This window comes from Carcharhinus amblyrhynchos, chromosome 18 (assembly GCF_965287045.1).
Source record: "Carcharhinus amblyrhynchos chromosome 18, sCarAmb.v2.hapA, whole genome shotgun sequence".
NCBI classification, from domain to species: Eukaryota; Metazoa; Chordata; class Chondrichthyes; order Carcharhiniformes; family Carcharhinidae; genus Carcharhinus; species Carcharhinus amblyrhynchos.
In genome coordinates, this window is record NC_137341.1 from 37,759,997 (window position 1) to 37,821,445 (window position 61,449).

Below are 61,449 nucleotides of genomic sequence, written 5' to 3' on the forward strand. Positions count from 1 at the left end.
TGGGGATGGGGCCTTGGTGGGATTGTGGTTGGTGCTGATTTGATGGGCCAAATGGCCTCCTTCTGCACTGTAGTGTTTCTCTTTCTATGTTCAACCCACCCCCTCCCCACCACCCGCTATGATTCCCGTGGTGGACAGGACGGGGAAAGCCCCCCCACTGTGTTCACTGACCTACAATGTCCAGCTTCCCGGTCCAGAAGTGCAGAACATTCATGGTCAAATCCCCTCAGGGCCCCACCCTCCCTATCTCCACCACCTACCTGATTTCCCTCATTCTTTACGAGGCACGGCTTCATTTTCCTGGAGGTGTGTCTGCTTAATGGGCTCTTCTAGATAGAGCCACCATCAGGAGGTTGTTTGGAAAGAGGCCCAGATTGTCTGCATGACTATAACCAGGGATCAACTGCCCATCGGTCAACGGCAAAAGCACAATCTGGCAAACGTTTTCTTTAAGTTTATTTATCAGTCACAAGCAAGGCTTACGTTAACACTGCAATGAAGTTCCTGTGAAATTCCCTTGGTCGCCACAATCCAGTGCCTGTTCAAGTCAATGCACCTTACCAGCAGCACGTCTTTCAGACTGTGGGAGGAGACCCACGCAGAGACAGGGAGAACATGAAAACTCTACACAGACAACGCGCCAAGCCGGGAATCAGACCCGGGTACCCGATGCTGTGAGCAGCGCTGCTCAGCACTGTGCCACCAGGCTGCCCATTCACTTGGTCGGGCAGACACGTACGCCTTTGGTCAAGTTGCTTTAACCTGTAGAGCCACAGCACAGCAGACAGGAAATAATGGGAGAGGCAGGTAACTGACAAAGCCCCATCTATACATTGCCTTGGCACAGCACAGTGGTCAATTATGGTGAAGCCTTTGTGCGTTTCTCTTCTGATCTGGCATAATAACTGGTGTAATCGGAGGTAATTTAATGCCACTTCCAGAGAAGCTCCCCTCGTGTGTGTCGAACAAATTTCTGTTTGTTTCGCTGGCTATAATGAAATGACTGTTTTGGGATAATGAGTGAGTCAGCAGTGCTGGCTGAACTGTTAATAGGTGCGCTGACAGGTGAGCTCGGTAGATTACAGATGATCATAACAGCAGGGCTTCCATAATTCAGCAGGCCTGATCTCGATGAACAATTACCGGAGCTCTGGTTCACAGAGTGGCTTTGTGAGGGGCTTGCCGCTTTGAGTTTGGGCTCGAACGCTGTAAGCGGCTGTCATGTAACTCTTGGGCCGTTGCTGAGTGAGGAACGGAGCAACTGTTTTGAGTTTGAGTTGGGTTTGTAGCTGCGCTTAACTGTGGACGGAACATTTGGGTTGAATGAATCGGGAAAGCGCCCCGGGATCTGATTGAAGTGGTTCAGGAGTGCCTGCGGATTCCAGATGGTCGCTGCAAACCTCAAACACATTGGCCTTGCTTTTCGAAAACTCCCGAGGCGGGACCTTGCTCTCGGTGAAGGGAGGTGGGAGTGGAAACGCAATGATCTCCACTGAGGGATGGGCAGTCCCCAAAAAATCTGCCTTTATATTAGTTGTAGGATAAATTCCGGTCTGGGCACCAGGAGAGCACCCCTCCCCATCTTTGATATGGTGCATTCTCTTATACATAGAACATAGAACATTACAGCGCAGAACAGGCCCTTCGGCCCACGATGTTGCGCCGACCAGTTAAAAAAAAACAACAATGACCCACTAACCTAAACCAATCCCTTTTCGTCCATAAACCTGTCCACAGACCTCTTAAACGCCCCCAAACTAGGCGCATTTACAACTGCAGCAGGCAGGGCATTCCAATCCCTCACCACCCTCTGGGTAAAGAACCTACCCCTGACATCTGTCCTATAACTACCCCCCCTTAGTTTAAAGCTATGCCCCCTCGTGCTAGATTTTTCCATCAGAGGGAAAAGGCTATCACTATCACTTATATCCATCTGAGAGTCAGAGGGGGGCCTCAGTTTAACATTTCACCTCAAAGATGGCGGGTAGGATTTTGCTTTGCTAGAGGTGCAAATGGCGAGAGACTCAAAAAAATAAGAACATCGCCAGCGAGATCTCACGATGTAAATTGTGGCATATAAGCTGACACAGAGTATAAGTTGACCCCATTTTTCTGGCCCAAAAATTCTACCTTTTCATACACTTGGGGCATAAGTCACCCCCGTTTTCAGCATGCTATATTCACTTAAGTAGTCAGCCTCAATCATTCTCCCCACAAGCAGAACTGAAACAAGTCCACAATAAAGACAGCTACTCCTTTATCCTTCTTCACACCCATTCGCTTCCACAGTCAAAATCAGGCCCATCGGCTTCATAGTCTTCTTTGGAGCTGTTCAAGTCTAGACTGATATTGCCAGCGCAGTGCCGAGGGAGTGCTGCATTGTCAGCAATGTCGGGTGGAAACTTTCCATTTTCCTTCGTCAAAGTGCTGGCTCAGGCAAGAGACACTCGCCAGCTGCACAGGTGTGGCTTTTCTCAACACATTTTCCAGCACGTGATGAGAAAATTGCTGGAGGTGAGTCCCACGTGGTCACACTGGTGGGGCAGGCTTGCCAAAGATCGGGGCACCTGTTTTTGGAGGGTACAGCCAAGGTACTACCTGGACATGTTCCCTTCCTCACTAGGGACTAGACTTACCTGTGCGCCCTCTCTAGTGTGGTCTCTGCACCTGGTTCGCATTGTTCCAGGCTTGTTGTAAGCCTCGCTGATGTGACCCTATTGGTGGCATGGTAATATATTTAAATGAGGTTCCCAACCTTCCTGAGTGTGAATCATGTTACATCACTTGCGGGAGGGGTGGGGGGGGGCATCATCACTTCGCAAGATCTTGCTGGCAACATTCCCGTTTCTGGCCTTTCTTGAGATTTCACGCCCATGTCACCATTTGCACCTGCGGCAAAGGTGGGTGCAAAACACTGCCCGCCATTTTTGAGGTGAAATGTTAAACTGAAGCCCCATCTGACTCTCAGATGGACATAAGAGAATGGACGGCAGCATATCAAAGTGCTCCTCTGGCGCCCAGACAAAGACAATTCTCTAAGTCAGTCTCTTACCAATGAGTCCAATGCAACTGGATGAGGCCATTAAAAGTCATCGGTAAGAGAAAAAGATTTTCGAAGGTTAAGAAATGAAAGAACAACTCAAGAGGCATATCATGCTCTTTAAGACTTCGACTATGAGGAGCGCTTGAGGAGTCTGGGTCTGTACTCAATGGAGTTCAGAAAGATGAGTGGGGATCTCATTGAAACTTATAGGATACTGAATGGCCTGGATGGAGTGGACATAGAGAGGATGTTTCCGTCAGTAGGAGAGACTAGGATCCAAGGGCACAGCCTCAGAGTAAAGGGACAAGTCTTTAGAACCAAGATGAGGAGGAATTTCTTCAGCCAGAAGGTGGTGAATCTGTGGAATTCGTTGCCACAGAAGGCTGTGGTAGCCAAGTCATTTATTTAAGACAGAGATAGATAGGTTGCTGTTTGGTAAAGAGTTCAAAAGTTATGGGGAAAAGGCAGGAGAATGGGGTTAAGAAACTTATCAGCCGATGAATGCTGATGCAGACTCGATGGGCCGAATGGCCCATTTCTGCTCCTATATCCAACGGCCTCATGGTGATTTTAAGTATTTTTTTATAAAGAGTGGAGACTATCCATCCCCAAACCAGCATTAACATAAAGCCAGGCACATTTGGCAAGAGTCGCTACCAAGAGGAATCAAGGCAATGTTAATCCTGGCATGAACTCAGCACTTCAACCCCAACTCTATTCCGTGTGATAATGACTGGAGCTGGATGCGTTACAGTGCCAGGGAAGGAATGATTGCTGTGTGGCATCAGACAAGACCAGCAACAAGAAGGCAGGCCAAAGAAAATCAGGCTGTAACTTAGCTGAATGGGAAATGGGATGTTCCCAACCTTTCCCGATTTAAGTCAGGAATGCCTGCCGTCATGCACCCTGGCACTGATGACAATATCACCCAGCACTCTGTGTTGCAGACTCCCAATTTTGAACAAGGATCAAAACACACTTTAGCCGAGTGCAGGCAATGCTACTATTGATACTGGCACTGGATTCAAACCGTGTCTATTGTTCCCTTAGGCATAATTTGGATACAGAACCATGATCACAATAATACCTTACTGACACAGCAGCGCAACACCAAATCATTTGGCTCCTAAATCTTTGACAACAGATTTCAATTTTCATTACCTACCAACACTGACCTGTTGGCAGCCTGCGTCAGTTCACGGTTAGCTCACAGCCAGGGTTGCGTGATTTTAATTATTACTCAGTCCAATGCTGCCATCACTGCCAAAGCTGGCATTTACCACCTGTCCCTAGTCACCACGACTAGATGCCTTGCTAAGCCATTTCAAACTACTGTCTAGAGTCAACTGAATTTCTGGGTGACTGAAGTCACAAATAGGGCAGAGTAAGTGAGGATCAAGATGATACCCCCTCTAAAAAACAGAACGGGTGGATTCTGGGACCTTGCCCCCACTAGGGATTTTTCCCATCCCGCTGCAGTAAATGAAGATTTGGCTGGGTGCCAAATTCTCCGACTTCGCTGCTGCAGGAACATGGCACGAACAGCTGGTAAGATCACACCCAAGATCAGTGAATCAAGTGGGTTTTTACAACAATCTAACTAGCTAATGATCAATTTTACTTTCAATTGAATCGCAGAATTCTGATTCGCAGAAAGAGGCCATTTGGCCCATCGGGCGAGATTTTATGGCCTCGCTCGTCCTGAAACCATAAAATCCCACCCGAGATCAATGGAGCTTCCTCTTGTCTGCCCCTTGCCCACTCCAATTCCCATTTCAGGTGGGGCAGTGAAATTCCATCTTGTCTACACTGGCTCTCCGAAAGAGCAACTCGACTCAGTGCCATTCTCCTGCTCATTGAACTGAGTTAAAATTCCAAAATATCCTGGATTTGAACTCCATGTCCTGTTTGTTAATTGATCTGGTGATTTGGCCGCCCTGCCACTGTACCCACCAGAGCAAGTACCCTTTTGTAAGCTCCCCTTTTAGGTATTGCGTTGCCTCCTGCTGGCAGGTCTGAGATCCAGCCCAGTTAGCCAAGTCTGCCCTGTGCCCCAGCTCCAGCTTTGTGACAGCAGAGGCCAAAGGGCAAGAAAGAATAGCTCCTTACTTCAAACAAACATAAAGATTAAAAATGCACTTATCATTAAAGGTCACGCGCCAAGGAAGAGCAGGGGACAGCTTTGGCATTAGCAGTCACTCAGATTCCGTGACCTACTGCCCCTATCTTCCTGACTGAGGCAATGATGAATGTAACTCAATGGCCTTGATAGGAGGAAGACACAAAGGGAAAGACTGCCGGAGCAAAATAAAAGTAAATAATGGGTAAGAAAAATGTTCGAGCGGAGCAAGGCTTCATTTCCTTTTCTTGTCTGGATTTCATGTGCGGTAACATTTGTTAAGAGCCCACAATAGCCCAGATCCGAGTGTTGAGTGGATTGACACAAACCATGAACAAACAGCAAGTCAAATGATGCCTTGAGTGATGGGAAGCACCTTACTTATCCCAGGCGCTGGCAGCTTGCATTTACAACAAGTGCCTGTGTGTGAGTGTCACTCAGCCAGCACCCGCGGTTCCCCATTCAGGTAATGTCAACAACACCATGGAGAACAGGAGCGCTGACACGATGTCCCAATTGCTCTCCCAACCTGCGTCACTGATCTGTAGCCGGCTTTGTGCAGCGGAGCCCGCTGATGACAAAGCCTAAATCTGTTTCAATCAGCATCTTTAGTGCGAGGTTCCTCTCTGATCATCGGGATTCAATGTTGCATCTTAAAATGCTTAGATCAGACAGAAGCACGCCAGGGTGTTTTTAACGCAACAGGCACGTTTGGGGCCGGTCATTGGTTTTACATCACCCCCTCCCACCCCGTTCAATGTTCCTTGCCATCGGTGGGTTAGATTAAAATGACCCCCAGTTAGCTTTCCTCTCCTTGTTCTGCTGTTGGTATTTCATCCTGAGGTGTGGGCATTACCATTTTGCCATCCCCAGTGGCTCTAATTAAAAAGGTGGGGGTGTGCTACCTTCTTGAACCACTGCTGTCCATCTGGTCAGAAGGTCATAAAAAATGGGAGCTGAATTGGGCCATTCGGCCCATCAATCCCACTCTGCCATTTAATCATGGTTGATTAAGTTTCTCAATCCTATTTTCCCGCTTTTTCCCTATAACTTTTGATCCCTTTACCAATCAAGAACCGACCTACTTCTGCTTAAATACACCCACTGACCTGGCCGCCACAGCTTTCTGCAGCAATAGATTCACCACCCTCTGGTTGAAGAAATACCTCCTCATTCAGTTCTAAAGTGTTGTCCCTTTACTCTGAGGCTGTAGATACACCCACAATGCTGTTAGGGAGGGAGTTCCAGGGTTTCAGTGATGAAGGAGCGATGCAGTCATAGGATCATGTGACAAGTCCCACGTGTCTCTACCACATCACAAAGCGCCAGCTTAATTGCACACCCAATAACATCATTTTCTGTTACATTTACTGTTATTTTGCCAGGCCAGTCCTTTTTATATTCATTTATGGGGCGTAACTGTTGTGGGCTAAGCCAGAATTTATTGCCCATCGCTAACTGTCTGCCATTTCAGAGGGCATTTGAGAGGCAGTCCCAATGTTATGACACACTTGGAACAGTTTTAGTCTCCTTTTCAGAGGAAGAATGTTCTTGTTCTGGAGAGAGTTCAGAATAGGTTTACCAGACTGATTCCTGGGATAGTGGGATTGGTGTATGAGGAGAGATTGAGTCGGTTAGGATTGTTTTCACTGGCATTCAAAAGAATGAGTGGGGAAATCTCATGGAAACCTATAAAATTTTAAGTGGACTAGACAGGGTAGATGCAAGAAGGATGTTCCTGATGGTGGGGGTGTCCAAAGCCAGGGGTCACAGTCTGAAGATACAGGGTAGACTATTTAGGACTGAGATGAGGAGAAACTTATTCACCTAGAGAGTGGTTAGCTGTGGAATTTGCTACCACAAAAAGCAGCTGAGGCATTGTATGTTTTAAAGAAACAGATATAGCACTTGAGGCAAAGGGACCAAAGGATATTGGGGGGAAGGTGGGATCAGACTATTGAGTTGGATGATTAGCCATGATCATAATGAATGGCAGAGCAGGCTCGAAGCACCAAATGGCCTCCTCATCCTCCTAATTCTATGTTTCTATGTTTGAAATTACATGTAGGCCAGACCAGGTAAGGACAGCAGATTTCTTTCCCCATAAGTTAAAGTTTATTTATTACTGTCACAAGACTTACATTAACATTGCAATGAAGTTACTGTGAAATTCCCCTAGTTGCCACATTCTGGCGCCTCTTTGAATGCACTGAGGGGGAATTTAGCATGGCCAATGCACCTAACCAGCACATCTTTCAGGCTGTGTAAGGAACCTGGAGCACCTGGAGGAAACCCACACAGACACTGGGAGAACATGCAGACTCCACACAGAAAGTGACCCAAGCTGGAAATTGAACCTAGGTCCCTGGCACTGTGAGGCAGCGGCGCTAACCACTGTGTCACCGTACCATCCCCTAAAGGACATAAGTGAACCAAGTGGGTCTTTATAACAATTGACAATGGTTTAAGGTCATCTTAGACTTTTAATCCCTTTATTGAATTCAAATTTTGAACCCGACTCCCCAGATCTTGTGCTAGATCTTTGGATTACTAGCCTAGTGACAATCCCACTATGCCACATTCTAGCCCAACATTTACTATCCCATTATCATGGGTGTCAGCAATGGCTCAGGTCATTATGGGTTCAAGTCCTGTTCTTGAGCATAAGGCTTACATTCTAGCGCTCCACTGAAGGAGTGCTGCACTGTCAGCAGAGCTGTGAATTCAAATCGAGGCCCCCTCAGGTGGGTGTTGAAGATCCCATGAGGAATAAGGGAGTTTATCCCCGGTGATTTGGCCAATGTTTATTCCTCAACCGATATCAGGAAGCCAGATTATCTGGTCATTATCACAGTGCTGCTTTGCTGTGCTCAGATTAGCTGCCCAATTTCCTGGGTTACCACAGTGTCCATTGCAATGTCCTGTGTTATGAAAGGTGTTGTGTAAAGCGTCTTTCTCATTCCTTTATCACCTCTATAAACCTGAGAAGACCTTTAACCTGCCAAGATTACAACTGTAAACGGATTCTGAAAGTCTTTCTCACGGATGGAGAAAAGCAGGTACTTTACATCAGTGAGAAATGCAGCTTACTGCTTTCAAAACCTGTAAAACTTTCAGCAGTAATAGCCATGAAGAATTGCTTGGACACAGATCGGAATCAATACAGTTTCCAAAGAGGTTATTCATGGGTTCACATGAGGGTCTTTCTCTTTTGCTCTTCACAGCTCTAGGCCCTAAAGCCTTCTCTTGCCTAACTCTTCTTCACTGGGCTATTTTTGCAGCATCTCCCACTTAATTGCTATCTCCATCCTTCCAATCTCTATGCCTTCCCTCTCCAAAACAGAACTGCATCAAAGGTATTCATCCTATTTTCTATTGAAAGGTAAGACTCTTGCTGGTTCCAGGTGCAGCAGACACCCTCCAATATTATTCATGCGCGTATCGTCGCTGCAAGAGTATATCAGCTTAGACCAAAGTGAGAAGGCAGCGCAGTTAAGTTTAAAACATTCACATGAGAAAGCTTTCCATCAATGATTCCAAAAGGCGTCACCAAGTGCTTTACAAGTGGTAAAGTCTAGTTGCCATTTGAATGCAGGAAGCATAGCAGCCAATTTGCTCAGGCTGCCAGCTCCCAGAAACTGCACTGCAACAGTGACTAACTAACCTGCTTTACTAACATTAACAGGATATTTTAGAATCATAGAAACCCTACAATGCAGAAGGACGCCATTCGGCCCATCAAGTCTGCACTGACAATGATCCCACCCAGGCCCTATTTCCATAACGCCACATATTTACCCTGTTAATCCCCCTGACACAAACGGTCAATTTAACTTAACCAATCAATCTAACCCGCACATCTTTGGACTGTGAGGGTAAACCGGAGCACCCAGAGAAAACCCACGCAGACACAGAGAGAACATGCAAACTCCGCACAGGTCCCTGGCGCTATGAGGCAGCAGTGTTAACCACCATGTTAGCCATCGTGCCACCCGTGAAGTCACTTCAGACATGACATATCTTCTTTAAAATAGTGCCAGAGGGTTATTTACATTCACTGGATAAAGCAGAGGGAGTCCCTGTTTAATGTCGCCATCTAAAAAATGGCACTGCCCGTATTGGCAGACAGAGAGCTCACCAGCCTTCAAAACCAACTGACTTGTTGACCAGTCAATTCCGAGACAAGACCGCATGATGATAGGGCAGCACTGTGGCACAGTGGCTAGCACTGCTGTCTCCAGAGGTTGGTGAATGTGTGGAATTCATTGCCACAGAAGGCTGTGGAGGCCAGGTCACTGAATGTATTTAAGACAGAGATAGATAGGTTTTTGATTGCTAAGGGGATCAAAAGTTAAGGGGGAAAGGAAGGAGAATGGGGTTGAGAAATTAATCAGCCACGATTGAATGGTGGAGCGGACTCAATGGGCCTAATTCTGCTCCTCTTTCTTATGGTTTTACAGTCTCACGGTGCCAGGGACCAGGGCTTAATTCCAGCATTTGGTGACTGTCTGCGCGGAGTTTGCACATTCTCCCCGTGTTGGCGTGGGTTTCGTCCGGGTGCTCCGGTTTCCTCCCACACTCTGAAGATGTGCGGGTTAGATTGATTGGCCATGCTGAATTGCCCCTTAGTGTCAGGGGGGACTAGTGAGTTAATATGTGGGGTTACAGGAATAGGGCCTGGATGGGATTGTTGTTGATACAGGCTTGATGGGCCAAACAGCCTCCTCCTGGACTGTAGGGATTCTGAGCTTCAGAAGCAGTATTAAGCAGTGAGGTTTGATTGCAGCAAGTGAGGTCAACAAGGCCCACTGTAGTGACCAATTAGCAAAAGAGTTAACTTGGCTGTACAGTGAGAAAAACACACAGTTTAAGGTAGCAGTTCAAGGTGAGCAGCCTCCCAAATATATTGCCACTGTTAAACTACGAAAGAGCGTTCTGTGTGGCAACTCTGTCAACAAATAATGCAATGACTCATGTCACCAAGCGATGGAAAACAATAAATGTTTCCTACAGATAAAACTGCTGTAAAAATAACCTGGAAATGACTCATGTGGACAGAAGCTGAGAAATGACTTCAGATATTATCTTCTTAATGAAACCTCGAGTGGTTCGGTTACAGTAAGGGCGATCAGGGAACACGGAATGGGAACAGGAACAGCAAGAACTCATCAAAATTTAAAAGAGAAAGCTTGTGTTTTTGCAACCTGTTTCACAATCATATCTCAAGGCCAGTGAAGTACTTTCTTAGAGAAAAAAGCACACCAATGCAAAAGCAAACTACTGCAGATGCTGGAAATCTCAAATAAAAAAAAGTGCTGGAAAGACATAGCTGAACTGATCTGTGGAGAGAGAAACTGAGTTAACATTTCTGGTTAGAAGCAAGTTACTGCTGATGCTGGAGTCTGAAACCATAAGAGAAAGTGCTGGAAAATCTCCGCAGGTCTGGCAGCATCTGTAAGGAGAGAAAAAAGCTGACATTTGACTTCTGGACTGGAAATGTGAGGTCTTTTGTCTCCTTACAGATGCTGCCAGACCTGCTGGGATTTTCCAGCATTTTCTCTTTTGGTAACATTTCAGTTTTTCATTAGAACTTTGAAAGTTTAATCAAAGTTATAATGTAACAAATCAGAGTAGTCAACTCGTTAGTAGTGAGATAGATGGCCTGATAATCTGCTGCTCGTTAAGTGATGTGGGGTGAAGATTGAACACTGGCCAAGGCAACAAGGTGGACTTGCCTGTATTTGTACAATTAATATCACGGGATCTTTTACTCCCACCTGAGAGGGTAGACAGGATGCTATAGTTAAGAAAACCCACCAACTCCTCTACTTTCATAGAATCATAGAATTCCTACAGTGCAGAAGAAGGCTATTCGGCCCATCGAGTCTGCACCAACCACAGTCCCATTCAAGCCCTATCCCCATAACCCCACATAGTTAACGCGCTAATCTCTCTAACCTATACATCCTGGATTCTAAGAGGCAATTTAGCATGGCCAATCAACATAACCTGCACATCTTTGGACAGTGGGGGTGGAAGGCAGAGCACCCGGAGGAAACCCAGGCAGAGACAGGGAGAATGTGCAGACTCCACACAGACAATGACCTAAGCCAGGAATTGAACCCAGGTCCCTGGAGCTGTGAGGCAGCAGTGCTAACCATTGTGCTACCACGCAGCCCTTTGACATATCCATTACGACTCTCACCACCTTTTACACCACAGAAAGCATCATTTCCTGATGTATCACAGCTTGGTATGGCTTCTGCTCTGACCAAGACTGCAAAGAGCTACAAAGGTTGTGAACGAAGCCCAGTCCATCACGCAGTCCAGCCTCCCATCCATTTACTCAGTCTACACTTCTTGCTGCCTAGGAAAAGCAGTCAGCATAATCAAGGACCTCACACACTCAGACATACCCTCTTCCACCTTCTTCCATCAGGAAAAAGGTACAGAAGTCTGAGAACACATACTAACCGACTCAAGAGGACAGCACAGTGGCACACTGGTTAGCACTGCAGCCTCACAGCACCAGGGACCTGGGTTCAATTCCTGCCTTGGGTGATTGTCTGTGTGGAATTTGCATGTTCTCCCCCTATCCATGTGGGATTCCTCTGGGTGCTCCGGTTTCCTCCCACAGTTTAAAGTGTGCAGGTTAGGTGGATTGGCCATGCTAAATTGCCCTTTGGTGTCCAAAGATGTGTAGGTTAGGGGATTTACGGGATAAATGTGGGGATTTAGAGCATGGGTAAGTTGCTCTGTCAGTGAGTCGGTCCATACTCAATGGGCCAAATGACCTCCTTCCGCAATGTGGGGGTTCATTGAAGAACAGCTTCTTCCCTGCTGCCATCAGGATTTTGAATAGACTTGTCATATACTAACCTGATCTTGTCCTATCTGTAACTGTAACACTATATTCTGCACCTTCTCCTTTCCCCCTCCTTTAATTACTCTATGAACTGAATGTTTTGTCTGTATAGGCACAAGAAACAATACTTTTCACAGTATCCCAACACGTGACAATAATAAATCAAATCGAAATCAAATTTCTAAGAGGCAGCACTTTCAACAGTGTGTCACACCCTCAGCGCTGCACAGAAGTGCCAGTTAACATTAGATGAAGTGGGGCTTAGTTGGACCCTCTGACTCAGGAATATAGGTTACCTACTGAGCGCATGGAAAAATGTGAAATAAAACCTGAAATACTCCGATTACATGATGCTAACTGAAATTCCACACAGATGAAGCAGATACAATAGCAACATTTAAGAGGCATCTTGACGGATACATGAATAGGCAGGGAATAGAGGGATACAGACCCCATAGAAGCAAAAGTTCTTTACTTTATAAAGGTGTCATGTGTCCGCATAGGCATGGTGGGCCAAAGGGCCTGCTCCTGTGCTGTAATGTTCTTTGTTCTATTACATTAAAATCCAATGGAGCATTGTTCTAAATATACAAGTGAGAGAGAGAGAGGGGGAGGCGTGGGGAAATCTGGGTGAATGGCCAACTATAGAAGCTCGAAAATGAGCCGGATAGAAAGATAATGCCAAGCTTGTGTGGCAAAACATTCTAAGTGGGAGAGATTGCAAAGGGAAGAATGAAATTCTGCCATCTCCATATCAGGGGAAGTGGTGACACAGTGGTATTGTCACTAGACTACTAATCCAGAGACACGGGGCCACGGTCTGGGGAACTGGGTTCAAATCCTGAATGGTGAGATTTGAATTCTGCAAACAAAAATCTGGAATTAAAAGTCTAATGGTGACCATGATTCAATTGTCATAGAAGACCCACCTGGGTTTCACTAATGTTAGGGAAGAAAGTCAGCCTTCCTTACCTGGTCCACAGCAATGTGGTTGACTCTTAGTTGCCCTTTGAAGTGGCCTAGCAATGCAATTGGAGAAGGTTATAAATGCTGGCCAATGGATTGAAGATTGGAAAGCAGGAATCTGCATTTCACCGCAGGGTGTAGGATAGTAAAGAAGGAGAAGAAAAACAAATAAAAAGAGCAATTTCTGTCGTGGTGTTGACACTATACTCCCTGGTGCCCTGGGCCAATACTTATCCCTCAATCAATGTCACAAAAACAGAGCTCACCCCAAGACCTGAAAATCCCACCTGAGGTTTTGTTAAAGTTTATTTTTATTAGTATCACAAGTAGGCTTAGATTAACACTGCAATGAAGTTACGGTGAAAATCCACTGGCCAGCACATTCCAGAGCCTGTTTGGGCACAGTGAGGGAGAATTTAGCATGGCCAATGTGCCTAACCAGCACATTTTTCGGCTGGAACTGGAGCACCTGGAGGAAACCCACACAGACACGGGGAGGATGTGCAGACTCCACTCAGACAGTGACCCAAGCTGGGAATTGAATTCGCCCCCCTGCGGCGGTTCCTGTGGCGGACAGGATGGGAAAATTCCACCCAGGTGGTCTGGTTATTCTCACATCACTGTCTGTGGGAGCTTGCTGTGCACACATTAGCTGCTGCCTGTCTGACATTGCAGTGGTGATGGCATTTCAAAAGGGTTTCATTGGCTGATTAGCACCTTGAGACAGGTTGAGATCCTTATATAAATGCAAGCTGTTCTTTATTCCTTTAAAAGAGCCAGTGTAGGTGTGATGGGCCGAATGCCTCCTTCCATTGCATCATTCTATAGTTCTGTGACTCCGTGAATTCCACGTATCAAGATACCCTTCAGATGGACATACATTGATTGTAATGTCAATAAAGGCCCATTGGATAAAGCAGTGCAGTGCGTCAGTAGGCATTCCAGAAATGCTTTCAGTTGTGCTGGGAGGTGTGGACAGCCATTATATCAAAGAGAATAACTCACATATCCACTGGGATCAAAAGAACTAACAGAGAGAGACAGCAACATTGCAATCAGAGGCAAGACAAATAAGCTCCCTTTGCATCAACCGCAGGAATTATATTACATATAAATAATATAGCAAGATATAGAAAGGACTGGAATTCAATTATGTCCTTGCTTCAAGGCTGGGAAGGACTATATGGAATAGATAAACATTACATAATTAACTACAGTTATCATAATGGCAATCTGAGGGCATGGAACTGAAGGAATGATCTAGGTCAAACCATCTGTTAGGCAGAATTTGCAATAACTTTGTAAATCTGAGCAGGAATACGTGCTAAGGGAGGAAACAATGTTTATTGTACCTGTAAAACCAACGTAAAGGATAGGAGGGTAAAGACAAAAAAAACTGGATTAAAATGGAAAATGCTGGAAATTAAGATCTATCATCAAAACCCAATTGGGCAGCGCGGTGGTACAGCAGTTACCACTGCTGCCTCACAGCGCCAGGAACCCAGGTTCAATTCCAGTCTTGAGTCAATGTCTGTACAGAGTCTGCACCTTTTTCCTGTGTCTGCGTGGGTTTCCTCCGAGTGCTCCAGTTTCCTGCCATGCTCCAAAGACATGCTGGTTAGGTGCATTGGCCATGCTAAATTCTCCCTTAGTGTATCCAACAGAGTGTGGCGACTAGAGTGTTTTCACAGTAACTTCATTGCAGCGTTAATGTAAGCCTACTTGTGACACCAATAAATAAACTCAAGTTTAAAACACAGACCTGGGATGTTAACCTCTCCCTCTTTCACAGATGCTACCAGATCTGCTGCACTCACAGGCATTTCCTCTTTTTAATTCCAATTTCCAGCATTCACACAATGGGCTAAACGATCTCCCCCTGAACTCTAATTCCTGATGATTCATACCATTAGCCAGAAAGTGGGGCGATTGGAATAACCCTTCCAAAATGCCGGCACATTCATACAACAAGCCATTTGCCCTCCTGTATCATTCCATGGTCCTATGACTCCATTGTGTCACATATCAAGATACCCACCAAGTGCTCACCAGCAACCTTTCAAGACAATTAGAGATGGTCAATAAATGCCAGTCTTGCCAGCAACGCCCAAGGACTGAGGAAAATTCATTGTCACGTCAATAGGGCTCGTTGGGCACGTCAGTGTCTCAGGGGAATATTCATGGTTACAAAGCTCAGATACAGATTTGCATTTACTTCGGCCATTTCTGCCTGAAATTATACAGGCTCGCTGCGAAAAATGGAGCAAAGTTAGGTGGCATCGCTCTTTTCCTTCATTTTGCTTACTTGCTAGTGGCAGGTAGTAGGGCCAAGACCAAATTTCAAGCCTATTTTTCTCCCAGTCTCTCTCTGATTCCCTCTCTCTTCCACCATCATTCAGAAGTATTGGTCACACTAGGGTAGCAGCAGTAGGGGCCTAGCATTTTCCAAATGGAGGAAAGGTAGAGCTTCCCTCCTGCCTATAATGCAGCTCCCAGCAAGTTCCTCAGCCTCAGTTTTGCCAAGGGAAGCAAAAATGTGTGGTTTCTGCATCTTTTGAGCTCTGGCAATGGATCTCTTGGCCCATACCACATTGGACTGTTGGATTATATTATCGGTTCCAACGTCTGGAGTGGGCAAACTCACAATCTTCTGACTAAGTCTGAGACTACTAAGAGGATTTTTGATTTGATTTGATTTATTATCATCACATATATTGGGATACTGTGAAATGTACTGTTTCTTGTGCACTATACTGCCAAAACATACCATTCATCGAGTACATGGGGGACAAGGAAAGGAGGGGTTGCAGAATATAGTGTTACAGTCATAGCTAGGGTGTAGAGAAAGATCAACTTAATGTATGGTAGTTGAAAAGAGATAGAATTCAGTTTTAAGAGGGTAGAACGAGAATAAAAGATGGAATTAGAGGGTATGCTGGGGACAGCTCACAAGAAGTCACCTCGATCTGGTGCCATCTTGAATCCTGGCAGACTGTTGATAGGGGCAACACGATGGCACAGTGGTTAGCATTGTTTCCTCAGAGCGTCAGGGACCCGGGTTCGATTCTGGCCTTAGTCACCGTCTGTGTGGAATTTGCACATTCTTCTCATGTCTGCATGGGTTTCCTCCAGGTGCTCCAATTTCTTCCCACACTCCAAAGCTGTACAGGTTAGGTTGATTGGCCATGCTAAATTGCCCCTTCATGTCGGGATTAGCAAGGTAAATACATGGGGTGAGGGGAATAGGATTTGTGTGGGATTGTGGTCGTGCAGACTTGATGGGCTGAATGGCCTCCTTCTGCGCTGTAGGGATTCTATTCTATGAAAGGGACAACATTTGGTGCAGCTAGTGTGACTTCCTACCCTGTTCTCTGGATAATATCAGAATGTGAATTATAGTACAAAAAGTTTCATTGCACTTTCAAACAGGTTTTACTCCCCTGGGCTACTGCGTTGAATCAAGAAATGCAATTTTATTTGCCCAGAAATCTCAAACTGAGACCTTGTCATGAGGGATTCATTCACTGTACTTTAGACCCTGTTGTGGTGAAGTCAGACTTTCTGTATAAACTCTGAGGTTGCTCATCAGTCATTTGAAACTCATTCATTGAATTTTTGACCTTTTACCTAATCTTGGATCACGGACAAACTCTGTCAAGAATGGCTAGCATTCTTGGAGATTTGAAAAAAAAAACTCACTCCAATTTTAGAATATATTTAACTGGGCAGAATCTTGGGAAGGTGACAGGGGTTTTGGCCATTGCCTAGAGAACTGACAAGAGCTCCTACCTTTCTGGAAAGCCTAATCATGTACCGAGCAGACACCTGGCATGTCGGCAGCGAGTCCTCCCCCACCCCCCCCGCCAGGATCGAGACCTGGAGTTGGGGCTGGGGGGTCTATTCAATTACAAGGCCCCCAGGGAGGAATTGGCTACGACCAGACACCCAGCATGGGGTTTAGGATCATTGTCTGACCCAGAAGAGGGTGAGCGATGGGGGTGGGGTGGTGGGAGATAAGGGGAGGGCGGCCAGCAGCAAGGGGCTGGTGGTTGCCATTCTGCTGTTCCTCTCTTCCTGATGCCAAGTGCCATATCTAGACGCCGAGCATCTCTTTGATTTCCCCCCCTCAGAAGCCAGCCAGCAAACACATCAGAGTTTGCTTGTTGCCCCTCCCACATGGTAGACTCCCCACCCGCCACGGGGTTCGTAGTGGGTTAAGAGGGCATCAATGCCCAACTGAGGGCCTCAAATGGAAGATTATCCGTGAACCTTCCCAGCACAGATATAATCGGGGTGGAGGTAGGCAGGTGGCCACTTCCCCTCCTGCCTGTTTAACTATGCCCTCGCCACCACCAAACTCACCACAGGGTAGGACGTAGCATTTCTTTTAAAAGAATTCTACAGTGCAGAAGGAGGCCATTTGGCCCATCCAGTTTGTATCGACCACAATCCCACCCAGGCCCTATCCCCATAACCCCGTGCATATACCCCGGCTAATCCCCCTGACACTAAGGGACAATTTAGCATTTCTAACAACCTCACTCGAACATCTTTGGATTAACCATTTTAGTACATCCAACTTAAACAAGGCTCACAAGCTTTTGAGGGGTTGTTTCTGAAAGGACAGATCACAAAGTGATAATCTCAGGGCAGGGACAGTGTTCTGGAGCGTGCAAAAAACTCACAAACCCAAACTGCTGAGGAATTCACTCAGATCACTTAGGTACAGGTATGGATTCCTATATATGTGCTGAGATCACCGTTCTCAATTAACTTGTTTAAACTGCGGGGACTTCACACTACACGTCCAGTTAGAGTCATCCTTTCCCACAGGGCCTGCCCATGCTTCTTTCCCAATGCAACGTTTAAATGTCCCGCAGCTATGCTCCTGATGCCAAAAGTCTGGGGCCATCTTCAAATTCACTCCCAGGCTTGCGTTGAGTTAAAACAGAAAATGCAGGAAAATCTCAGCGGGTCTGACAACATCTGTGGAGAGACAGTAGATCCAACATTTTAAGTCTGGATGACTCTTCATCAGAGCTGAAGACAAGGAAAATAGGACAGGATTTATACTGTGCGGATGAGGGGCAATGGTGCTATAATTGATAGGAACGGCACAGACAAAAAGACAAAGGGAATCTAAATGGTGATGATAAAGGCTAGGAATGGTGCTAAGAGCGTCCATCTGGGTTGGGTTAGTTGATCTCATTTGACAATCAGCCTTCCAAGGCCACTAGTGGAGTGAAGCTGGGGAAGGTGTTCAGCAGTGTCCTTGCTGCTGATGCTGCTGCAAAGTGATTGTCTCAATATTGAGTGAGAACAGGTAAAAGATAACACCTTGTAAAACCATGGGGACGGGGAGGTGGTATTTCAACACCTTGCACAGCCAATTTTGCTGTGTAGTCACTGTTGTAATGTAGGAAATACAGCTGCACACAGCAAGCTCACACAAATTGCAATGAAATAAATGATGGGATAATCTATTGGTTGAGGGACAATGTTGTTCAGGACAATGAGGAGAATGACTTTCCTCCCCACCTTCAAAATAGTAAGAAGTCTCACAACACCAGGTTAAAGTCCAACAGGTTTAGTTGGAATCACGAGCTTTTGGAGCACTGCTCCTTCATCAAAATTATGAGACCCTTTAAGTCCAACTGAGACAGGGCCTAGCTTTCGTTGGCACTTCAGACAGTACTCTCTCAGCACTCTACAGAAAGAAGGGCCAAAGGGCCTGTACTGTGCTGTAATGTTCTATGTACTGCGCTGTAATAGGTTGGGCTTATCTGTGATGATCCCATGGTTAAATAGCAGACTCAGGTATCGTGTGTGTTCAAGGTTGGAGAGCAGCTAATCTTTGTTGATTGTACCCCAAAATGAATTAGTGCCTTCATTGAGAAAAGGATAGGTAGTTTGAGAAACAGCAAATACTGGGGTAAAAGTTCCGACACACCTCCTCCTGGAATTTACCAGGAACCCATAATCAGAAAGCCATACCTTCCCTTTAATGAACAAAGATCAAATAACAGTACAGCACAGGAAAAGGCCCTTCAGCCCTCCAAGTCTGTGCTAATCATGACCATACTAACTAAACCAGAGAAAAAAACCTTCTGCCCTTACTTGGTCTGTATCCCTCTATTCTTTCCCTATTCATGTACCCATCCAGATGCCTCTCTTAAATGTTGCAAATGTGCCTGCTTTCACCGCCTCTTCTGGTGGTGTGTTCCAGGCACTCACCACTCTCTGCGTGCAAAACCTCCCCTGCACATTCCCCCTCTCACCTTGAACTTGTGCCCCCTTGTAATTGACACTTCCACCCTAGAAAAAAACCTCTATCCACCCTGTCTATGCCTCTCATAATTTTGTAGACTCCTATCAGGTCTCTCCTCACCCTCTGTCTTTCCAGTGAAAACAATCTTATTTTATTCAACCTCTCCTCATGGCCAACACCAGGCAGCATTCTGGTGAACTTTCTTTGCGCTGTCCAAAACTTCCACGTCCTTCTGTTAGTGTGGTGACCACAACTGCATGCATTACTCCAAATGTGGTCAAACCAAGGTTTTATATAGCTGCAACATGATTAGCCAACTCTTGTTCTCAATGAGGTTGGAACGCGTGATGGTTCATATTCCTGGTATGTTCCAAAGGGGTGTAGGGAACTCTCACCCTCTTTTGTCAAGGGCAGATTTTCACAAGGAGACACAGGGCTGATGGTTTTAATCTATTAGATGTACGACAAAAACTCACTCTCAAAACCTCAACGGCATCCAACTCGTGTCCAGTTGAAAAGGTGCTGCATGTAAGTAATATATGATCAGCAACTTGCAATACCTACCCATGGCTGCACTGTATTCCTAGGCAGGGAGGGCACTGATGTACTGCCTGCTGTACATTGCACAGAGCACACTCATCTCCACCTCTTGCGAAAGAAAAAGAGAATGAAAACAGTTGCACTGCCAGCCCTGACCTTCCCTGATTTGGCTCTTGCTACAGAATGACTTGCTGCAAGTTTATTAACTCTGGCACTACCAGGTCTGTTCAAATTCAGAGTTCTTCTCCGCTTTGTGCCAGACTGAAGGACCATTCCAGAATGGCAGCATCACAGAATTAAAATTGTGTCAGTCATGGCTCAGTTGGCAGCACTTTTCAACCTCTGAGTCTAGCATGTCATAGGCTCACGTTTCACTCCAAAGACATGAACACAGGGGCGGCACAGTTAGCACTGCTGCTTCACAGCTCCGGGGACCTGGGTTCGATTCCCAGCTTGGGTCACTGTCTGTGTGGAGTTTGCACATTCTCCTCGTGTCTGCGTGGGTTTCCTCCGGGGCTCCAGTTTCCTCCCACAGTCCAAAGGTGTGTGGGTTAGGTTAATTGGCTATGCTAAAAATTACCCTTAGTGTCCTGAGATGCGTAGGTCAGAAGGATTAGTGGGTAAATATGTAGGGATGTGGGGGTAGGGCCTGGGTGGGGTTGTGGTCGGTGCAGACTTGATGGGCCGAATGGCCTCTTTCTGTACTGTAGGGTTTCTATGATTCTATGATAGAATCCAGGCTGGCATCATCGCTGTCTGTTGTACACTCAGAGGCACCATCTTTCAGGTGAGTTGTTAATCAGAGCTCTCTCTCTCCCTCTCTGGTAGACATCAAGCATCTCATGGCACTATTCCAGTGGAGGTTCACGAGAATGATCCCAGGAATGAAAAGATTAATTTGTGAGGAGTATTTTAAGATTCTGGCTCTGTACTTGATGGAGTTTAGAAGGATGATGGGGGGGAATCTCACTGAGATGTACAGAATATTGAAAGGTCTGGATACAGTGGATGCAGGGAAGATGCTTTCATTAGTAGGAGAGATTAAGATCCAAGGACACATTCTCAGAGTAAAGTGACGACCCTTTAGAACCAAGATGAGGAGGAATTTCTTCAGCCAGAGGGTGGTGAATCTGTTGAATTCTTTACCACAGAAGACTATGGAGGCCGGACCATTGTGCATATTTAAGACAGAGATAGGTAGGCTCTTGATTGGTAAGGGGATCAAAGGGTAAGGAGAAAAGGCAGGAGAATGAGGATGAGAAACATATCAGCTATGATTGAATGGCAGAGCAGAATCAAATGGGCTGAATGGTCTAATTCTGCTCCGATATCTTATGATCTTATTTCGAAGAGCAGCAGGGCAGTTCTACCCATGTTCCGGCCAATACTTATCGCTCAATCAACATTTTACTGAAAAAGATTTTTCTTGCAATTATCACATTGCTGTTTGGGGATGCTTGTTGTGTGAAAATTGGATGCTGCATTTCTGCCACTACAACAGAAACTACACTTCAAAAATTGACTGTAAATCCTTTTGAGACATACAGAGGTCATTTAAGGTGTTATGTAAAGTCTTTTTCTTCCTTGCCAACACAAGATCGAGACAAGTGACATAACGTGGGGAAAAAAAATGCTGAGTGAGTTTCTTTTCGAATGAAGTATTTGATTGAGAAGCTTAATCCCAGGCCCACTGTAGATAGATCTGCATTAGAAGTGGGAGGATTATATAATGAACTGCAAAAGAGCCATGAGTCTTGTGCAGCACAAACTGTAGCAGCTGTTAGCACTTAAGAGCCACCATAGCTATCGGGGTAGGCATGTCCCCTCACATTACAACTTGGACTTTGTACAATCTGTAAGCTGACGGCTCTTCAAACAGAAAAGCAGATTTCAAGCCAAAATGCCTGCACACAAATGAGCTGAGGTTGCCAAGCAGTGCGTGGACCTGTCCCTCGGGATTGGACATGACATCCTATCAATGGTCATTCCCTCCCCCCATCCTGGGCCCCGCACTGTCACCACTGATCACCCAATACACCCATCTGCCTGCCCACAGCCAACTGGAAAGCTAAACCCTTTGTTACTCGATTGGATGATAGCTGACTTGTCAGTCAGTCTCTTAGCCCCCTCCTCATCTCCAATATGTTTCCATCTAGTAATAACATAGTATGTAGTCTCACAACACCATGTTGAAGTCCAACAGGCTTATTTGGTAGCATGGGCTTTCAGAGCGCTGCTTCTTCATTAGGTGAGTGACTCAATTGCTCGCCTGATGAAGGGACAATGCTCCGAAAGCTCGTGCTACCAAATAAACCTGTTGGACTTTAACCTGGTGTTGTGAGACAACATACTGTGCCCACCCCAGTCCAATGCTGACATCTCCACATCATAATAATAACACAATAACGCAATAGAGAAATTCTTTCTGTCATTTCCAAATGATTTTTCTCCAATGTTGCTTGTAACTATGTCACCTTTAATTCCTGGAATCTTCAAGACAATCTGGGAGACTTGGCAACCCCACAACAACCAGACTAGGGTGGCAAAGTGGCACAGCGCCAGGTCTCACAGCACCAGGGACCCAGATTTGATCCCCAGCTTGGGTCACTGTCTGTTCTCCCTGTGCCTGCGTGGGTTTCCTCCCACAGTCCAAAAGACATGCTGGTTAGGTGCAACGGTCAGGCTAAATTCTCCCTCGGTGTACCCGAACAGGCGCCACCATAGTTTGGTGGCTTGGGGATTTTCACAGTAACTTCATTGCAGTGTTAATGTAAGCCTACTTGTGACACTAAAAAATAAACTTTAAACTGTAACTGTCATTCAAGGTTAGCTTTAAAATTAAAACATACACCCTCTCGCAAATAAAAACTATCTCTGTAATGAGGAACATTACAGTGGTTAATAATTCAAGTACTATATCTTATCTAGGTATAAAAAGAAAGCCCAGTAATTACACTGAGTTCAAAGCAGAAGGAAAATTAAGGGGAGTATCTGTTCAAAGTACACGTAAAAATTATATGAACATGTTCTCCTCCATTTTCAAGTAGACATAAATGTAAATTGGGGAACACCCATTATAAAATTAGCAAGACTAGGAAAACATGTTCCATATATATCAAGATAAAAATAATTCATACCAACTGGGTACATGATAGATTGGGTTGAAGAAGGACGTTCACCCCATTTGATCTTATCCTTCCAGGATATCAACCACATGATATTCCCAGCAGAGAATTCAGCTGTTGCTTAAATGAGTTACATCTCCTCCACCCTACTTGGCACTTAGCTACCCATTCCAATCGCTGATCACTGTGTAAAGAAACGCTACCCGGTTTTCTGTACTGAACATGCCTTACACAAGCCTGAATCTATGCCTTGTTGTTCTGCTGTATTTGCAAGAATTGATCCACTTTTCCTTCCTCACCATCTTAAGCCTCAAGAAGGTTCCATAAAACATTGGAGCGGAAGTAGCCCATCCAGTCTGCCCCGCCATTCAATGAGATCATGACTGATCTGATACGATTATTCTCAACCCCCCTTTCCCATCTTATCCCCATAACCTTTGATTCCCTTACGGACTAAAAATCTATCTTTCTCAGCTTTGAACATACCTAACGAGCAGCCCCTGCCGCCCTCCAGAATTCCACAGATTCACAGTCCACTAAGGAAAAAAAATCCCTCCTCATCTCTGCCTTAAATGGGTGACCGCTTATTCTGATTTATGCCCTCGGGTCCTGGACTCTCCCACAAGGGGAAACAATCTCACAGCATCTACCCTGCCAAGCCCCCTGAGAATCCAGAATGTCTCAGTTTTGAAGGCTCCAAACCTGTTCAATGTTCCACACCGACTGAAATAAATTGAGTTGCTCCAAGGCACAGGTAACATCCTACCATCAATGACAATACTGAAACAGGCCATTTGGCCCAAATGGACTATGCTGGTGATTCTGCTCCACCCAGGTATCACCCCACCATCATATCCTTCTATTTTCTTCTCCCTTACTTATCCAACATGCAACCAGGCTATTTGTTTCAACCACTCCTTATGGTAGTGAGTTCCACATTCTCAGCAACCTGGGTAAAGATGTTTCTCCTGAATTATTCCACTGGATTAATTAGTGATTATCTCATATTTGCTGACCCAGTTTTGGACTACACCCACCCCCTCCCCAACAGACGCCCCCGTCTCCCCAACCATCACACACACACACACACACACACACACCCCCATCCATCCATCCATCCCCCGATTATTGTAACTTTTCGAGCAGTACTTCAAACATTGTGGGAGAACTCTTTACTCAGAGGGTAGTAAGGGCGTGGAATGCCCTGCTGCAGCAGTTGTGGACTCGCCAACTTTAAGGGCATTCAAATGGTCAGTGGATAGGCATATGGATAACATTGGAATAGTTTAGGTTAGAGGGTCATTAGATTGGTTCCACTGGTTGGCGCAACATCGAGGGTCAAAGGGCCTGTACTGCGCTGTAATGTTCTATGTTCTAACTGTAACTTCAGTGAAAGCACAGACTGATAACAGTTCTGCAAGTCCCTGCCGAATTTCCATTGGAGTTACAATGGATGATCGGGAGAAACTTGGGAAAATTCAACCTTTCAGTACTTTCAATCTTCCATTCTAAGTAAAAATATCTACACATATAAAAGCTGAATGAATGACAACATGTATTTCAATCTCAAGTTTTGGAAGAGTAGCCCTTCAATATTCTCGGTCAGAAGGATGCAAATATAACCCCTCTCCCAAGGTCTGAGTACAAAATCCATCCCGTAATATTAGAAAGCCTTACTTTTGGGGTACTGCCCTCCATGAAGTGCATTCTGTAATGTAAAGATAGTCATTGACTTCAGGAAGCATAGTGGAGGGCTACATTGATGGGGATGAAGTAGAAATGGTTGAGAGCTCTAAGTCTTTAGGTGTCCAGGTCACCAACAGTCTGCCCTGGTCTCTCCATGCAGACATTATAATTAAGAAAGCCCATTAACACCTCTACCTTCTCAAGAGACGAAGGAAATTTGGCATGTCTGCTGCAACTTCACCAACTTCTACAGATGCACCATAGAAAGCATTCTTTCTAATTGTATCACAGCTTGGTATGGCTCCTGCTCTGTCCAAGACCGCAATAAACTTCAAAGGGTTGTGAATGAAGCCCAGTTCATCATGCAAAACAGCTTCCAATCCATTGACACTGTCTACATTTTCCTCTGTCTCGGAAAAGCAGCCAGCACAATCAAGGATCCCACGCACCTCGGACATACTTTCTTCCACCGTCTTCCATCGGGAAAAAGATATATAAGTCTGAGGTCGTGTACCAACTGATTCAGAAAACTTTTTCCTTGCTGCCATCTGACCTTTGAATGGACCGTCCTCACATTAAGTTGATCTTTCTCTACACCCTAGCTATGACTGTAACATTACATTCTGCACCCTCTCCTTTCCTTTTCTATGAATGGTATGCTTTGTCTGCAAAATGCACAAGATACAGTACTTTCCACTGCATACTAATAAATGTGGCAATAATAAATCAAATCAAATCTCAGTGGATCTCATGGCACTGTTTTGAACAAGAGCAGAGGAGTTCACCCTGGTGTCCCAGCCAATATTTATCTCCCACCCATCACTAAAATTTTATCATTAGCACATTTCCATTTGTCGGGTCTTGCTGTGCACACATTACCATGTTTCTTACATTACAGCAGTGAGCATACTTCAAACATTCTTGTGACATGGATGAAGGGATAGAGAGTGACATATTCAATTTTGCTGTCAATAAAAAACTAAATGGATCAGTATGTTTTTGAGAGGACACAAGGAGGCTGTGAAGGGATAACAACAGATTAAATAATTAGGCAGCAAGGCGGCAATTAGAGTGTAAGCAGGGAAAGGTTAGACCATTCATTGTAGCATGAAGAATAGGAAACCAATTTTTTTTAAATGTTGAGAAATTTCAGGACCTTGGTTTTATTCCTTGCTCAAGAAACACAGAAAGCTTAATTTTCACTTCAGAAGCGAGAAACAACAAATCAGGTTTTTCTGGGCCCCAAACCCAACGCTAGAATAGGGGAAAAATGAAAATTACCAGTTGGCCTCTTGCCAGTGCTTTAATTGGCTTATAAATGAACTGAATTGGTTGTCCACCTCAGTTGGATAGCCAGTTGGCCAAACCTGCCTCCCCAAAATGACCGACACCATGAACAGAGGCAGGAAACTGGCACGTCAGCCAGCACAGTAAGAAGTCTCACAACACCAGGTTAGAGTCCAACCAGTTTATTTGATAGTCTACATCGTGACGTCAGGTCCCATCCGCCTACAATGTCATTTGGCAGGGCTGCAAATGGCATTTGGCCTTTACTGCAAGGGGGTTGGAAGTCTTTGTATCATTGTACAGGGATTGGTAAGGTGACACCTGGAGCATTGTGCACAGTTTTGGTCTCCTTATTGAAGGCACAATGCTGAGAGTCGATTTCCCCAGATGGGCAGTCTAGAACTAAGGGAACATAGTCTCAGGATAAAGGTTTGACCATTTAAGATGGGTTGTGAATCTTTGCAACTCTGTATCGCAGCAGGCTGTGGACGCTCAAGCATAGGTATATTCAAGACTGAGATAGATAAATTTTTCAAGTGAGATTTCCCAGCCCCTCCCACTGGGAGGGGTTTGCGCCACTGACAAAATCAACAGGGATTTAAATGGATTGCTCCATCTGCCATGGTAAAATCTACTGGGGTGGTCCCAGATATCTCAGCATTAGATTCTAGGAGAACCAAGGAATATAGGGATTGGGTAGGAAAATGATTTAGATCAATGGTCAACCATGATCTTATTGATCAAGGGGCACAATGACCTACTCCCACTCCTATGTTTCACATTCTTAATGGCATTTTGCAACATCCACAGAGTGTGAAAGGTGCTGTGGAAATGATCATTTTGAAATGATTCTATTTCATAGGGATTGAAAATTATAACCCCAATTTCAAAAAAATTCTCCCACTACCTCAAGGATTTTATTGAATTAGTGGGACGGTGCAGGACACAACTACCTAGTTCAATATCCTGCCCATGCTACAGTAGCCCATTTCAGCTGAAATTCGCTACAGCGATGGGCATTGTACAGAGCTAAATGGTAAAATATGCAACAAATAGTAAACTACTGCGCTGAAGGCACTTGGTTTTGCTACGTTACAATGTCCTTGGCATCAAATGGGTCCAACACCTCAAAGTATAATTAAAATAATTGACAGGATGTTGGCGTTGCCGGCAAGGCCAGCATTCATTGCCCATAACAAAATCAGAAAATGCTGGAAAACTCTCAGCAAGTCTGACAGCATTTGTGGGGAGAGGATAGAGCCAATGTTTCAAGTCTAGATGACCCTTCATCAGTGCTCTGGCAAAGGGTCATCTAGGATCAAAACGTTGGCTCTATTCTCTCTCCACAGATGCTGAAAGACTTGCTTGAGATTTTCCAGCATTTTTTGTTTTTGTTTCAGATTCCAGCTACCGAGTGTTTTGCTTTTATTTATCGCCCATCCTTGGTTACCCTGAGGTGGTGGTGGTGGACCACCTTCTCGAGCCAGGTGAATCTCTGGAATTCTCTGCCCGTTGAAGTGGTGGAGGCTGCCTCGCTAAATATTTTTAAGAAGCGGGTTGATGGGTTTTTGATAAGAGAAGGGATTGAGGGTTATGGGGAGAGGGCGGGAAAGTGGAACTGAGCCACGACAGATCAGCCATGATCTTATTGAATGGCGGGGCAGGCTCGAAGGGCTAGATGGCCTACTCCTGCTCCTATTTCTTATGTTCTTATGTTCTATTTCAAAAAAGTGAGAAAAGTGGCTTGGGACTTCAATCACAACACAGATGGAACTGCAGCTTTCACTTCTGGGAATGAGTTGGGTTTTTGAAACAGTCTTGTGATTACTTGTACTAATTCTTGTATTTGCAAGGTCAAATTAAAACAGAATTGAAATTCTCAAACTGCTATGGTGGAATTTGAATTCTCATCCACTCAATCAAGAGTCCAGTAACATACTCAAGGCTACCATATCCACATTCCTGGTGTGTCAATCATGTCAGGAAAGACAGATTTTTCAACCGAAAGACGGGGAAACAGCAAAGCTAAGTTAATCCCTTGCGTTGTTCCGTGTTGCAGTTATGCAACTTCCATAATGGGAGCTGAACAGCAGCACGGAGCAGGCATTCAGGTTGAATCTCCCCGCAAAAACCCACAAGAGGCCCACTGCCACATCCTCACCATGACTAAATTAACAGACTGGGGATGGGCAGGTTTGAAGGGCGGCATGGTGGCACAGTGGTTAGCATTGCTGCCTCAAAGCGCCTGGGACCTAGGTTCGATTCCGGCCTCAGGTCACTGTCTGTGTGGAGTTTGCACATTCTCCGCGTGCTTGCGCAGGTTTCCTCCCACAGTCCAAAAATGTACAGGTTAGGTGGATTGGCTGTGCAAAATTCCCCCTTAGACTCAGGGTGATGAGCAGGATTAAAAAGTGGGGTTACAGGGATAAGGCCTGGGTGGGATTGTTGTTGGTGTAGGCACAATGAGCCAAATGACCTCCTTGTAGGCTCAATGAGCCAAATGACCTCCTTGTAGGCTGTAGGGCTTCTATGATTCCAAGTTGAGGCATGCCAGCTTTGTACGGCTCAGTACCAGCTAGTGCGGTTAACTATTAAATTATCAGATGGCCTGCATGCAGGGTTAAATTGTAGAGAACAACCCAGAGTGACAGACAGCATCATGAGAGCTCCCTTTAATCAATGCCCAACATATTTCTTTTTGTAAATCACATCACTACTTAGTAGACAACATTTTCTTGAATATATTCAGGAGTTTAATTATTGTTGTGACCACATATTTTTAAAAATCAGTTTTCTTGTAGAGCTTGCTGCCCGCATTTTTATAGCGTTCATCGCAATAGGTATTCTTGACCATCTCACACAGTCACGCATGTGAAATAAAAGTTAGAAAATACTTTTTCTTTAAAAAGATGGAAATCATAAAATGTGGTAATGACAGGCAAAAAACAAAAATAACATTTTCAGACTGTACAGGACCAGAAATAACTTATTTTCCGGCTTTTTGTATCATTTATTAATGCAAAATAATTTTACTTGAAATGCTTTAAATTAGAAAGGAGGAAGAGGAGAAGGGAAAGAAAGGAACATATATGAACCAAAAAGACTTCTTGGGGAATCTGTTTTTGCACCAATGCAATTTTCTGAACAGTTTGGTTAAAAGATCATATTCTTCCAGTAAAATAAATCAACAATATGCTGCAAAGTCGTACCTGCAGACTCCTAAATGCAATAAAATATACAAGTAGTCCACGGAATAATAAAACATTAAAAAGAGTACAGTAGAAGCAAGCTTAATATACACCCAACGGTGCGATAATAAACTCTTAACAGCCGTCTTCAAGGTTCCCAACCCCACCCCTGAAGAAACTGCGTAGTTCATCAAAACAAGAACACTGTGCAAGATTGCTCCACAGTCTTGTGGCTAAGCTCTGGAAAAGGAAGTACCAGTGGGGGCTTCTTGGATGGTCCGTGCCTCTCACTTGTGTAAGTCCCTTTGAGGCTTTTGGGAGACACGGCCTATTAACAAACAGCACCATTTTAAAAGTTCTTCATTATATGTTCTCCATTCACTTGAAACTATGTCCTTTCAGCAGCATTTCAGGCATCCTTCCCATTCTTTCGAATGCCTTTTTTTCCTCCATGTGTGTGTGTGTATACATGTATAAAAAAACCAAGATGCCTCCCATCTATTCACCGAGCAGTCCCATTCCACAATGTTCCTCTTTATTGCCTTGGAGTTAAGACAGTTTTATTTTCAATTTGCTGGGAAAACAGTTCGATTGAGGGCAAAGGGAAATAACAGTCAGTCAAAAAAAAAGCACCTTTGGCATATAGGCTTTTGGATTGTAACAAAAGAGATGTACGTCCATGCCCCCCCCATTGTAAGTCCTCGTGTAGCTTATTTTCACCTCACATCTGCAAGGGAGGAAATATTAAAAATTAATGACAAATCCAGCACTTCATTTCCATTAAGTAACAAGCCATCAAACTTTTTATACTACGTTATGGGACGAGCCTAGGGTGCATTGCACTCACGGCAAGCAAGGTGGCATCTTGATGTGCTGATATTTTTGGCAAGTCACTCATCCAAGCCCACATATGCAGACTTTGTAGTCAAGAAATTCTGTGATTGCAGACATAACAATGAGTGAACACAGGTATTGTTGTGAGTTTCAACCACTTGCTTAAGAAAAAAATGTAGTTAGTAATCTTTCATCTGCAATCAAATTGATATAAATGTTGAAGGGATGCACAGAGGTATATGTTTTTCAGATATTTAGATTAACGCCGCAAACCTCTGATTTTGTCCACAGCTGGGATTCTCCAGTGCCGCTGCTGTGAATGGAGTTTTGGCTGAGCACCAAATTCTCCATTCTCGCTGGCAGCAAAACAAATGAAATTGGAGAATCTCGGCCTTAAAATAATGGTTGTGAGTAAGAGGGATTTCTTATCCTTTTAATTTGATTCTCTCCCCATTCCTCTTGCAAAGGGAGGGCTGATTGAGCTGAATGCCACTGCCACCGACAACTCATCAAAGAGGTCAACCTTCAGCTGAGTCCAATTCTGTCTCCACTCAATATCTAAACAGGTACTTTTGCAGCAGAAGCCCCCTGTGTGGTGGTCAGGACACAGAACCCACTGAGTTTCCTCTCTCCACTGCAGAAGGGCACGGAGGGAAGTTTTCACCCCAGGCCAATTCAGCACAGGCCTGGAATACTTCAGACAGAGTTGGAAAGGGTTTGCAGGAATACTGTGAGGTGCGAGTTAATACCAGAAATTTTTTTTTGGTTGGGGGGGGTGTAAAACATGATTGGTCATCATAATAGTACGATATTAATGGTTCTGAGATACAAGTTAATTTTCTGGTTAGAGGGATGACATTGAATGATCCAATTGGAAGAAGGGAAACTGTAGCACTACACTGCACAGAGACAAGATTTATTTTAAAACAGGAAGATTTGCAGAGCAGCCAATTATCAGGCTCAGCAGTAAACAGTGTTTGGTAATCAGCACCTCAGCAACTGAACATTCCACTCAATCCAGTCATCATTTCCGCATATGAATCGCTCAGCAGCACTCTCAATTGTGCAGCGGATAAAGTCACTGCCCAACAGATTACCGTATGTCACACAGAACTTCCTTGGACTTTTAAGTTTAATCAGGGTGGCAATGCATTACAATTTACTCCAATGCTCCTGGGTTAGAGAGAGAGAGGAAAAAGACCACAAGTTCCCACTCCAAATCAGGCTGCTATCTGATCTGATTTATTATTGTCGCATGTATCGGTATACAATGAAAAATATTCACTCTATGCCAATCTAGAATCTACATCACAAAGTGGAAGGCAATGGGAACCGACTGAATATTGCCTGTGGGTGCTTGCCACACAGGTTGGCCTGGCACCACTTACTTTTGCGTTTAGATGTTGGATTAAGATACGTACCTATTAGAGTTGGGGTTGGGGGTGGGGAGGGGGGGGTTGGGACAAAGAAAGCCTATTCACCGAGGCAAAACCTTTGGTCTGATCTAATCATCAAGACAAAATGTGTGTACGAACAGTCAATAATGTAACACTGTCAACATCCATTGCAACAGTTATCTCAGATAAAATCAATTCACGCAGGCCAAGTCATTGAGATTTAAACAAGAAATCAAGCAGTCAACAATCAGCAGTAGTGCAGGAAAAGGGGAGCCAGGCGAGGACTGTGCAGTTGCATGCCCTTCAAATCAGTGAAGGATAAAATAAGCAGTGAAGCTGTGAAACATCCAGCAGTGATCAACTTCAGGAAGACAAAAGGCAGTCAAGCCCATCAAAAAATAATTTCTACCCAATCTCAGGGTAAGGTGCTAAGATCTTGAATGTGATTGTGTTAAATTAGAGCGTCTTGATTATTCATTTTCTTTTATGATGTATGCTGGCTGATATCAGTTAGCCAGCACAGTGAGTCCTACCTGAATGCATCCCAGAGCTTTTATGTTGGAAACAGATCCTTGTCAGGTGCCAGTATTAACTTTTTATGCTTCCGTTTTTTAATTTTTTCACTATTTCTTCCTTTAATACGCTTTGGGCTGATGGAAGGGCCTAAGAAAATGCACTTGTGTTGGAATTTATACAAATATCAACAAGTACTGGAGCTGTTTCTAGCCAAAAATGGATCGCAATCTTGCTGACTCAGCAGCTTTATCATACCTCACTGATCACTGATGTAAAAGGTTACCATCTTTTTGTTAAGTCTGATAGAAACAATAATAGAAACATACTTAGGAGATAGAAGCAGGAGTAGTCCCTTCAAGCCTGCTCTGCCATTCATTATGATCATGGCTGATCATCAAATTCAATACTCTGATCCTGCCTTCCCCCCACATCCCTTGACCCCTTCAGCCCCAAGGGCCATCTCTAATCCCTTCTTCAAATCACACAATGTTTTGGCCTCAACCACATTCTGTGGAAGTGAATTCGCCATAGATTCCAAATTCTGGATGAAGACATTTCTCCTCACTCCTTACCCTCAAGTTATGACTCCGAGTTCTGGATTCCTCCACCAACGGGAACATTCTTTCTGTTCTACCCTGTCTAATCCTGTTAGAATTTTATAAGTTTCTATGGGATCCCCTCTCACTCTTCTAAAGTCCACTGAATATAATCCTAATCGACTTAGTCTCTTCATATACCAGTCTCAAACTGATGAAGGGGTGGGAAAAAATTTCAAGTCTTTTTGAAATGATCCTTCCCTCCAAAGGAATTTCAGAACATGGGGAATATACAGAAACTTGGGGCAGGATTTTAAGGATGGCAAGCAATCAGCGCTCACCCTCCCAAGATTCAGCGCATAACTTGTAACCGCCAACTCTCGAACTCTCAATGCCATTTAACACTCACTTGAGCATTGATTGGCAGTGGACCAGACTTCCTTCTGCCCTAGGAAGAAACTCTCATCTGTGAGAGCTGTCGGCCAATGAGTTTTGCCGACAGCTCGTCAACCCAGCCAGGCACAGGACTTGTGGTGGAGCAGTACTGCAGCACTCTGCCTGAAACTATGTCCTGGGACCATTGCAAAGGTATGTACGGAACGGAAGGGTAAGGGATGGATCTCTACATCCTGGAGGAGGAGGGCGTCCCAACTCTGAGGCAGCCTTCAAAAGAAAGGCAAACCCCATTACCCCACAATGGAAAAAAGTTTTACTGCCACTTTCTCACCTTACCCACACCCACTTCTGCCAGCCTAAAAATTGAGGCAGGGCCACTAAAGGGCCTTAATAGGTGAATAATTACTCCAGCCCCAGGTCCTACCTGCCCAAGCATGGAAGTGCATCTAGGTTTGGATTCCATCCATTCAGTTTTAAACTCCTCCCCACCCGCTCCACCTCAGAACCCACCTTGAGGGGAGTGGAAAATTCTGCTCTTGATTAAGTTCCTTAATTTAAATGTTAAAAGTTCAATTTTTAAACAGTTTTATCACTTTCCTATCTGATAGACTGTTCAAATAAATTGATTGGATAATTCAGCTCCTTAAGTCAGGGGCTCTTTGAATCATCAGTAGTATTTAACCCTTAAACTAAACTAGTTAAAAAGCAGGCGTAAACCAAAAAAACTTCAGAGTTGGGAGTTTGTGGAATACACTAATCCAGAAAGTCATCCGCGTGGCATCTCAAGGGAATATGGGCATTAAAATAAATGGAGAGGAGCCAGGAAACTGGGATTAAAGAGTTGGAGACGTGGCTAACCGAAGGTCTCAACTGGTGGAAGGGCTCCTCACTCCAGTTCCTGCATCAGCTTTTATGAATGATAAGAACTTAATGTTTCACACAATGACAATGTTCATATAAAAAAAATTTCAACAAAGGCATTAACTCCATTTACTTTAGCCTTCATTAAAACAGGGGACAGAGGACTTGCAAACAAACACAGTGATACCCACAAGGCACAATTTCAATGCCAAGACTTTACTCTCAAATTTTTCACTAAGGTTATCAGAAGGGAAAATTTACATATCAACATTTTAACAATCAAGACATCTGGTTTACAATTTAAAAATTGCAAGGCAGCCCTTCAAAACTATGTAGTGTATAGGCATAGATATATATGTACCCTGTGTCTGCTGAAGAGCTGCAAATTATATTTCAATATTATCAGGTGTATTTTAAACACAAAGGACAGGACTTTCTGGCAACGCTCACCCCGAGGCTGGACATTCCAGCCTGAGGTTAACGGACCTTTGCATGCTCCAGCCTGCCAGCTACAATTCCCGCGACAGGCGGGAAGGGAAAATTTGGTTGAAAATGTTTAATGATACTTTAATATTTTATGCAGACATCTATATATGAACACGGGTAATTTAAAGGGGTAATTTAGTTTTAGTGGTAAAAAAAAAATCAGTGAGCAGCACATCCTCAGATTTCAGACTTGTGTTGCCGACAACTTGGCGATGCAGCTTTGTAAAATTCCCAAAATATATAAACAAAGCCTAAAAATATGTATAGCTGCAGAATTCATTTTAAAGCAGTTAAAAGATATTCTGATGTTTCTGTTGGAATTAGCCCTCTGTGGTCATTGTTCTATTTTTGTGCCCTATTATAAAATAATACATATAATGATATATTTTAATAACGTCTATTTATAGCACCTTTTGTGTAATAAAGCATTTCAAAGCACTTTCACAATAACCCTAAACTACGATGAACGGAAATATTTTAGACATAGTCAAGTACCTTCATGTTCTCTGTACTCGGAATTAGACTGTAGTAATGTGCACATGCACTCCAGGTGCTCCTCTAACCTCACTATAACCTCCTTTAATCTGGGCTTGCGCCTTATATACTCCACTTTTGCCACCTGCAAGTCAACAGAAAATAGGTTAGCAGTCTTATCCTGGAGCTATTACTCCACAGAATGAAAAAAATGATTTCAGGTCATTGGGAATTAAGACAGATTTAAATCATTCACTGTTCATGAGTTCAATATTTCCAAGTAACAGTTTAATCTAAATTGACACTGTACTTAATGCACCATACACTTAGAAACAAAACTGTGCATGGTTTCCATGGATATCCAGTGGGGAAACAAATATATCAGATTAAGGGTTATTGAGATGAAATGAAGCAATAAAACCTTGTCACCTGCTCCACCAAGGGGCCAATTCAATCCAATATGGAGAGCAACTCCTTTTGGAGGCACACTATATTTTTTGCACTGTTTGAATGTAGTGGGAAACCTCTTCTATTTAACAGCTGTGTTAAAATGCTACCTAAAGCTACTTTACACAAATCACACTACCCAGTGTATAACAGGAGAAATTTAAACCCCATAGTCAGATATACAAGCTCACTTTGGGTCATACAAGTTGGAAATGTGAAAAAAAAACAGCAGCAACCATGAAGCAGAGTAACATGAGACATCTGATGTAAATTATTGAATATTATTCAATCGGACCTCCTCTTTGAGCCAACGCTCAATTCCAACAGAATTTAAAACATATTTCAGTGATACTGCAAATTGTAAAATATGACCCATTTGAATCCTTATGCTGCTAACAATCAGTAAATATGACTCAGATATATTAGAACTAATGAAAAGGTATACATTTCAGTAGACCTGTAGTGATATTTCGAGCTCTATAAATAACAACTGTTCCCTCTTACAAATTAACTGCAGATCAAATACATAGTCAAGGCACAGAGCAAATTCTAGTGTACAAATCATTGCTACTTTGATATTCTGGTTTCAGGATGTCTGCACTGCACGCATCACCCAGTTCCTTTTTTCCCAGCACCTTTGGGCATTTAGCTACGTTAAAGCAGCTAAATAAATACAAGTTGTTGCCATTGTGGTGATTTTGAGAATGAATTAACAGGCATAATTTAACCGTGTACTGCTGAGAGATTTGAATTCAATTAGATCGAGCAATTCATAAGAAGCAGGAAAGTTATCCTTGAAAGCTGCTTGGATTGTCATAAAAACCCAAATGGCCCTTCACTGCCCTTTGCAGAAGGGAAACAAACACACACCCATTCACTAAATGTTACTCTTACACTACGTAGTGAGTGGACTAGTAATGGTCATTCACTGAGTTATACAAATAATCACTCAGGGATGGGCAATATCCAGGATTGCACGAAAAAAAACTTTTAAATTATTTTTCTCCACTCAGTATACAGCGTCCCACAAAACACTTCCAGGAAACTGAAACTCTTCCCCGTGCTTCCCCATACAACTGAATTTCATCATTACAGGTTTCCTGTTCAATGGTAATATCTTCAACTCTTTAAACAAATCTATTCCAGACATATATTGGAAAATTATTGACTGGCCTTTAGCTTTAATGCAGACATCTATATATATATAAAAATGAATATATTAAAGGGATAATTTAAGTGGTAAGAAAGTCAGTGAGCAGCACATGCTGAGATTTCCAACTTGTGTTGTCGCCAATTTGGCAGCACGGCTTTGTAAAATTACTCACAAAAAATATATAAATAAAGCCTAAAAGTATACAGAGTTGCAAAGCTCAGTTTAAAGCAGTTAAAAGGCATTCTGATTTTTTTGGGGGGGATTAGCCCTCTGTGGTCATTGTTCTATCTTTGTGCCCTACAGGATTACTGCTGGATCTTTCAGCACGGAACAGGGACAAGCTCCGTTTATCATCAACAGGAGCACACCCACATGCATTGAAATATTTAAACTACTCCCTCAGGAATGTCCTGCTGGAGAGTCGTCTGTCTGGGGCACAAAAAAAAGGTGACAACGGTAATGTTCTTAGCATAATAAAATTGTGGTTAAAATCAATTGAGTCAGGGTGAAAAGAAAAACTTCAAAGACAAATCACTTCCATTGTGAGAAAGGAACAAAGAACAGCTACAGTAGTCAGCTGCCAGCAGTACAGTATTCCTCTTTGGCATCAAGAGCACCAGAAAGGACAAGAGCATGAATAGAACAAAGAAATAAAAAAACTAGCAAGGTGAATTTAGACCTCTCCCTAGATGGGTGCTATGCCACATTTATATTAATTCTCCTTCCAACATGCGCTGCTCCCTCCCACTCCTGCTTATATTTACCTTTCATTCACCTGACGAAGGGGCTAACCCGAAAGCTTGCGAGTATATTATCAAATAAATAGGTTGGACTAAAACCTGGTGTTGTCAGACTTTTTACTATATTTAATTCCATGCTGCATTTATGAACGTGCAGTTGCTTCCAAGTTCAAAACTAAACATCTGATACAAGTAAGCCTCAAGTGGAATCTGTGCTGGTTTCAGTCGCTGAAGTTGTGAGCTGGTGTCTACTGAAGCTTTGAACCAACAAGTCAATTGGTATGTAGCCCAACTAATCTGAAGGAGCAGAAACAAAGGGAGAAGAAATAAGACTCACCCTCCCTTTGGATGTAATGTTTACAAAATAAAAGTAACATATCTGTCCTTCCAAGCAAATCCTGGTATTTTTCCAGTGTTATTTACAACTGCCCTGTGATGTTTGAACAAGTTTCCCATGACAAATCTCGACCCATAACCATATTAGAAAATATGGGGAATGAATTAACCCTGCCATTTTCCAAAAGCCACATTCCAATTATATTAGTTGCATTTGCTGGGGATTTGGCACAGTTGCCAAGTGGCTCAGGACTGGTCATTAACTCAGTGTCAGTAACTGGAGATCAGGTTTACTAAAACAATGCATGGCAGGAGATTTTTCACAAATGTTGAACGCGCTATCTTGAAATAAAGGACAAACAAAAGTGTTCTTCTGTACTGATGCACTACTTCCTCTGTGATGTCAAGCACAATAAGAAGTCTGACAACACCAGGTTTAAGTCCAACCGATTTATTTGATAGTAAACTTCGCAAGCAACGAAGGGGCAAACCCCGAAAGCTTGTGAGTTTACTATCAAATAAGTCGGTTGGACTTAAACCTGGTGTTGTCAGACTTCTTACTGCGTTTATCCCAGTCCAACACTGGCATCTCCACATCATGTCAAGCACAATACAGTCTTCTCATTAACTCATTACCCTCTGCTATGATTGCTTTTAGAGCCATTTATGATGAGAATTGCTATAACTTGATCAGAGATACCTCCCTGCAATCTGAAAAAGACATTGAGCATTGTGGCTAGAAATACTGCATCAATTGATGCAAATATTTTGTTAGCCAGAAAACATTCCAAGAGACATGATTAAGATCGAGTCATCCATTGATTTCATCTTATTAAATTCCTGTCTGATATACTAACATAGTAGTAACCCATTTCCGGTGAAAATGGTGGTGGAAGAATATCATTTGCACATGCACATATATGTATTACTAATATCATTCAGTGTGATTGCAATGTGTTTATTACGTGTAATATTAAGAAGTGCTCTGCTGCTGTCATTGAGCCTCACTAGCTTTACCCATGGGTTGCAGAATCAAGAGCTGTGACATTTCAGGCATACTTGCAGCCCAAGTTCACATCTAGTAAAACTCTGTGCTTACAAGATCCTTAATACATAACGCGGAAGGGTCTTCATTTTGGTGCGTGCATTTTTACATTGGATATTTACTTAAGATAACACACTTCCATCACACTTTGTTCATAACAATGCTGAAAACAAACATTTCCTGTGGCTCACAGTGAGGATGATATGGGAACGCGCACACACACAACCACCATCAGGCCCCCACTCTTAAATGGTACACAAACTATTAAACAGATGAATCCCAGAAGCTTAGAAATTGGACTAGGAGTGTGGTTGTGTAAATCAAAAGATTTGCATCTAATGCTGTAATCTTCAATTCAAAAAAAAATAACCAGAAGGTATTCAGCACTTTGTATCCTCCATAGCACATCCACTTTTTCTGAAATAGCCTTGAGCAGTAAAGCAGTCTTTAAGCTGTTAATGGTTTAGGCAATTGTTTGTGGTTTAACTGTGAGGTCTTTTAGGTTTTAGCTGTTGCACTAGATTTGTTTTTTTCTGAATTCCTCCCTTTCTTTTGCCTCTCAGCTCCTAAGCCTGCTATTGCTGGAGTTGGCCAAATGGAAGCACAAACTTGTCCACCAGTATTTCAATACCACTATTGCTATCTGTGCACGTTTAAGGTTTGGTATGTGCATGTGCGCTGATAAATGTGTGGGCTTGGCAAATCTCAATTTTAATTATTCTGGAATTTGGCTTCAGGTTTCTTTTCAATCTACAAAATTTTAGTATCAAACTAAGGCTAAACTGAGAATTAGTCAAACTGTTTCGTAATAAAAGATACAAAAATACTCAAATTTTCTGGGAGAGGAATTCAGCCAGCAGAACAAGGCACAATTGCATTATTCATAAACTATGGTTATTGTTTCTCAAAATGTTCGTCACTTGTTGCTTCTAAGTTATAAATACACTACCCTAATATACTCTCACTATTAGATTATTTTATACGTTAGCTTACATTTCCCCTAAACCTTTGTACTGCCAAAATACTAATTTTCATCAGTCTTTCCTCCCTCCACCAATCTTCAGGCATTCAAAAACCAACATCTCAATTTATCTGGTTGTCCCTTTCAGTATTTTGTGGGCAGCACGATAGTTAACACTGCTGCCTCACTGCATCAGGGACCCAGCTTTGATTCCCGGCTTGGGTCACTGTCTGTGCAGAGTCTGCATGTTTTCCCTGTGCCTGCATCGGTTTCCTCCGGATGCCCCAGCTTCCTCCCACATCCGAAAGATGTGCTGGTTAGGTGCACTGACCATGCTGAATTCTCCCTCAGTGTACTCGAACAGGCACTGGAGTGTGGCGGCCACGGAATTTTTCACAGTAACTTAATTGCAGTGTTAATGTAAGCCTACTTGTGACACCAATAAATAAAACTTCAAAACTTAAAAACAAAACATTCTGGTGTTCTGTGCCATTCTGTGCTATGGCTCTCAGATTTCAGCCTGTCAAAATCGACGTCAATTATCTAACTAAACTGACCTGTGGCTTTCAGGAGTACAAATGGACTTGCAGGAAATCTTGTCTGGGAGCGAATTTGGCACAGATCCCCCCATAGTCTCATGCAATCCTGCTTTAACAAGGGATGCTTAACTCTGCATTTACATTCCCACACGTAAGAGACTGAGATCCAATTGACACTACCATCTGGTACAGCACCACAGCATTGGATACCGTTTTACTTCTTGTTATATCTGTGTAGATTGATAATTGATCACAATGGCAAAAACTCTCACTTCCTCTTTTTCACAAAGTATTATTTTTTAAATGATATGGGATCATGTCGACACAGATTTCTCAGGTGAAACCCCGAGTACAAGAATCCTCTTAAGTCAAGAGATGTCTACGAGTCAGGCTGAAACTGAAGACAGAGATGCTTGTACTCCCTTTAGGCAAAGGAGCTTTGGGGAAGAAGATTTATATACAACTTCAGACAGTTCATTTTACAAGTCAAAGCATAGCAAAACAATAAAATTCTTGAAATGTGTCCCTTGAAACACCTGCTGCAATGGAGGCTGTAATTAACAATTGGAGTCAAATCATTCGTCCAATTTTTTACAGTCAATGAATAGGCATAGCTTTGAGGTCTTTATCTAGAAAGGTTCTAATCATGTACACACTGTATATGATTAGACCCTTGTAGCAAGAGACTGAAGAATCTAATCATTTACACACATATGTAACTGGCAAAAAAGCAAAATAAAACGCTCAATGTAACATAAAAAATTCTTAACTGAAAATGTGTCATGGGGAGAATCCCACAAACCTCTACGTTCTGGGTGCAGTTTCTCAGACAATGTGCATACTAGACAGCAATGTTACATTATCAAAAATCCACAAACTCAGTTCTCTGTAGGACCTGCATCACCTCCCCCTCCCTCAAACTTCCCCTTACTAAATGTGGGGTAACTAAAAAAAGGTCAAATTTTGTCAGATATTGCTTTGCCCTTCAAAAAAATAGAAATGCTATCATAAGTTTTGTCAACATTAGGCAACCTTGCCTCTCCAATGTCTTGCCTACTCTTCAGAAGGTATCAACTAATAATGAGCCCCATTAGTATCAACCTCTTTTCTGTGCCTCACCTGAGTGGTCATTCTTTTTGAGCTGAACCAACAGCATTACAGCAGAGTCTCAAATTATCCTAACCTGAAACTACAAATCAGTACTTTAACAAGAGGTCTGGTGCAGAGATCCTTGCTCAGTTATTCCCCTCATTAGCCCAAAGCTGCTAATGCCAGTATAACATCCCTACTGGAATGCCACCTATGAACAATTAACCCACCATAGACCAGGGGGCCTTCTTAGTTTACAGGGAGTGAAGCAATAACCCACTAAAATATTTGCATACTTCTTCAAAGAATCTTAACTTGTACTTAACTAAATACATTTGTGCTTTCTGACTTAGCTCACTATAGAAATATATAAATAGCATAGAGGTAAAGCTAGTTTGATAACCAGATAAAACTAGCCTGACATAGTCTTGAAATTATTCTTAACATATGATTGACAAGGAATGTTATGTTTCCTTTTCAGAACATAGTTAAGCAACATGTGTTGCCCAAGATTGTTTAGTTTTATACAAATGACCAAATGACAAATACTTGTTATTTTATTCAATAACTGAAAGCTACTGCCCATATCAAAGTCACAGCTTGACAAAAAAAGTCTGTTAGCATCAAAATGTACTTGTCACTGCTGTTTGAAATTCTCTGGCATCTTATCTGAATTATTCTAATCCGGCCTAAGTCACTAGCTCTAAGTCGATAAATTGAGTCTTTTATTAATTCTAATACAGAAAAGGACACTTTTATCCTATTGCAAGTAATCAACTGTTACAATATGGTCACTGAAGGAGAACTAAGCTTACATTCCAAGAATTGCCCACATATGCATCTGTTCATGAGTCATGTGCCATGGAAACTACCTCCTCTTTGCGCTAACAGAGTAATCAGCCAGTTTTGACAAACACCAGCATTCACTGAAAGATACGTTTTCAAAAAGCAAAATGCTCCTATTCAAATCAGAACACAATTAATTACATCAAAGGCCATATGGTAATGTGTCGTTCAAAAAAACAAATAAATACACTCCCCATCCTGTCATTTCCATTAGAACAGTGGAGTCTATTTGAAACACCCACAATGGGTTTTGTGTTCTCCAGCTGATCTTTTAGCATTTTTGATACTTCACATTAAGAAGAATAAAGCAGTCCACATTAATGTTACAGCTTTGCAATCCATTGATTTTGGCTAAAACCTCACAAAATCTTAAACTGTTTTCTCTCGTGTTGGCATAATTTTGTCAAGAATGGCTTAAAATGCAGTTAACTCCATATAAAATATACAAAGTTACTGATCAAACTGAAGGTTTTTCCACCCGCCCTCAAAACAGCCAACTACTGTCGGATATAAATGAGCTTTTTTCCATTTATTTCACTTTGTGCCAAAAACAGACAGACCATATCTTTGTTTATTTTTTTTCAAAAATGTATTCTCCAGACCCTAAAAGGACCAATTAAAATCACTTTAAGGCTTATTAAACGATGCACAAGATGAAGTCAAGTTATTTTTCACACACCCTGTGCCAACATGGAGTGCCTCCAAATTCCCCCGCACCCCCTCCCCCCCCTCCCCAACATGAAGAGGATGAGATTATGGATGAGTGGAATTCAATTGCAGCCCAGTCTATTAAACATTTCTTTTTTCCCTCACCTTGACACTTCGGTGATGTATCCGGGAAGGCTGGCATTTGACACTGCCAGTGTTGCAGCAACCAGTGCAGCGTCTGACCTCCACACAAGCGGGCCATATCAGGAAGTTGGCAGACGTGGGATCTATCTGACTGCGAGGTATTTCATATATGACGGTCCTCGTTTTACACACTGCAGGAACGGCTTCTTCTGAAAAGTTTCAACAAAGTAATTTTGAGTGCCGGTTCAAAATCTACCTTTTTTTTAATTTAAAGACAATTTCCTTTGAACTTGCAAGACATTTTTAAAAGCAGAGAAAGCATTCCACGCTTACTTTTATCATCAGGCACGTAAAGGAGGGAGATATTTGGACAGAAAAAAAATTGCAAACAACTTTTACTCTTGTTATCAATGCATTTTCTGTTAATTTTCTCTTTTTTCACCCTTCTGCCTGCAGGCTGGCTTGTTGAAAATACAGGTTCATGAAACCAACAATCATCTCTTTCTAGTTAGCTAGCCAGTTGCATGTGCGCCTAATGGCAAATATCAGCTGGCTATTCAACCGTCAGGGCTTCAATGTCATCCCAATCTTGTCATCACCATGACATCCATACTTTCCACCATCATCAGAGTCATCGGAAAGAGATCAACAGAAAGGAACCTAATTCATTTTTTTCCCTCCCTCTCCCTGAATGCATCAAGCTCATTGTATCCGAATCCCTGCATTAGATCAGTTAACTCAACATGGATCAGACATGAAGCCTGGAATCTTTATACTTATATGGTTCAGTATCACACAGAAAAGTGCATTTTTTGCTGAACACCCACTCTGTAATCAATTATATGATCAGTACCATGCAAAAGAGTGCATTTTCCCCCTAAGCCATTACACTAGCATTATTAAATTTGGTGATATTTTATTTGAAAGGAAAACTGACGAAACAGCAGATAGAAATATATCTAAGGTGACCTAGCATGGGGTAAATCTATGTCCACACAAGCCCACACATGGCACATGTACATTTCTGAAATTCATCTTTAGTCTCAATTCAATCAAAAAAGTATTTCTCCTGTATTCTATTCAAGTACATTGGTTTTTATTCAACTGAATATCAGGTGAAAAGCGGCATATTGTGATCCCTATGCTTAATGGCCAAAGCAACAACACAAAAGAGATCCAATAAAAGATTACAGGGTAAAAAAATGCTACTTGTTGCAAGAACCTGCAGGCTGATCAATAGTAGGCAACACTCAGGTGTAAAGTCCCCTCGACATATCTGTTATTATACACAAAAACATTAATCATTACCTTTAGATACAGCCAGCAGGGTTGTGTACATTGCACTTGCTAACACACCACTACAATCACACCCAGAAACCATACAATGGAAGTGTGCCATTCATAACTTGTACCATACACACGTGGTTGAAGAAGCTCTGCTTCCATTCCAGTGACTTACTTCACGCAGATGTACACAGATTCCTGTTCAACCCACATTTTCCCTTCTCTCTGTTCAAATAGTTTCTTGGGCGGCACGGTAACATAGTGATCAGCACTGCTGCTTCACAGCTCCAGGCACCTGGGTTCAATTCCCGGCTTGGGTCACTGTCTGTGTGGAGTTTGCACATTCTCCTCGTGTCTGCATGGGTTTCCTCCGGGTGCTCTGGTTTCCTCCCACAGTCCAAAGATGTGTGGGTTAGGATGATTGGCCATGCTAAAGTTGCCCTCAGTGTCCTGAGATGTGTAGGTTAGAGGGATGAGTGGGTAAAATATGCAGGGATATGGGGGTTGGGCCTGGGCGGGTTTGTGGTTGGTGCAGACTCAATGGGCTGAATGGCCTCTTTCTGTACTGTAGGGTTTCTATGATTCTGTATTCTTGTTATCCTCCCTACTCTTGAAGGTTTAAATTACTACAGAAATGATTTCATACATGTAGACAGACCAATTTTGTTTTCACAAATGAGCACTCCTCATTGTGTAGGCCATGATACCAACTAGAAGCAGGTACCCTGCCTGATTATTTCCTTTACTAGCCCTGAAACACCTACTGGAGAACCCAACTGTCTGCTTAGCTTGAGGACTGCTAAGAGAGTACAGACCACCATCAATGTTCAGAGCTTCCTGATCTGTATGGCTCACTGCCACACTAGGCAATGCGTTAATCCATCCAACCTTTGAGTCACGGGAACCATTTCATGCTGCAGGTAATTCATTCTGTCTGTCTTCTTTCAACTAACTGGTTTAAAATTGATGTGGAGAAGCTGGCGTTAGACTGGGGTGGGCACAGAAAGAAGTCTCACAACATCAGGTTGAAGTCCAACAGGTTTGTTTGAAATGACGAGTTTTCAGAACGCTGCTCCATTATCCACTCAACTGATGAAGGAGCAGGGCTCCAAAAGCTCGTGATTCCAAACAAACCTGTTGGACTTGAACCTGGTGGTATGAAACTTCTTATTATGGTTTAACATTGAACAACCTCCCCAGGTTTCTCCACTGAACTACCTTCTCCCTACAGTTTTGCTCAAGAAAGCATTTACCTTTATAAGCAAAGGAACTTAAAACCCAGAACATGAAAGAGGCAAAATGCACAATATATAGAAAATCTGCATAGTAATACAGTGACAAAGTGAACAAAATGAGAATGCACTGTACGTTACTTGCCCTGGGATGAATGGCTTAATGTTACTTGGATTTTAGTTGCTAAACCACATCTCTCTATTTATACTATCTGGGGATTTAAAAGCATTTGGATTGTGCCCAAAATTGCTGTTTCAGGAGAACCCATACAAATCCACCTCTTTTGGAAGAGCAGGGAAGTTATCCCCAGTGCCCTGGCCAATATTTATCCCTCAATCAACATCACAGGTCCAAATGACATGGTCATGATCATATTGCTGTTTGTGGGAGCTTGGAGTGCACAACTTGGTTGCTTTGTTCCCCACGCTGCAATAGTGACTACACTTTAAAGTACTTAATTGATTAAGTGCTTTGGAATGCCCTGTGGCCATTAAAACACACTTTATAAACGCAACACATTCATTTTACAAGATACTCAGATGATGAACTGCCGGGGAAAAACTGAATACCCACACATCAACGTTAAACTCCAAAGATGTGCGGGTTAGGTGAACTGGCCATGCTAAATTGCCCCTTAGTGTCAGGAGGACTAACTAGGGTAAATGCATGGGGTTATGGGCTTAGGGCCTGGGTGGGATTGTGGTCGGTGCAGACTAGATGGGCCAAGTGGCCTGCTTCTGCACTTAGGGTTCTCTGAGATGCAGCTGGCTTCCACTGTACTAATGGTGGACAAACTAAGCTCTCAGCCCACATACAGGGCAGCCATGTGGTTTTACCCCTACAACCTACCCCAACATCGGGCAAGGTATGTGACCAGAAGCTCAGAGGTGCTGCTGCTACTACTGTTTCTGGTTTCTGCTGTCATTCTGCATTCTTCTTTCAGTGTAAGCAGACAAGTTCCAGAGCAGCAGGGCCAGTGGAAGGAGTTCAGTATGAAGCTGAATGGAAATCAGTGTACTTAACCAAAAAAAACATAATTCAACATTTGGAAACTACAGAATAGAATGTGTAAATATTTTACTTCCATGCTTCTATTATGGGTGAATTCCAGCGACTATGCAGATCTGTTTGATCAAATTTTAGATAAGAGAGAAGCAGAAAACTTCATAGTCAGGTTCAATCCCCTTTGAGAAAGGGATGTCTGACTTACAACCAGTCAAATTAAGTAAACTGAATTCGCTGACTCCAAAGGTAGGATGGATCTGGGAGAGAAAAACGTAAAAAATCTACTGGTTGAGGTTTCCACTGCTAATTATTATTCAATGGATCGCGCTGCAAAATGTACTTGGAGAAAGACAGAATTGATCCCGCTGAACCGTACAGCAACAAAATAACCCTTAACCACTCATGAGTTCACACGTATAGAGTAAACATTACATGCAAAAGAAATTTACCCCATTATTAACCTTCAGGACAGAAGGGGTAAAAATATGGGCAGGAACAAAGAGGGAGAAATAAGGTGAAGTCAAGAAGAATGGTTATACTTTCTCTGTAAGTTATCCAGTCACCTGAACTTCAGTGAAACAATGGATGTATTAATATAAAGATCCTTCTGCTGCTATTGGATGTCAATAGCTTCAGGAACACTCCCACAATTTGGAGGCACAATAGTGACATCTAGATGCTCAAAATCAGTACAACAATTTCTATCCTATGTTATATCATCATTATTTTCCCCATTCTCAAATAAACCAGGGCAGGCCTCATCCAGACAGTTAACTTGACTTTGGCTCAGACTACACTCTAAGCTTGCCCACTTTTCACTTTGACAAGTGTCTTTGCAATCGTCGCTACTACTATGCAGAAATGGGGAGCTTTGTAGAGCAACAATTTTGTTCTCTTTTTGACCAAGTGAAAAGAAAGTTATAAAAAGTCTTTAGTGCCAATACTTCAATACCAAATGCTTGTCTTAAATCTTGTCAGCTTATTCGAGATTTCAAAAAAAAAGTCACATACTATCTATGTATAATAAATGCCTCTATGGACTGCTCTAGTATACAGGGATGTATTAAATGTCATAGCAGTTTAGTCTATATTCCAGTTGATCATCAGCCAGGGTGCAAGTCTATCCCAGTTTTGTCTACTCCTGTAGCTCAGTTACTGTTTGCTCAAACGTAACAAATGAAAATCCTTATAGCTGACAGAAAACAGTCTTATGTTATTTGACTGTTCTGGTTAGATTGATGCAGATATAAACAAGTTTTGCAGAAGTGCTGTGTATCTTTAGCTCCTCTGCAACATGTTGGGACATGAATTTGAATTTAAGGAATTTATTGGGGCAGGTTTGCTCGAAGGAGGTTTTTCCACAGTACGTTCCAAGTGCACTAAACAACTGAGTACTGTAGAAAAAAAAATCAAGGGGGGGGAATATTAATCAATGGCCATTTAACTTCTTTTTTTATGTTTTATACTGCATTCGGGTAAAAGAAATAAAATATTGTTGCTTTGTATGCTAAAAGAGAATTTGCCTGTCTGATTAACGGAGGGTCTACAAAAACACTAATTATATGAGCTACCAATGCAAATGCATTAGTTTTAAAACATGTTCTTTTGAAACTGCCACAAGTTCAAAGGCAGGGCTCAGAATCTATCATTACAGCACTATAACAGGATTAAATTTATCTTAATAACACAATAATCAATAACACGCTGTTTTGACATTTTTCTCATGAGTAAATCAACTAAATTATCACCCTACAAATTTCTAGGATAAACCCGTGATATATGCAGCAGGCTGAATGTGTAAACCTTTAATTGTCTGTGCTTTGACTGGGTCTGGATTCTCTGGAGTTTAGAAGAATGAGGGGGAATCTCATTGGAACGCACAAAATTCTAACAGGGCTAGACAGACGGGACGCAGGGAAGACGTTTCCACTGGCTGGTGGGGGTGGGGCTCTAGAACAAGGGATCGCAGTCTCAGAATAAGCCATTTAGAACTGAGATGAGGAGAACTGTCTTCATTCAGAGGGTGCTAAACCTATGGAATTCTCTACCACAGAAGTCTGTGGAGGCCAAATCATTTAATGGCCGGAACTCAACCATCACACCTGCCACGGAATCGGCACGGGTGAGGATCCGAAAACGGAAATCTCCGATGATCTCGGGTGGGAATTTCCGATCCCACCCAAGTGAAGCTGTAAAATCCCACCCAATACATTTAAGGAAATAGATAGATTTCTAGATTTTAAAGGCGTCAACAAATATGGGGAGAGAGAAGATCAGTCATGGTCATACTGAATGGCAGAAAAGGTTCAATGGCCGAATGATTCTCTCCTAATCCTATTTTCTGATTCTATGTTCAAGCTGGTACTACATTTTGTTTTTACGACAAAAAAAGCATGAAAAGAACAGTATGGAAAGGGATAATCTATTCAGTTAGTAAATCCACTGGCTATACAGAGCCAGTAAGAAATCTGACAACACCAGGTTTCTTACTGTGTTTACCCCCATCCAATGCCAGCATCTCCACATCATGTACACAGAGCCAGACAGACCAAGAAAGTCCCAGACTCGATCTTTAGTCTGTGAAAAATTACCTGAACGTGCCTAGATAACTGTTATAATACAAGAGTTAGCTGTGGGAGTCGGGATGAGGGAGAATGAGCGGGGCTCCAGCGCCTGGTCACTATCCAATGACTTTGAACTGGAAGGGTCTTATGTGCATGTCAGATACAGAAAAGATGATCACTGGTGGTCAAATAGCCTGCCAAGACACACTATCTGGACTTGCTCATGACGACAGGCTATCGGAGGGCTGCCAGCATCCATGAAGCCATACCCAAGGTTGGGTCAGTGCCTTCAGGAGAGATGGGGGAGAACAGGATTTAATCGGCAAAACCATTTTAAGTAGCAAGTTGCGAACAGTAAACACCTGCAGGGAATGCTATTTCTAAAACAAAAACCATGCTAAAGAAAATGCTAGAAATACCCAACAAGTCTGGGAACATCTGAGGAGACAGAAACAGACCTGTGGGCACAATTTTCAGGTCTCCCCTTCCCCTGAAAATTCCTGCTTTCTTTCCACCCCTGCATAAAACTGCTGTGTGAGGTCAGAACCCGAAGGGAATCCCTTCCTTGCAATTTCACAACCTCTTCCCTAACCTCACCTCCCCAAAAGCCTGTCAGTGTAAAATTCAGGCTAGAACGGACTTATAGCACTCTGAACCTTGCTTTTCATTTTTCTTTGCAGTTTTGTTTTGTCCTTGCATCTTAATTCTCCTGCAAAATAAAGTCTTCCTTGCTATGGAATCAGTTTCTTTGCCTCTGCCAACTGTCCTCATGAGGTGACAGCTAGGATCCACTGAGAATAGCTCACCCTCCAACCATCACGTTCCCCTGCTAGTTTATGATAGAAAAGAGACGCACTATGTGGTGACTCATCGACCCTGACATTCAAAAGCATACACGTCTCACCTAGAGTGCCCTCTCATTTCTATTACTTAACAACAAGTGCCATTTCAACAAGCCTGCACTCCTTTCCAGGTTGGAAAACACAGCAGCACAGACTGGAAGTTAGGGATGGGGCTAAATCACTACATTCCTCATGCTTTTACACCTCTCTCCTTGCAAGAAGAACGCCACAGATTTTAAAATCACCCATATCATCTAGAGATAAGATCACTGCTTCAATGTTTGAAACAATTTAGATAAAGTAACAAAACAGCACATTTTCACCCAACGTAAAAATGCAATATGACTTCAGTTTAAATATTATGAATATTTAAAATTCGGTGTGCTTGTGTTATAAAACATATTTTGTCTAGTCAGCATTGCATTTGCATTTTAATATATTTTACCAGTGTCACAAAATCATGGATTTGTAAATGGAGATCTGCGAAGGAATCTTATGGCGTCCCTGCAGCCATTTTATTCCGTACATGTTGACTTTCTAGCAAATTATTTGTGTTGTATATCTTTCTTGTATTCATTCATGAGGTGTGGACATTTGTAGCCCAACCCTAACTGCCCATTTTAAGAGTCAACCACATTGCTGTGGATCTGGAGTGACGTGTAGGCCAGGTAAGGATTGCAGGTTTCCCCCCCTAAAGGATATTAGTAAAGGCAAATTTTTTTTTTAACAATTGACAATGGTTTCATGATCACCTTTAGACTTTACATTCCAGATTTTTTTCAAACTCGAATTCAAATTTCACCACCTGTCATGGTGGGGTTAGAACCTGGAGGCAGAAAGCATTACCCTGGGTCTCTGGATTATTAGTCCAGTGACAATACCACTACACCACTGCCTCCTGTAACCTATTTTCTGTAATGACAGTTTTTATCAAGTAATTGGCACTAGGGGGAAATTCAGTGAGGATGCGGTTCTGCGGTAGAGCCTTGCCAGTTGCAACCATGTCATCGAGCATCAGTGCTTTGGAGTTATAACCTTTTTTCTGATGTACATCTGTTGAAGCTGTACCCTAGATGTGTGAGCTTGATGAACTTGCCCTACTGTCTTTTGGGACTTAACAGGTGGATGGGGTGGGCTGGGGTGGTGGGTGGAGGGAAGGGGGTGGTGGCAGATGTTCCCTCAGGAACATCTCAATATTTTTGTGAGCGCACACAGAGGGAAATATTTCGATAGCACTATCGTATATGCAAGGTGTTGAAAGCTTGCAAATACCACCTGGATAGCTCACTTATAGGTTGGCAGCTTACTGTGGAACTGGGCTGGGGAAGGGAAAAGCAAAATCAGCCAGGTCCCTGTTCGCTAACCAAATAGCCCACTAAAAAGATACAGACAGCGAGTGCGGCAGGATCAGCCTAAAATGTGATGTCCCCACGGTGGAACAGCCAGCCAACAATCACTATCTAGTTGTGCACAGGAGGAATGGGCATGTGAAGATTTACTGGGGAGTGGGTGGAAACATACAAAGAGGGGAGAGAGTTGGAAAAACAAAAAAGAATTCCAAGTAGAGTGTTTCTTACATCACGGCTTTCTTCTTGTGTTGATTCTACTGAAATTACATATGCTATATCAAAGGGCAGCAGCATCAGCAAGTTCAGATAACAGTATAAACAGCAAGAGAAGCCAGAATACTTTGTCAATATTAAGTCAACTGCAAGGTGTGCTGTGTCCTTGAGCCAAACTGCCGCTGGAGGTATTCCAGATAACATTTGCAGGTGCAGAACAGCTTACGCCATTTTCTGCATGGTTGAGGAAGGGGGGGTGGCTTGGTGAGGTGAGAACAGAGACAGATTGCTAGTTTCAACAGTCATATGGCATGAACTACATTGATAAAGCACTTGTATTCCACTGCACCGTACAACAGAATTGTTGCACACTGCACACTGTGCACAGTGCACACTGCAAAATCTCATCGCCAACTAGCAACTAAAGAAACATCAGCTGAGAATTTGTGTAATTTTAAAAGTTAAACAAAGTCCCATGTCATGGTGAAATCGCCTAACCGAAATGACATCTGAACTGATCCACAGCCAATTCCCAAAGCAATATTAGAATTACATTGCCACTGTGCAATTCTGCAATGCTGAGAAATGTTGCCTGATGCAAAAGAACCCTGAAGAACAGATCAACGACAGTAATCACTTCCACATTCACATTGTTGGCAAATCACTGTAATAAGAAATTGGTAGGTGTATCAAAGTAGGTATCACTGAGTAACAAAAATAAAGTTGTCCTCAGGAGTGTCCATTGCAAATAAAATGATAAAACTAAACTTAACTTACCAATACTTCGCCTTCTCCTTATAGGCGCTGAGCGCTTTGTGTACTCATGTTTTATTGCATTAATACTGTGAGACCTTAAATTAGATTCTGAGTGATCATCATCCCCTATGATACAAGGAAAAATAGAACATATCAGAATAGCCATATTATTTGATACATAAGTACAATGTTAATGGTAAATGCACACGTTGACTCTCATTACTGCTACAATGGAAACCACAGAATATGATTCATATTGCAATCCACAAGCAAGGTACAACAGCCAGTTTGCTATTTAACTACAAGAAGCTTCTCAACCAAACCCATTCCTACCCTTATCTGATATCTAGACCTGCCCGTCTCTGAGCAGCAGCCCAGGACTTCTCAGAACAATTATAATGCTCCTATACCTTGTTCTAGTTAAGATATGTAAACACAACAGACACCGAAAGTGAAATCCAAATACTTCCTAACCTGTTTTGCTCAGTACTACACCAGATAATGCATTCACACACTATCGTGGGAATTACCATTAGTTTTTTAAATGATAAATGCACACACCATACAATACTGCTAAGTGCAGTGTCCTCCTTTGAGTACTCAAACTGTGGATTTGAACACATTCATATTTGTGAATCACTGCAGGATACAAGTTACATGTTACTATTTATACCAATCCAGAAACAGTTCACGGACACACATTGTATAGTGTCAGGAAATAAAAGTCAGGGATTTGGTCTCACCTGCATGTTGTCTTTTATTAACCGATGGCATACAATTATTTCCTCCACACAGTGATTGTTGAGATATTTTAAAATTATTTTCTCCCTGCCTTCCTGAACGTAAGGCATCAACCAAGCCCCTAACAGTTTCACACCCAGCTTCACATGGGTAATTGGCCTAACTTCATGTATATATTTTTACAATGTGCTGGGCAAGGGAAAGGAAGAGGGTTTTATAGGTAATCCCAATGACTACACATACATTTCCAGAAGGAATTGCTGAATAACAACTGGCTGATTTCTTTTTTCAGTAACATAGGGATGCTGCAGCTATTCCAAGTATCTCGAACCACTATCTCAGCTGAAATCAGTTGATTCATCGCAAACCAGCGAACAAACTAACCACCTCCGATGTCTCCAGCTCTAAAGGCTTGTGGGAGCTTTGTGACTTCTTCATTAAGCTAGCACTACATTGCACTAATAATGAGCTACAGAATTGCATTAAAGGTGAACAACATTTCCGTGAAATGTCTTTCACTGCAATTGAATAAGCAATATAATCTGAAGCTGAATTTAGAATAATATTCAAAATACCAGCTTGGGCCACTGTCTGTGTGAAGTTTGCACATTCTCTTTGTGCCCGCATGGGTTTCCTCTGGGTGCTCCGGTTTCCTCCCACAGTCCGAAGATGTGTGGGTTAGGTTGTTTGGCCATGCTAAAATTGCCCCTTAGTGTCCTGAGATGCATAGGTTAGAGGGATTAATGGGTAAATATGCAGGGGTATGGGGGTAGGGCCTGGATGAGATTGTGGTTGGTGCAGACTCAATGGGCCGAATGGCCTCTTTCTGTACTGTAGGGTTTCTATGATTTCTATGATTCTACGTTGCACTAATAATGAACTACAGAATTGCATTAAAGGTGAACAACACCTCCGTGAAATGTCTTTCAGTGCAACTGAATAAGCAATATAATCTAATGCTGAATTTAAAATAATATTCAAAATACTACTTTTCTGGAACCTGTGTTCTATTTATTAGATCATGTTAGGATGGAATGCACTACATTCAATGTCCAATATACCAATAGTTAGATATTTTTCTTTAGGACATGGACATGAAGTATCACAAAGGTACAGCATGAAGAAGAAAACTGGACAGCATTGGTGTGTGATCCTCTCCACTCAAATTTTCCTCAATGCGTGGCCCTATGCAATGTTTTCTGGACAAACACCACAGAGAAAAATTAAAATCTAGGAAAAGTTTTGGGGTTTTCATTGAAGACTTTCCCTGCATAAAGTGGCACTGAACCACAGAAACTAGCAAGTTTCAAATTTGTTTTCTTGAGATGCTGATTTCAAGTGAAACACAGTAGGGATCTTAGAATTAGTTTCAGTGACCCTATGCTGGGCCAGGGGAATTCAACTCCTAATCATTGCCCATGTTTGGAAGGGTTGCATGTACTAGGTTGTTACCCAGTAAGGGCAGAAACTGTTAGAGATTCAACTGTCTGGGCTCACACACAAAGAATGGTCATTGGGATGAACTACTAGAAGGTATTTAGCACCTGTAGAACCAAAGCCCAGTAAGGAGACGGCAAGAAAAGTGAGATTGGGTGAAAGTTTCTCAATATCATGTCTGCATTGCCCTTAAATTGTTATGGAATAGAACTTCAATAAATTGTTCCAATTCATGGGAAATGTTACAGTGTATACCAGACCTCTTTATACATTTCACTTCCAGTCTTTGTGCTAAATGTCAAATTCATAATCAGCAAAGTTAGGCAGTGAATGTACACATTTACTGATCACGTCTAACACAAAGAGCAATACTGTGCTGCAGATTTAAAATGACATTTCAATGCACCACGGAAATGTAAACCATGAGTAATCTTCAACCAGTGATCATGACTGAGAATGAATGATAACACGAGCTTAGCCAACAAGGCCATTATATCGTTTTCCAGCAGTCTATCTCAAGTTTCATAGCCTCACAAAGCATGTCGATATCGCATAACTAGCAAATTGATAGCTTGGGGATACTGTGCTACATTGTCTATTTATGGTTACTAATAGTCCCCAGTTAAAGACTCCTGTAAAGGTGTGGGAACAATTGCGATAAATGTGACAAGGCTATTAAGCCGGCTGTTCCATAGGGACTTTTAAGTTTGCTCCACATTTTTTGTGAAGTTGACAAAGCCAGTGAAAGGGAACTTTTCAGATGCAGAATAGGGCCCAAATTACCAACATTTCTACACACAGATCTCAATTTTCCTGTCAGAATGCACTCACATTAAACAGTTTCAGCATGAAAAGCAGGCAATTACTTTAATATTAACAACAGTAGTGAAGATTAACAAAAGCTGAGAAGAAAGTGGAGTGACAAAACAGAGTAAAAGATAGAGAAAAAAACACAGATACATAAGATTAACTAAATCAGTGAACAAACGAATGAGTAGGAAATTGATATCTGAATGTAAGGAGAGGAAAACAAATTAGAAAAGCCAAAGAAAAGACTAATGTTGGACTAAAGGGGATTAAAAAACAAACTCTCCCCTCCCCATGAATCAACTGATTATTCCCTTTCCTAGCTACTGACTCCATCCTTTTCCCTGGCAACAATCTGAGATTAAACAGTTTGTTTGTAACCCTGGTGTCACATTTGACCCCTGAGATGAGTTCTGACCTCATATTTGCCACCATTTTCACCTCAGTAACATCAACTAACCTGATCTATGTCATCTGTTGTTTATCTGTAAATTCATGCCTTCATTACATCAAGACTTGATCATTCCCAACGCACTCCAGACTGGTCTACCAATTACTCTCCTTGGTAAATTTGAGGTCATCCACAACTCAGCTGCACATGTCCTAACTTGCACCAAGTTCTGTTCATCTATCATCCCAGGGCTCTCTGATTTACACTGGTTCCCAGTCAAGCATCACCTTGACTTTAAACATTTTCACCCTTGCTTTCAATTTCTCTATGGCCTCCCCCCTCCCTATCTCTGTAATATCCTCCTGCCCCACAATCCATTAAGGTGTCTGCACTCCTCCAATTCTGGTCTCTGCAGCACCCCAAATTTTAATTTCTCCACCATTGGTGGTTGCACCTTCAGTTGCCTAGGCCCTAAGTTTTGGAATTTGCTCCTTATTTCACCTTGTTTTCGTCTTTCTAAAATACTCCTTAAAACCTACCTCTTTAATCATTCTTTCAGTTGTCTGACCTAATTCAGTGGCTAGGTGTCATATTTTGTTCCACAATACTCCTGAGTACCTTGGGATATTTTATTATGCTAAAGGCACTATATAAATATAAGTTGCTGTTTTGTTGTTATTGCTGAGTTGTCATTCACGGACATTAGGAACCTGTCAACAGCTTGACATTCCTCACCTGTAAGCTGTTTGGAAGTGTTTGCAGGCTGCTTGACTGTAGTGAAGGTGAACGAGGCATGGCAGTGCCCAATTTGGTCTTGCCAATACACATAGGTACATGCACAAACACCCTCCCTCTTTCTAGAGAAAGCACTGACAGGAATTTGGTATAGGATTGATTCTTCAATCTAACTAGGGAACACAGCACTACTGTGGAACTAAGGCACTTCTGATTTGTACAGCCAGTGACACACCAGGGAGCATCGTTACCCACTATCCCAGCAGGGGAGTCGCACATCAGCTGTTTTGGTTACTAAATTTCTCGCTTACACATTTAGTGAATAAAATTTATAAACTGAAAAATGTACCAGTGCAGACATTTAAATTTCTGGGAAAGTCATGGTCTTGATGATCTGTAGCAGGCAAATACTCAGCATTCATTCTCTAATATCTAGTGAACTCAGAAATGCTGTTTTCAAATCCCATTTTGTTATCAGGGAGAAACAGAGTCAAGTTTAAACCTGTCCTCATTCACCCTCCATCTGCACTTCCAACAATAGTTGCTGGACCAAGATCAAGGCAGGAATCCTGTTTGATTTTTCTTCCTGCAAAACTGGAGTAGTTTGTTTGAGGGTAGGGGTGATAGATTATAGAAGGTCATAGAAACTTTACAGTGCAAGAAGAGGCCATTTGGCCCACCAGTCTGCACTGACCACAGTCCCACCCAGGCCCTACCCCCATATCCACCTGCTAATCCATCTAACCTATGCAACTCGGAGGCAATTTTAGTATGGCCAATCAACCAAACTCACACATCTATGGACTGTGGGAGGAAACCAGAGCACCCAGAGGAAACCCGCACAGACACGAGGAGAACATGCAAACGCCACACAGACAGTGACCCAAGCTGGGAATCGAACCCAGGTCCCTGGAGGTGTGAAGCAGCAGTGCTAACCGTTGTGCTACCATGCTGCCCACAGGGGTGGTGGGGTTTCCGTACAGTTAAATGACTCAAATGTTCTATCAGCACATACGTCCTCTGAAAGTGTATTTTTATGATTCTAGGAGTTACCTGCATGATGCCTCCCTCTGTTTCCTTACTCCACTCCTGTTGAGGGAGGTCATGATTTATTTAATCTATTTGATCTTGGATTTGTGTGTGCATGAATATTACTAACTTGGAAATACTACTACTGTTTATGTTAACATGACATCTTGTGTATGTGGTTGTTGCCAATTACTACACTGCACAAATCACAAGCATCTCGGAGCTTTGTTTATATCCAATCTGATGTGATACTTGAGTTACAGCTTTATTTTACGAATTATCAGACTTGCTTCTGGCCACCATGCAGCATTTCACTTCAAAACAGGCAGCACAAGTCTGCGAGCGACCTGTCAAAACTTGCATGCAGGTCATTTGTGGCCTGCCCATGTGCTCCAGTCTGTTTGTACTCAGTCAGAAGCTGCTCAAATTGCAAAAGGAAAATTAAAAACAAGAGAAGCAAGTCCTCCACCTGTGTTCTCTACCAATAACAGCAACAACTAGAACAGAAGATCTTGATGGACCTTTTTAATGAAGATTTTATTGTATAGAAAATGTGCCTGAGCTGGGTACCACCACCACCCCTCTCTCTTTGAGGGGGGAAAAAAACATTGTGACATTATACAATATCTTATCGCTTGGAATTTTGGTTAAATTGTAATCATGTTCTTTAAAAAGTATCCAATTGTTTGGAATGTGTTTGCAATTTTGATAAACATGCTGAACAGAGATAAATCTTTGTGAATCAATTTACAATGAGACTATTGGTATGGGTTTTAATTTTAATGTACTATTCTGGCACTGTGGCATGAGTTCATCTGTCTTTCAGATGATGCCTTAAATCGAGGTTTCAGTTGCTGCCTCAGTTGGATGTAAAAGGTTTCATGGAACTATGTCAAAAAGAGGAAGGTGCCTGACTACAGTTATCGCTCAAATGCCAACACTGAGACAAATTATCTGCTGTTGCTCATGTGAGACTTAGCTGTGGTTGCTGTATTTCTACACAAGTACAAAAGTACTTTGTTGTGCTTTGGGATAACTCAGGGTTGTGAAAGGCACTAGATAAATGCAACTTCTTTCTGCTTTGCGTAAGTACTTCAAAAAGTCACCCTCTTGAGTGTCCGCCTGCAGTTAATTCCATTCGATTTACCAAAGGCTCCTGCTGTTTAAAATGGCATGTGGATAGTTCTACGATCGATGAACAAGTAGTTTCTCCTGCAGCAACACCGTGGGCTCAAATAACAGACTCCACTGTTTTCCGCTACATTTCCAAGCTTATCGCTGTTACGGTTTCGGAATTTTACAGGGTTTTTTTACTGCATTACTTTATGTCTTTCAGTGTAATTTCAGTAAAACTTTCGACCATAAAATGCTTTTGAAGTTCGCTGTCTGCAAGTGCCTGCGTGTTGTGACTATCACTTAACATTTTCTGAACGTACTCCACAAATGACTGGCCGGGGGGAGGGGGTGTGGGGTCGGGGTGTTGTCTACATCGAGGACATCGTCAATGCAAATATCTTGCATTAAGGGGGACACTCCTTTCTCCTGTTAAACGGCACGAATACGGTCATCTGAGGGCGTCTCGAGTGCTCGCTGCCAGCTTTTGAAGTTTGTGATTCACATGATACACACACACAACAACCGTCTATGCAAATATAGAATCTGATCAGTGCTTGCAGCATAAACAGCACAGCTATCAGTCAGTGTGGGACGGCCAACGCGCCTTGCTATCATGGACTGGCTCCAAGAATGCAGTTTCAAGCCCTTCACGATTTTCTTTCTTTTTTTGGGGGGGGGGGGGGGGGGGAGGAGGACGTAAAATGGATTACCCCGGCCCTTCAAAGCGATATATAGATATAAGGGTTGCAATGTTACAGGGCGATTTCAGGGGTCGCTAGCCGCCTCTCTCTCTGCGCTGAAGCCTTGCTTTTTATGGCTCTCCATTCTGTGGATTCTGACCCCTGGCAGACTTGTTTTTCATCACAACGAGAAACAATTCATAAACATGACAGCCATTGTGAAATGTGCGACTTAAATGTTACAGGGCAATAACGTGCTTCCACGGGTAAGACAAAGAGGGTAGCTAATATATATATATATACATATAAACATAATTTACCTACGGATTCAATCTCCAGGAGGCGCTGAAGATCGCGGATGCTGGTAATATCACTGTGTGCCAGCTTCTCCAGCAATTCTGGGGGAAATTCGGCTTCCTTGGAAGTAAATGAGGCAAATAAGCGAAGAGAAAAATGCAAAACAAAAACACAGGAGAAAATCATCGACAAAACGAGTGACGCCTCTTTTTTTAAAAAAAAGAAAACTTCCCAAGTTCTGTAGAAACGTTTATTAGTGCAGAGCCGAGCAACCGGACAACCTGGAAGACATGGAAGCGTAAAGGGGGTTGAAAAGGGCTAGGTTGAGGTTGTGAGAGCATGTTTCTCTTTAGCTGCTGGAGTCGAGCGCAGTAAACAGCCCTGAAGTGACCCACGGGGAACCAGCTCCCCCCTCTTTGCAAAGGCACCGGCTGCATTCGTTCTGAGTCGCCGAATGAAATGTAGCAGTGCCCAAACCCAGCAGGAAAGTTTCTGTGCTCGGAATGAAAGCACCTGGTGCTGTGTTCCCTTGTAACTTTTGCAGCCTGCTACATTGATCACGGACAGACATAAACTGCAACACAGGGACTTGAAATCTCAGCCACGCTGATGGTACTTTGCCCTCAGACTTAAAGCCAAAACTATAATACGCTGGGTTGCCTCCACTACCACCACCCCCCCCCCTTCCGTCCTCGATCTTAATGTAGTGTCTTTCAAGAGAGAAAAAAAATAAGATCACCACTGCGTACGATATATTTAACTGACTGAATACCGAGGCACACAAGCCGAGACCTGCTGCCGAAAAAATGCTGTCACGCACCAACACACAAAATATCCATTCCCTGAGGGAACACAAAAAATCATTTGCCCAATTTTAGAGAATTGGAAGAGAAAATGTGCCCAGCGCAGAGTTTGCCGAGTAGTTGAGCTTTATGTACACAGCGAAAGGGGGGGGGAAGCAAAAAGTACAACTTGTTCAAATATTAAATATAACTGCAGAGCAACCACTCAACATAAAATAGAGGCACGAACAGCTTGGGTGCAAGGAACAGGTTAACAGTGCTTTAGTCTAACAGCTTACCTCAGTATTCACACAGGTCAGGTAGCAAAAGCCAAGCATGAGATAGACCGTGGCTCTCATTTCGTTTCAGCTGAAGTTGGTTCTGGAGCGGGAATCGATCATTTAGGAGCTTCTGCGGCGCCCCTGTCCCAGTGAAATTCAGTACCATCCCTCGGGAAAGTAACCAGTGTGCGAGGATTTATTGTTTCACGTTGGGTTTGTACGTTTCCCTCGCCGTGCTCTCTCCCTCTCTGGCATCAGCAGTAGACCAGCCGGTTGCTCAGATCACAGCAAACAGAAAAACCCATGAGTCAACACTGCACCGGACTGATACGCCCATCACCTGTCTGGGAGCACTGGAAAAAAAAGGGGATGGGACATAGAATGGTGGTGGTGGGGGGGGGGAATTAATAATAAAAGCCAAATTATTCCTTGTTAAGACAAAAATAAAATCAACGATTCCGTTTAAAAATCCAGGTTAAGAGAGAACACAGACTGGGGTGATCAAACTTTTTTTGTTTGTAGTTGTAGTTTTTTTTATCCTAGTTCTCTGAATTCATCTCGGCTCAACGTGTTTATTCTTGCAGTTTGTTGGCTCACACGCAGTTTTTTGGGGGGTTTAGAAATTTCTCTCTGAACCGAGAGGCTGCCGATCCTTCCCCCGGGCTGACAAAGGAACACAGGCTGATTGTCCAGTTCCCCCCTCTCTTGCCCCCAAACTTCAACCCCGCAGAGAGCGGCAGAGTGAAGCGGATCCACTGTTCGGCTTCACACCAGGTCTCCGGCTTCCGAGGGACTGGGAGAGACAGAGGCGGCTCTCTCTCTCACACACACACTGTATTCGCCCGGGGAGAGGAACTAATGGGCCGCGTGTTGTGTCCTAAGGCACAGGGTGAGCTTGCTGCAATGGGCGGACTCATCCTGGCCAGCCCCCGCTCTGGTTTAACCCCCACAGCTCCCCCCTTCCCCACTGACCTGCAGATGGACAGGAGGGGGGGGGGGGGAGGGGGAGGGGGTACCCACTGCCTGGAGGAGGAAGCAGGGAGAGAGGGGGCCGGGGGAGAGAAGGGGGAAAGGGTGGGGGTAGGGGGAGGGGATAGGAGAGTGGGGGAGATGGGGAGAGAGAGGAGGGGGTGGGGGAGAGAGAGGAGGGGGTGGGGGAGAGAGAGGAGGGGGTGGGGGGGAGAGAGAGGAGGGGGGTGGGGGGGAGAGAGAGGAGGGGGGTGGGGGGGAGAGAGGAGGGGGGTGGGGGGGAGAGAGGAGGGGGTGGGGGGGGAGAGAGGAGGGGGTGGGGGGGAGAGAGGAGGGGGGTTGGGGGGGAGAGAGGAAGGGGTGGGAGGGAGAGGAGGGGGGGAGGGGGGTGGGGGAGAGGGGA

General features: G+C 43.1%; 1 protein-coding gene across 2 annotated transcripts; it reads right to left on the reverse strand.

The window, feature by feature from the left end:
• Nucleotides 1–28,648: 28,648 nt before the first annotated feature.
• LOC145355043 (platelet-derived growth factor subunit A-like) lies at nt 28,649–60,688 on the reverse strand. Of its 2 annotated transcripts, XM_080206836.1 has the most exons (7): nt 60,096–60,688; nt 59,038–59,134; nt 51,803–51,907; nt 42,557–42,744; nt 34,609–34,732; nt 31,852–31,981; nt 28,649–29,814 (listed from the first exon to the last, which is right to left on the reverse strand). In XM_080206836.1, the coding sequence occupies exons 1-6, from the start codon at nt 60,153–60,155 to the stop codon at nt 31,872–31,874; spliced, it is 684 nt and encodes a 227-aa protein (XP_080062962.1). In that variant the 5' UTR covers nt 60,156–60,688; the 3' UTR covers nt 28,649–29,814; nt 31,852–31,871. The 2 variants fall into 2 exon arrangements, with proteins under 2 accessions (XP_080062962.1, XP_080062964.1); XM_080206838.1 differs by lacking the exon at nt 31,852–31,981 and having other exon boundaries at nt 60,096–60,685.
• Nucleotides 60,689–61,449: the final 761 nt, after the last annotated feature.

Bases quoted from the DNA above. Each gene is read 5' to 3' on its own strand.
- LOC145355043 (XM_080206836.1), bottom strand. From the start codon at position 60,155: ATGAGAGCCACGGTCTATCTCATGCTTGGCTTTTGCTACCTGACCTGT. The intron at 51,908-59,037 runs GTAAATTATGTT...CTTGTATCATAG, and splicing joins CCTGGAGATTGAATCCGTAG to GGGATGATGATCACTCAGAA. The intron at 31,982-34,608 runs GTACTTGACTAT...GCATTTTCTTAG, and splicing joins CGAGTACAGAGAACATGAAG to GCCCTTCCATCAGCCCAAAG.